Below are 72,089 nucleotides of genomic sequence, written 5' to 3'. Positions count from 1 at the left end.
TATTTAAATTCGCATAACAGTATGATAGCATGCGTGCATCCATACATTTGTCTTACATGCACCGGGCTCGGCACATCATGCTAACTGCACTTGTATTTCAATTCCAAGTTGAGTACTTGTTAGTTGCAGCATTTCACATGCCATCTTTAGGATAGCCGAGCCTGTTTAGAGTGCATCTTTGCATGTGTTGCATTAGCCATTTTTAACATGAACTAGGATCATGCATATGATTACTGACTAGTTTCTGTTTTGGCTCGGAGTATAAGGTAAACTTTTATGCTTTAGCATATTGCATGCGTGTGAGTGTTGCCATGACAGTATGATTACCATGAGGCTAGCTGCTTACGTGATATAACTGCTTGAATGCCTGTGGATGGAGGTTGAAATACCTAAATTGGAATAATGCATTAAAACTGTGAGTTTTAAGCCCACTAGATAGTGGCAAAATCATCTTTTCTAAAAGCCCACTTGAGGGTGGCAAAATCTGCATTTTAGCCTACTTGCGAGTAGCAAACCATTTTCAAAACAAACATGAAATGTTTTGTTCCAATTTGGGCGATTTGGTCTATACTTGTTTGCTGCGCGCATAACATAGCAATTCTAGGCTAATAACCAGAATAAGAACGCATAAAGTTTTCAAAAATGAATATCACGGTTAGTAGAGGCCGGTCTTCGGACCGGGCGAAAGGGGGTGCTCATAGCTGACCTTCCCCAATCGTACCCTAGCTCCCGAGCCGAGACAACTCCGGTGATGACGGACATGTGGCCTTCGGCACCGAGTCAGGGTTTCCTAAATTCTCCCATAAAAAAATATTTAGGTGGCGACTCTGTATCTGGCAAAGCAGTCCATGTTTGGCACTACTTTTTTCAAAAATCTGTTTCTCAAGACGATTTGCCAGATTTGGACTCTTTGGTTCAGATTAAGAACCGCGACACAAATCGAGTCCGAACTGTAGCATGAGGCCCACGGGCGCGTCTACACACGCACTTTTTGAGCATTTGTAAATGCAGTTTTGTAGCTCCTGGCTTGGGGTTTTGGGTCAGTTCTCAGTTTTGTTTTGAGTCTGCCTCTTTCCTTTGAGTCAGTCTTTTTGTTTTTAGGTCTGTCTTGTGCTACCGAGTCAGTCCCGTTGTATAGGATGTCGAGTGATTCCGGGTTTGTTGCCTCGAGCACTGTTTGTATTTAACCTTTTTGCTTTCTTTTTGAGTCTGTCTCTGCTGTGGAGCCAGTTGCATCCAAGAAACCTGAATGAAACGGCTGCGGCTATCATGTTTCCGTGCTTATTATGTGTTTTGGGCTAGTTGTGCCAGAGGACTTGAATGGATTGGCAGTACATCTCGTCTGCTCTCCTGCGTGCCAAACTCATTGTATTAACCTAAGTTTTTCAAAAACCTCTTTTGAACACTGCGGTGATAAAAACGAAGAGGAAGGAATTCCTCGGGTTTTGCAAAACTTTGATCATTTTGAGAGAAAGAGAGGCATGCTAATCCTTTTAATGAATGAATCCATGCTTGTCGGCGTGAGTACTGAGAAGGACCCTGGCTTGATCCAGATTGGTTCCACACTATCTTCGGCGCGAGCGATTTGTAGCTTTCTTAAAAACTTTCAAAAACAAATGTTTTATGCGGCCTTGTGAAGACTTGTGTGGAACCGCTCTTGAGATTGCGCAGCCTAGGATCGCTCTCAGCCTCAAGATTCAACCCGTTCAAACTTTGAACCCGTTCAGAACATTCAGAAAGTTCAACAGTCAAACATCATGCAAGATCTGTGTGGCCAAATCAAGAGCAGCCCTCGAGCAAGAGGCACCCAAACCGAATCAGAAAGAGTAGATCTCGCCGGAAGAAACTTGTGGAGCAACCGGGAGGGATTCTCCTGCAAAACATTGCAATAGCCGTCTCCTAGACACAGAGAGACTTCAATTTCAGAAACCATTTGGCATGGACTTGCTACACTTTTACCCTTGAAAGGCTCGCTGGGCCGAAAACCCGGAAGGGCGGCCCAGGCAAAAGTTAGAGCAAGAGAAAAATACAAAAGAAAAATACAAAAAAAAAAAGAAAAAAAGAAAAGAAAAGAAAAGATGCAAAAAAAAAGGGAAGAAAAAGAAAATAGAAAAAAAAGAATAAAAGACGCTCGCAAGGTCGAAAACCCGCAACGGGCGCCTTGGCAAAAGTTAGAGCCTGAAAAGTGAAGGTTAAAATACCCGAGTGGACCTTAACCGGAACTACGTGAGGCTTGATTCCCATGTTTGGGATACGTAGGCAACTTCATCATGAAGTCCAGCCCCCAACGCTTTCATAGCGTCTCAGTCCATGCAATGGTTTCGATTTCATCCGAAAGTCCAGTCACCAACGCCTTCCAAGGTGACTGTGTCCATATATCTGTTGTGACCGTCTTCGTCATCGCTGTGTCCAAGAACTCGACCACCACCAATGAAGACTGTTTGCGGATTGCTGCGGCATCGTCCAAACAAGGGGCAACTTTCCGTTGCCACGAGCCGCCGTGAGCCGCCATTCAAACTAGGGGCAACTTTCCGTTGCCTCCCGCCCCCTTCAAACCAGGGGCAATTTTCAATTGCCTCCGATCTGAGGTTGCGCATCTCAAAGAGTAAGTTCCATGCCCGTTGAGCATTGACTGTTTGAAAAATAGTTTTTGAAAATTTTTACTGAGGTTGACTATTTTCTCGAAAACTATTCCATTTTCCAAAACTGGACCATTGTCTTGGACCCAAAAAGGAAAATTTTCAGTGCTTACAGCCTGGCTTGCATGGTTTTCAAATCAAAAATCGAACGAGTACGTTGATCCGACTCTCATTTTGATCAAACTTGTTTTAGTAGAAAACCAAAACGAAAAGAATGGTTGAAATGATGAACTAGGGGCACAGTTGAGTCAGGCGTTCTGTCTTTCCCCCGTCATCGACGTACTTGCCAGAAGAGCGCTCTACCTGCCAGAAGAAATAGCCGTGAGCTAACAATGTTGGGCGTGAATCCGCAACCTCCTATTCATCCGTCAATCACCCCGGGAAGGGATGAAAAATAAGAGAATAAAGAATAGAGAGGTGTGAGTTGAGAGAAAAGCGAGAAAAAGGGTTTTGAGAGAAAAATCCGAGCTTGAGAGTCGAGTGATGTGAGAATCACAAATCAGAAAGGGTGGGGAACAATACCCAGATTGAACTGGCTCCTCGTGGTCCGGGGTCCCCCATCTTCGTTAACGCGTCTGTGTGTCGTGTCTTTTTGATTTGTCGGTCTCGTCTTTTGTTTTTAGTCTTTCTCGAGCGTGTATCGCTATGTTTAGGTCGTGAACCTGTATTCGAGTCCTCCCCGCTGTGTTCAGTTGTAGGCTCGATACCCCGGTTTGAAAAACCCTCATTCGATTTCAAAAATCATTTACACTCAGAGTGCTGTGCCACTCTCTACATTGGAGCATGATTCAACTCCAACCAGTTCCGTCTTTGAGCTCCGTCTTGTTAGATTGGGCCGTTTGTTCAGAGTTTGCTGTGTGCAGAATGAACCGAATGCTGTGTTTTGGGCTGTATGCAGATCAATCCCTAACAGAGTAAGGGCTGTGTGTCTAGAATCAGGCAGTGGGCTGCTTGGGTTATTTTGCTGTTGACTGTTTCGTTATCTGATTATTACAGTGCAAGCGTTCGAATTTCAGATAACCAATCAATTCCATTTACATTGAGATGTAACATGATGAGATGCGATGCAATGCACAAGATATGTAAATGTAACACTTTTTAAACAAAAAAATCTGTTCATTTCATAATCTTTTAAGTACAAAGTTTTGTGGAAACAAAATCTGCCTGCGGCAGTATAAGGTAATCTAACTACCAAAGAAAAGAAGAAAAGTACAAGAAAAGAAGAATAACAAAAATCTGCATCTGTGTCGAGCACTCCAAGGGCCATCAGTCTGTCCTGGTCCTCTTCCTGGACGAGGGTCCAGGAGCATCATCAGCAACATCGTCAGAGCCTGAGCTAGAACCGCCTCCGGTCTCCTCCTCCGATGACTCGGACTCTGCCTCTGCCTCCGCCTCTGACTCCTCGTCGTCATCATCGTCTGGGACCGGAGCTCGCGAGCTACTCCCGACGTGAGTGCGCCCTCCCCTGGTACGGGGAAATATCCTGCCTCCCTCATCTCTCCCCCGAGCAGGGACGGAAGGCCCAGCTGGAGCACCTCCCGCCATGGGAATCTGGAAAGGAGGATGAAAAAGTACACAAAAGAGAAATGCATCAGTATACTGTGAACAGTTTAAAGGTGCAGAATGCAGTGTATGAATACAGTATGAGAATGCCGTGAGCAGTTTATCAGTGCAGAATGCGATGTATGAATACAGTATGAGAATGCCGTGAGCAGTTTATCAGTGCAAAATGCGATGTATGAGTACAGTGTGTGGATGCTGTGAGCAGTTTAACAGTGCAGAATGCAGTGTATGCGGTGTATCAGATGCTGTGAGATCAGTATATCAGGTGTGGTGCCATGAATCAGATTATGCAAAGCAGTGTATGAATGGTTTGAGGCCAGTGTCAGAAGAACATACCGGTATGCTGTAGAGGGCTAGGAGATCAAATGTCCGCTGAAGCATCCCCATCATCGAGGCATTCATCGCCAACGCCTGACGGGTGTACTCAGAAGAAGCCTGCAAAAGTATCAGATGCATCAATATTCTGTGGAATAGGCAAATAAGCTGAAATGAAATGACTGTACAGAAATGCAGTAATACATACCGGAGGTAGGTCGGGGACGTCGATGAACTCGTGACTAGCAGGCGGAGGGGCGAAGGGGAGCTGATAAGTCGTCCCACCCTGCCCCTGGAAAGTCAGTACAGCAGGCAAGGCAGGCCAGCCAGTCCCCCGTCCTCCCTGCACTCCACTCCTGCCACGGACGCGGGCCCTCCTCGAAGATCCAACTCCCGCTCCGGCTCCAGCCGCTGATGCCACAGGCCTGGCCCCCTCTGCTCGACGGCCACTCAGCGGTCGCATCAGATATGTCCGCACATACTCCCCGTAGCCTCCGGTGCCTCGGAAGCCGACCTCCTCCCAGCCGATGGAGTAGTCATCCAGCTGCTCACGGGTGAGTCCCTCGGTCTCCCTCATCTCTGCAGAAGGGTGAACCGGGACTATCTGCTCAGGTAACCCGCAGGTCTGGCGTAGAAAACGCTCCCCCAGGTACCAAGCCCGACAGACCGGGCCCTCTAGCAAGATCCGAAAACGCGAGGTCTCCTCAGCACCAGGGAACCGACCCCGCATCGCCGCCGGCAAGGAAGCCCACGGCCGCCAAGTGATCTGAAAGTGACAGACAGTTTGTTATCTACTGTTATTGAAGTATGCAGTGGGAAAGCAAAGCTTAAATAAACTGGAAGTAAAACATACCTCGGCCGGGGTGATGGTGTCAAAGTATCGGCGGAAGAAGCCGAATGTCTCCCGTGGTCGCCGGGTGCATCTCCCGTCGAAGCGACTCGAGAACGGGACAGCCGGAGGAAGCTCCGCAACTGGTATGGGTGCAAGCCTAGGGAAGTAGGCGTAAACCCACAGCTGCAAAACAGATGTCAGTATGACCATCAGATAAAGCAGAATATGCAGAATAAAGCAGAAATAGCAGAGCCGTGTGTTGTGCAGTGTATTGTGCAGTGTACAGTGTGAGCAGTGTACAGTCAGTATGAAGCAGAATGAATGTGTGTGCTGTGTGTACAGTATACAGCAAGTATAAAGCAGACTACAGTGTGTGCAGTGTACAGAGTACAGAGAATATTGGACAGAAATGAAAAGCGGAGAAGAAATGTTCCTCCCAAGCTCGCTAGTAGCCTCCGAGTAGTTGGCTGCTGCCGCGAGAAGCCGAGCTCATGTACCCGTAGAGGGTGGCCAGAGCAGCGCCACCCCAGTCATAGTGCAAAATGTCCCGGACGTCCACCAGTGCGCTGAGAAGACAGAGAGGCACGGTGTTCGCCCGGTCGGCGAAAATGGTAGTCCCGAAGAGGAACATGAGGAAGCCGCGAGCATACCTCTCCGCGTCCTCCTGGGTCATCTGCGCCTCCTCCTCCAATACGGGCTGGACCCGAAACTGGACCTCAAACCAGGAGTACCGCACAAAACCTGGACGAGCTAGTGGCGGCGCCTCCCCCAGTAGATAAACCTGAGCGGCGGTCCACTCATCCATGTCGGTGTCGAAGGGGATCAGATCACCCCCTACCCCGATGCCTGTGAGCATCGAGAAGTCATAAGGGGTCATCGTCATGTCCCCTGCAGCAGAAAAATGGAAAGAATCGGTGGTGTCCCACCATCTCTCCGCCAGAGCGGCAAGGAGAGGTCTGCATGTGGACAACCTAGAGAGCCCTCGGCAGAAGGCGCCGAAGCCCGCCCTATCCACGATGCGTCGGACTGCATCAGGGAGCTCATCATACCACTCCCGTGCACCAGTATTCCCATACCCGCAAATGGTATGGGAACCCTCCTGTAAACAGAAAATAACAATTGCAAAGCAACATTCAAAATGCAGTTTTGAAAAGCATACAGGTGAAGCATGTGTGCAAGTTGTTCAGATTTTGACAAATACCGGGTGCCGGTGTGTTTACAGTGGAATAATACGTGTGATGTGTCAGCGTGTTTGGGTGTTCCAGAACGGATATAGCATGTGTGCAAATTCAACAGATTCAGACAAATACTGGGTGCCAGTGTGTATACAGTGAAAGACAGTGTGTGCCGTGTGTTTGAGTGATTCGGGATTAGTGCAGTGTGTGTGCATGTGCCAATCTCAAGCAGATATCAGTTGTATGTATGTCTACAGTCAACTATGGTCTATGGTGTATCAGATTCAAGCAGTTAAAGAGTACAACTAATTACGACAGTTTGTATCCTACATTGCGAAAAGTAAAGCAGGAGATGAAAAGTTACCTCGGAAGTGCTGAATGACAGATGGGAGGTAGGCTCGCGTAGTAGTAGCTCAGGCGCCGCGTACCTCTCGAAGCTCCGGAACTGACGCAGGCCGTCGGGGCGCAGAACATGGACCGCCGGTCGGTAGGTCGCCGGGTCGAACGGGCGCTCGCCCAACGGTAGAAGCTCGACCTCGGGATCCATCTCGTGGTCCGGGGGAGTCCCGCCACGTGGAATGTTGTCCGCCATGTAGATAATGGTGTGAAAATGGCCGAAAAAGGAAACCGGGCCGGAATGCGAAGAGTCAACTGAAAAGTCAACTCCCGAGAGGGTCGGAAATGGCCAGAAAGGCCGGAATGTGAAAAGGCACAGGAATGAAGAGGAAAATGAGGGGAACAAACCCCGAAAAGGCGAGAACACCAAACGAGGCACCGAAACGAGAATGTGATCGGTTGAAAATGTCCGAAACGCGAAGAGAATCGCGAATCCGACGACGAAACGGGCGTAGAACGCGAAGAAACGGGCGAAAAATGATAGGGAAAAGCTCTAGAGAGAGAGAGCAAGGGATTTCGGCGTGAGAGAAGTGAAGAAATAGGGTTTCAAGCCCTATTTTAAAACACCCAAGGTGAAAAGTTGAAACTGCCCCGAATCAGCAACTGTTTGCCGGTCGGCAATGTTTTGTGCCGGCCGGCACTTTTTTGTGCCGATGAAATTATTTTGATGCCGGTGCCAGCCGGTGACCTCCCCTTTCGGCCGGTGAGGTTCCTACAGCCTTGTTTAGGCCATATGAATAGTTTGTGGTCTTCATAGCTCAAGAAAGTGCAAGAAAGTGCATCTCCGACGCTCAACCAGCCTCCGTTTTGACCGCTGGCCGTGTCTCCAGTGCGTGGCACTCGAATTCGTGCAAGGTGTATCCTTTTTTGTATCCTTTTAAATTCAAAAGTTGCCCCATGTGTGTTGCACGCGTTCATCATGCTACTTCGGTACATTACATCGCGCCGTCATGCGCCTCGCATTCGCATTGTCATGCACATACTACATGCGTGGTAACACGCACCCCTTGCATTGTCGTGCACATCTCTCTTGCATTGTCATTGCATTATCATCTTGCATTGTCATGCATTCCGGAATACGTGCGTTGTTGCGCATTTAAGTCCATTTACATTCCGTGTGGCATGCGTGTCACATTTAGCATCGCACTGTTTTGTACATTGTATTGTTCGCACTGTTTTGCGCATCGCACTGTTTTGTGCATTGTATTGTTCGCGCTGTTTTGCGCATCGCACTGTTTTGTGCATTGTATTGTTCGCGCTGTTTTGCGAATCGCACTGTTTTGTGCATTGTATTGTTCGCGCTGTTTTGCGCATCGCACTGTTTTGTGCATTGCATTGTTCGCGCTGTTTTGCGCATCGCACTGTTTTGTGCATTGCATTGTTCGCGCTGTTTTGCGCATCGCACTATTTTGTGCATTGTATTGTTCGCGCTATTTTGCGCATCGCACTGTTTTGTGCATTGTATTGTTCGCGCTGTTTTGCACATCGCACTGTTTTGTGCATTGTTTTGTTCGCGCTGTTTTGCGCATCGCACTGTTTTGTGCACCTCACTTGCATCTAGCATGTATCCTCTCGCGTTATTTTACGCACCTTACTTGTACTTGTTGGTACATTGCATTGTTTTGCATATAAACTGGCTTCGCGTAGCGTGTAAGTCCAATTTTCAAAATTTCGCATTTCGTGTGGCATACGTGTCACACTTGCATCATTTTTGCATCTTATGAGGCACACGTGTCTCATTTGTATCGTCTTGTATCATGTTTCATTTGCATCGGCATGTGTGCCTCATTCTTGCATTGTCATGCATGTTGCGCCTGGTCTGGCGAGACCTTAAACACGCACGGTCTAGGAGACCTTAAATCCTTTGGAGGTGCGAAACCTTCGGTGCATTGTCATGCATACATTTTGCATCACGGTTTGGCGAGACCTTAAACACGCGCGCTGGTCTGGCGAGACCTTAAACACGCACGGTCTAGGAGACCTTAAATCCTTTGGAGGTGCGAAACCTTCAGTGCATTGTCATGCATACATTTTGCATCCCGGTCTGGCGAGACCTTAAACACGCGCGGTCTGGCGAGACCTTAAACACGCACGGTCTAGGAGACCTTAAATCCTTGGAAGGTGAAAGACCTTTGGTGTTCGCATTGTCGTACATCTCAAAAGCCACGTGTTGTCGCGCACTTCATGTAACATGCATTTTGTACATCATTTGCATTTCAAAAACAAAAAAAACAAAAACACATGCATTGTCATGCATACATTTTGCATCACGGTCTGGCGAGACCTTAAACATGCGCGGCGGTCTGACGAGACCTTAAACACGCCCGGCCTAGGAGACCTTAAATCCTCTGAAGGTGCAATTCCTTTGGTGCTTGTCGTGCCCGAACGACTCTCGGTGGTCTGGTAAAGCCACCTGCCTGTGTTTGCGGTGAGTTCCTAGAAGACCAACTGGGACGGTGAAAACTAGAGTTCGAACGGCTTATGCCTAGAATGCAAAGGTTCGGGAGTTCCGAGACTAAAGTCTGGTTTAAATACCCAGGGGTTTACCCTCGGCTTGAAATCTGTATGGAAGCCCCATAGGTTGAGTCGGCGTGTCTACGCCTCAGTTCTGGATACTGAACCAACCTAGTATATCGCCCTGTTGGTAAGATAGGGAAAGTTGCAATCATAGTCATTCCATCATAGTGCATTGTCATGCATTTCCATTGTAGCTTGCATTCATTGCATTTTCCCCGTAGATCGCATCATACTGCATTGTCATGCATTTTGTAAATATCCATCCATTTCCAATGCATATTTGTAAATATTGCATTGCAGATTGCATGCATGCATTGCATCGCCTTCCATCTATGGCTTGCGCCTTTCCATGATTGAGCATGGTCTGGTATGTGCCCTTACTTTTCACGTAAAACACAGTTCTGCATGTGTATCGCGCCGATTCCACGCTGGTATGTTGGTTGAGGGTTGCGGCACCTTTTGTGTGTTAGACATGGCTTGTATATGTACATGCCTTTCCTAGGCAAGATTTGGTTTGGCCCGCGTGCCATATCCATTGCATTGTAGATTGCATGCGTGCATTGCATCACCCTCCATCTATGGCTTTCGCCTTTCCATGTTGAGCTTGGTCTGGTATGTGCCCTTACTTTTCACGTAAAACACAGTTCTGCATGTGTATCGCGCCGATTCCACGCTGGTATGTTGGTTGAGGGTTGCGGCACCTTTTCTGTGTTAGACATGGCTTGTATGTGTACATGCCTTTCCTAGGCAAGATTTGGTTTGGCCCGCGTGCCATATCCATTGCATTGTAGATTGCATACATGCATTGCATCACACCTTCCATCTATGGCTTGCGCCTTTCCATGTTGAGCTTGGTCTGGTATGTGCCCTTACTTTTCACGTAAAACACAGTTCTGCATGTGTATCGCGCCGATTCCACGCTGGTATGTTGGTTGAGGGTTGCGGCACCTTTTCTGTGTTAGACATGGCTTGTATGTGTACATGCCTTTCCTAGGCAAGATTTGGTTTGGCCCGCGTGCCATATCCATATATATTACATTGTAGTGTAATTTTTGCATCCGGCATTAGGATCATTGTCTTTTCTCCAGCGGGTTGTCCCCCCACTTATGTCAATTCCACCCAATACTTGTTCTTGTGTCTGTCTACAATACTCACAGTTCAGTTGACCGTTCTGTGGTAGACAGACTTGTTACCTCCATTAATCTATTTGACATAGGTGTGGTTTCGAACCACTCGTGATTGGATCATGATTCGATTGCTTTGCATTTAGTTTGCATTGCATTCAATTACATTGCATCTTCATTTGCATTGTTTATACATTGTTTTGTATATATTGCATATCATTTTGCACCCATTCTTGCATTGTCATGCATATTGCTAACAATATTGTACCTGTTAAGTTTGTTTTCTTTTCAGGCACGATATTGTATGTACGGTTCATTTGAGGCTGGTGCAACCAAACGAGCCGCACAGGTATTGTATCTCCCGAGTGAGACGTATTGAGAATTGCATAATTCTCTTACATCCTTTCTGCATTGTAGTGTAGTTTGGTGTATACTAGCTTAAAACCGTCGCATGTTTGCTTCGTTACAGCTTTCTTTGCATGATCATAAGTTATGCTCGGCTCCGTGCATTGTCTTGCATTTTGCCCCTGCCTTCGGGCGCATATCTTATTTGTTTTGCATGTTTGTCTGAGTCTTCGGCCTTGTCAAAAATGGGTCGTCTCTGGGCTTTGACATTCACTCCCGTCATTGTTATGACTTTCGAGTTCTGTCAAAGAGGGGCAACTGTAGACACCCCATTTTTGACCGTCCTCAAGACTTGGACGTCACCATTTGAACAACTCAGTGATTATCCATGTTTGTGTTCGTTTGGAGTTCCCGGAGGTCTCGGCTCACGCGCCTTGCCTCAGGATCCCCGAACTTGACCGTTTAGTGTCTGGTTTCACACCAAACACTTGTATTTTGCCTTTGAGAGGCAGGGTAGGGCTTGTAGACCATCCCCACCCACCACCGGCAGTGGCTAGAGGCCACCGGCTGGTTTTTGCTGCCACCGGCAATATAGTTTGCCGGCCGGCACTGTTTGTTGCCGGTCAGCACTATTTTGTGCCGGCCGGCACTACTTTTTGCCAAAATGGCATTTTTGGCCGGCCGATTGCTGTTCATCTGCTTTTGCAGATATTTTAGGACAGCTGTCTTGCTTTTGCATCCCTCCATACACGTGTATGGAGGGATCTCCCTCTTGTAAAGCTTGTCTTGTAAGCTTTACAAGACAATATAGAGAGAAGCTCTCTCTAGTTGAAAAGGGAGAGACTAAGGTTAGGGAGTTGAGATATTTTGAGAGCAAGAACAGCCATTGTTGAGCTCTTGTTCTAGGTTTTGAGTTAGATACATTTTCTATCTCTCTTTCCTTCTCTTTTGTTCACTAGGTGCTTTGTGTCTTACTATTGCACACAAACACCTAGTGTTTCACCTTCCTCTTGGAGCTGAGGTTCTAAAGGGTTTGTTTTGAGATTTTGGTGTTAGATTCAAGCTAAAGGAGGCCTTTGGAGCACCATTTGTAAAGGGGTCATCAAGGGTGAGATTCTAGTCCCTTTTTTCCCCATTTTTGCATTGATTTTATACCTATCTTAGAGCTGTTTTTGTGCTTATTGTATAACATAAAAAAGTTCTGTTTTTAGACCCTCTTTATTGTTTATTAAGAGTGTTTTGTTGTTTGAGGGTAGTTGACCTCTTAGGCCTTGAAAGGCCTCATTTTGAGCCATTTTGTGCTAGCTCCGGGATTTTGGTGTTGGGGTCTCTTCACCACTGAAATCTTGAGAGATTTCAGTGGTGAAGATGATGCCTTGAAGTCCCAAGAAGGAGAGGGCCACCCCCTCTCCTTGTTGTCCTCGAAAAGGGTATGTTTTGGCCTCTTAAGGAAGCCTATGCTTGAGTGTGTGTTGAGCATGTTTGGGATGTTTTTCATGCTTATATATCCATAATATAACATGATTTTAAGTTGGTTTTGGTACTCCATGCATGCTTAGCATAGTTGCCTTGGAATGCCTTTTTATGCCTCAACATGTCTTAGGTTGTGTGCCTTTGTTGGAGCATGTTTTTGGCTTGGTCTTGTGAAGATTATGTGCTTATCTTGACATGTTTTAGGTCTGTCCATAAGTGTTTGGGTCGATTTTAGCATGCTTGATATAGCTCCTTTGTATTTGGGCTTGTTGGCCTTGAGTATGTGCATGTGTAGCATGACATCTTTGCATTGTTTTGGTGATTTAGGGTCACTTTATATGTTATTTCAGTCCCATTTCCATGCTTGTTTGATTGCCTTGCATGTCTCTTTGATGCTTTGAAAGCATGCGTAATAATGCTCCATGTTTGGATGTTTATGCATGCCTTTGTTCTTGAGTCATTTAGATGCCATCTAAGTGGTCCTTTGGGCCTTATGTTATGTGCTAAAACTCTGTTTTTGGTCATTAGGCTCATGCCATGTTTGGTCTTGCTTAGTGTTGTCCAATGCTCCATTGGTTTGTTTTGAGCACTTAGGCCATTTGTTGCATGTTTGGCTTGGTCTATTGCTTGGTTTGACACCTTGTTTTAGCATGATTTCAATGTTTATGTTGCATGCTAATTAGTCCATGTTTGTCCCTTTCAAGTGTGCTTAAGGGTTGTTCAATTATGCCTAAGTGTTGGCCTTTCAATACGTATGTGTGTGCATGTGCATTTGGTCCTTCATTGTAACACTTTGGCCACTGTTTTAGGCCTTATTTAGAGTTGCCTAATTCATGTTTAAGTCCATCTTTCCATCCATTTGCATGCCTCTATGTTTGCTTGTATGCTTGCATAAACTAGTTGCCATGCCATGTTGCATCCTTAGCTTGCATGCTTAGGTTGCATTGCATCTTACATGCATGCCTTGTTCCTTGACATGATGATAGGAATTGGGCCTTATTTGGTTTGTTTGGTTTGCATGCATTTGAAATCAAAGTTGCATACTTGGTTCATTGGGCCATCATGCATGGAAATGCGTGATTGGTGGTCCGAGAATCGAGGCACATGCCCCTTTGAGTCATTACCATGATAAGGGACATGGTTGGTGCATATATGCCTTGAATTGTGCTGCCATGCTTTGCCTTGCCCTCTGTTGCTGTGAGTTGCAGGTTCTGCAGGAACACTCTGCCGACCGGCAGTGTAAGGTGCCGGCCGGCAACAACTTCTCTGCCGACAGATTCATTTCGTGCCGATGGCCATACCACACTACCGGTGGAAATTTCACTTGGCCGGTGGTGATCCCCTCTGTCCAAGGGAGCATTCCTGAGGTTTTGGCAGCCTCTAGAGGAGTGAAGGAGAGAAAACAGAGGCAGCCCATGCATGGTGGCACGCTTCCCGAGGCGGTTTATCTGTTTTCTTAGTCTATTTTAATTTGTTAATTAAATTAGGCAATTTGTAATATTAATTAGCTTGCGTAGTTAATTAATTTGTAATATTTATTTGGTCCCTCCGAGTGAGGGCAAATCTGTAATAAGTGTGTGTGGGTGCGTGAATGTTTTCCAATCCCCACTTCTTTCTTCCCTTTTACTTACCTGCTTTGATGGTTAGTATTAGGGCACGTTTAATTTAGCATACCTCATGCTATGCCTGCGTGCATCCATGCATTTGTATCACATGCATTAGGCTCGGTACATCACGCTAATTGCATTCGTACTTCAAATTCCAAACTGAATATGTGATAATTGTGCATTTTCACATGACATGTTTAGGATAGCCGAGCCTATTCTAGATTACATTTTTGTATGCGATGCATTAGGCACTTAACATGGACTTGGATCATGCATGTTTGCTAACAAGTTCTTTGTTTTGGCATGGAGTACTATGTAAGTATTTTAATGCTTTAGCATGTCGCATGTGTGTGAATGCCACCATGACAGTATGTTTACCATGTGGCTAGATGCTTATGTGTTAAACTGTTTGAATGCCCGTGGGTGGAGGTTGGATTGTTTGAGTTGGAAAAACTCGTTGAAATCCGCATTTTAGCCTACTTGCGAGTAGCAAATTCCAAAATATTTTCAAACCGAACGGATATGCAATGTTTATTTCCAAATTAGGCAATCTAGTCTATACTTGTTTGCTGCGCGCATAACATAGTAATTCTAGGCTAATAAATGGAATAAGAACACATAATGTTTTCAAAAACGGATATCATGGTTAGTAGAGGCCGGTCTTCGGACCGGGCGAAAGGGGGTGCTCATAGCTGACCTTCCCCGATCGTACCCAAGCTCCCGAGCCGAGACAAACTCCGGTGATGACGGACATGTGGCCTTCGGCACCGAGTCAGGGTTTCCTAAATTTCCCCATTTTAAAAATATTTAGGTGGCGACTCTGTATCTGGCAAAGCAGTCCATGTTTGGCACTACTTTTTAAAACAAATTTGTTTTCTCAAACGATTTGCCAGATTTGGACTCTTTGGTTCAGATTTAGAACCGTGACACAAAATCGAGTCCGAACTGTAGCAGCGAAGGCCCCCTCGCGGGGCGCGTCTACAGCTCACTGTTTATATTTATATTTAGGTGTCCAGGCACCGGACCGAAGCTAGGAGTGTCAAGTTAAGCCCTCGTTTTGTCGAGCCAACTATTGTGCCTCACTTCGAGGTTCCGAGTTCGTTTAAGCTAAGGCTGTTTTGGGGTGTTTCAGATTCACCCTTTTGTCTCTGTTTTGTATTGACTGAATAAGACTTGACTGTACAGTTATGGTGAGGGGATTTGGTCCCTAAACTGGATGTTTGTGTATATGATGTATGTATATATGTTTTAGTTATGAATGTGGCTTGTTCATAAAAGTCTTTTTGCATTCAGATTTTCACAGCTCATTGGACATCTTTTTATTACTGTTTGGCTTCCGCCTGCCCCTTACTCTGTATTATTGTCATTACTATTAAGCAGGCCTTTGGTATTTACGGATTACTGGCCGGTTGCGATGCTAAACCCATAGGGGCGAGTTTGGGTCATGACAAGTATGACTTTATTAGTTAATAGCACCATATGCAAATGTCACAGTTGTACTCCAAAAACACTGAATATTTTTTAGTAAGAACCATACAAGATCAAGAAAAAATAAGATTTAAAATCATAGTAGACAAATATGCCTTTTCATCACACTTAGATTGGGCACTAATATAAGCAATAAACAGAGCACATGTGAAACTGATCAAGAGAAGCCATGAAGTAGGAGATATATGACCAGCCATTGGAAGGTACCCCTAAAGTTTTAGACCTTTTGCTGATATTTTTTTCATGAAAAATAAACTATGAATTGGGGTTTTTATAGCAAGAAAATATGTGGAACTTACCTCCCACCCTCCCTTGAATTCTCAAATTGATATATATTATTTAACCACCTTGTCCAAAGCATCTCAAATTGCTATATATTGTTACTATTTCACAAAAATAAAACATTGTGTTTTGGTTTTTTTTTTTTTTTTTGTTCCTAAAAACACAAAAAAACAAAATAAAGACAACGAAAAACCATACCACCAGAACCAATGCATACAAGTACTTCACAAGTTCTTCTCATTTCTCACTAACATTTAGGTGTATTCATTTTCTTTTAATTTTTCTAACTCAATAAAAAAAAAAGGACATATTCATTTTCTTTTATTTTTCTATAGCTCGAAATTATAAATTGATTCATTCAAATTCATAATGAGTTTAAATGGATTGCATTTTCTAAAATCAATTCAAATTGAATTTAAATAAATTGAATATGAGTACTCGTTTACCACCTTGTAGACACCCCATTTTTGACCGTCCTCAAGACTTGGACGTCACCGTTTGAACACTCGGTGATCATCCATGTTCGTGTTCATCTTGAGTTCTCGGAGGTCTCAGCCACGCGCCTTGCCTCAAGACCTCTCGACTTGCCTGTTTTGTGTTTGGTTTTGTACCAAACACTTGTGTTTTGCTTTTGAGGAGCAGGGAATGGCTTGTTGGCCATCCCTACATCTCATCGGCCATGGCTTGAGGCCACCGGCCATTGTTTTGTTGCCATCGGCCAAATGTTTGGTCGATTGGCACTCTGTTTGGTTGGTCGACCATTTATTTGGTCAATTTGGCATTTTTGGCTGGCCGACCACTGTGCATCTACTTTTGAGAGATATTTTGTGCCAGCTGTGCTAGCTGGCACCCACTTTGCACCCCCTTCATACACGTGTATGGAGGGATTTCACTCTTGCTTAGCTTGTTTTGTAAGCTTTGCAAGAGTGATCCTCTATTAAGGGAGGCCTTCTCCTCCCTCCTCAAGGGTTGGAGGGTTGATTTCCAGAGCTCTGGATTAGGGTTAGCATAGTTGTATCTATTCTATCTCTATATCTCCCTTTCTTCCATATTTTGTGTGTATTAAGGTGTTTTGTTCATAGTTTTGCACACAAGCACCTAGAGTTACACTTTCCTTTAGCTACTGAGGTACTAAGGAGTGATTTTCAGAGTTTTTGAGTGGATTCAAGCTTGAGGAAGCAGCTGGAGCTCAGTTCTTGAAAGGGGTCTTCAAGGGTAAGAACTTTGTTCTTTTTTCCCCATTTTTGCATATGCTTTTAGCCATCTTTGCATCTATTTTTAAGCTTAACTTATAACATATAAAAGTTCTAATTTTAAGTGCTTAAAATAGTTGTTTAAGGTTGTTTTGGTGTTTAGGGTTGTTTGACTCCTCTTAGACCTTGTTTGGCCCCCATTTTGTGCTATTTTTGTGAGCTCCGAGACCACCTTGTTTGGGCCTCCTCACCACTGAAATCCAAAGGGATTTTAATGGTGGGGATGGTGCTTTGAGGTCCTAAGAAGGAGAGGGCCATCCCTTCCCCTTGTTGTCTTCAAAAGTTGTCATTTTAGCATCATTGTGAGCACCATTGTTAAGTTCATGTTGGCCATGTCTTAGCTAGTATTTGTGCTTATTTTGCCATGATATAGCACTGTTTTAAGTTGGTTTACCATGCATGATTAGCATACTTGTCTTGTAATGCCATGAAATTGCCTTAACATGCTTTGTGCTTTGAGCCTTGTTCCTAGCATGATTTTGGCCTAGCTTTGTGAAGCTTTTATGCATGTTTTGGTGTGCTTGAGGTCCGTTTTTGGTTGCTCGGGTCATCCATGCTTTTCTTTGTATAGCTACCATACAATCTCCCTTGTAGGCCTTGAGTGTCGACCCCTCTAGCATGCTTTACTTGCTTTGTTTCAGTGGTTTGGAACCACTTATCATGTCATTTCAGTCCTTGTGGCATGCTTGTATGTTTGCATTGATGCTCTTTTAATGCTTCAAGAGGTTCGTGTCTTATGCTCCATGTTTGGACCCTTTTGCATGCCTTTAGACTTAGGCCATTTAGATGCCATCTAGGTGTGCCTTTGACCTTGTTTTGATCTGCCTTGGGGTGGTTTTGAGTCCCCATGGCCCTTTGGGACTTGCTTCATATAGCCGTGGTTTGAGCCCCTTGGCTTGCCTTGAGTTTTGAACATAGTTGCATGCCTTGTTTGTCTTGTTTAGTTGGTTTGGCACCATCCTTAATGTGATTTTCAAAGCTTAGTATGCTTGCCATATGCCCTTGTTTGTCCTTTTTAAGTGTGCTTAAAAGTTGCTTCTTTATGCTTAAGTCTTGAAACATGTATCTATGCATGCTTGTATGTGCATTTGCCTTCATGTGCTTAGCATATTAGCCACTGTTTTGGGCTTAAAAGTTACTCCCTCATGCTAAAGTTTTGGACCATTGTATGCATGAATGCTTGTGTGTACATTTGCCTTGCATATTGTCGCATACTTGGCCCATAGGCATGTTGTCACATACTTGGCCCATGGCATGTTGTTGCATGCTTAAAGTTGTGTTGCATTTGGCATGCATTCCCCTTGTAGTTACTTAACATGTCGTCACATGTTCGCTTGATATGTTGTCACATATCATTTGCATGCTTGTTAGCTTGCATACTTGTTACATGCTTGCACCTTCATATTACTTATCCTCATGCTCATATTGCATACTTAACTCACATGCTTAGGTTGCATTTGGCATGCATGCCTTGCCTCTTGAATCACCATGATTGAGGTTGGTTTCCTTATGTGTTTATGTGCATTACATTTGACATCAAAATGCATAACTTGGCCTCTTTGGCCATCACGCATTGAAATGCGCGATTGGTGGCCCGAGAGTCGAGGACCATCCTCCCTTGAGTCATGAACATGATAAGGGGGTGTTTGTGCAAACATTTGCTTGAAATGCATTGCCATGCCATGTTTGCCCTCTGCTGCTATCAAAATAGGATTCTGCAGGCATACATGGCCGGCCGACAATCTCTATTGCCGACCGACCAAACATTTGTGGCCGAGAGCTGAATATTTGGTCGATGACCCTTCTACCATGGTCGGTGATGTTTTCCCTTGGTCGGTGATGCTCTAAGTGTTCAGAGAGTGTTCCTTGGGACTTGTGCAATTTTCAGAAGAGCAGAGAAGGGTAAACAGAGGCAGCTTGTGCATGGTGACGGATTTCCGAGCAAACCCGAGCACGCATGCATTGGACTCTCTTCCCGAGGCTATTTTATTGCTTTCTTAGCTTTGTTAATTTGCTTAACTAGTTAATTGGTCTGTAATAATTAATTAGCTTGTAGATTAATTAATTTGTATTATTCTTTTGGTCCCTCCGAGTGAGGGTGAATGTGTAATAAGTGTGGGTGTGTGTGTGCATGGCTTCTAACCCCTATTTCTTTCTCCCTTTTACTTACCTGCTTTTGATGGTTAGTACTAGGGCATATTTAATTTAGCATACCTTATGCTATGCATGCGTGCATTCATTCATCAGTATTGCATGCACCGGGCTCGGCGCATCATGCTAACTGCATAGTATTTCAAATCTAACTTGAATACATGTTACTTGTTACATTTCACATGCCATCCTAGGATTAGCCGAGCCTATTCTAGATTGCATTTTGTCTGTGATGCATTAGCCATTTAACATGGACTTGGATCATACATTTGATTGCTAACATGTTCTTTGTTTTGGCTCAAAGTACACTGTAAGTATTTATGCTTTAGCATCTCGCATGAGTGTGAATGTTAACATGACAGCATGCTTACCATGTGGCTATGTGCTTATGTGATATTACTGCCTGAATGCCTGTGGGTGAATGTTGGATTTCTTGAGTTGGAACAACTCATTAAAATCCGTATTTTAGCCTACTTGCGAGTAGCAAATTTCAAACCATTTTCCGAACAAACGGATATGTAATGCTTTGTTCCAAATTAGGCGATCTAGTCTATACTTTCGTGTTGTGTACATCGCATAGTAAGATTAGCTAATTAATCGGGATAAGAACACATAATGTTTTCAAAACTAGATATCATGCTTAGTAGAGGCCGATCTTCGGATCGAGCAAGCGGGGGTGCTCATAGCTGACCTTCCCCAATCGTACCCAAGTTCCCGAGTCGAGGCAACTTTGGTGATGACGGACACGTGGCCTTAGGTAAACGAGTCAGGGTTTCCTAAATTCCCCCATAAAAAATATTTAGGTGGCGACTCTGTGTCTGAAAAAGCAGTCCATGTTTGGCACTTCTTTACAAAAAATCTGTTTTCAAAAACGATTTGCCGGATTTGGACTCTTTGGTTCAGATTTAGAACCGTGATAATTTGAGTCCAAACTGTAGTGAGCCCACAACGAACAAAATGGGGATTCCCTCCAGGGGCGTTCGGGGGGACGTCTACACACCTCCTCCATCACTACCACTGCCACTACCATCACCACTTCACCACCACCATCATTTATTAGGAAAAAAATAATAATAATAAAATAAATGGATTTATCAAGTTCATTTATATATGTAACGCCAAAAATTTCTAACCCAAATGATAATACAACAATCATGACTCATTTAAGGAAAACCGAATATAAATCTCCAAACTTACATTACATGATACAATAGTTCTTCATGCAACAATATATTAATCCAACAACAAGTAAATAAACAAACAAATACCCCCAAAGGGTTTACAAGTTTCCAAGGCTTGAACCTGGTTACACAAAACGGTTATTCAAACCCACACAAACACAACCCTTGGCTTACACACAAAGTCACAGCAAAATGAGAGCATTGTACTCCCAACACACATACTTCCACACCCCTAGTTGGGTGGGATCACCATAGCTTTTCCTGCACAAAAATCCCATAGGGTGAACATAAAGCCCAATAGGAAATTCTTAACAAAGTATATATATTTTATACAAGTCTCAAGAGATGAAATGTACATGCCATGATATGCCCTTTTTGAAGATAAATCACATTTTCATCTTTTGAAAACCATCATGCTCAATGATATCATGCAATTTCAATTGTTCAAAACTTAACAATTTATTTCAAGGGCAGTAAATACGATTCTAGTAATCCCTAGGTTGGTGTCAACTAGTAGACTATACAAGTACTACCAATTTGTCATTTTTACTAGTACTGACTGGAAGGCTCGACACCTATAATCGGTTATTTTTACCAGTATTAACTGAAAGGCTCGACACCTATTCAATTTCATCTACACCACCTGTTAAGACTTACCACCGTATTTACCCCAAAACCAATTCATGGAAACTTGTTTCTCAACATTCTTTTCTCAATGCAAGTTTTCAAATCAACTTTCAAAGTTTAATGTAATCAAATAAATTGATATGCCAATAACACAAGATGAATATAAATACTTTTATTCCAATTCATCATCTAAGAAATAACACAATTACATCTTCTCAAGTATCCTCAACAATTAGTCATTTCAAGACTATTTCAACGTTTTGAACAATAATTTCCAAAATGAACAACAATTTTCATATTCTCTGAAATTCATCATTTATATAAATATAAATAAGAAAATTTTCAAACATCCATTTATTTTGACACATAAAATAAATATAATAATATCATTCATGGATTTTCAGTCTCTTTAAAAAAAATCTCCAAATTCTAGGCTTTCTCATCAAAACTATATAATTCAAATCTTTTGAAAGAAAACTTTCCAAAATCATCTTTTCTTCAATCAACGAAGATTAAAACTCATAAGATCATTTTAAAAGAACAAGAGACAAACCCACTTTCAAAATCGCTCAACTTTTTGAATTAACAATCAATTTTCAAAGCTATCGAATGATGATTTTGAAAATCATCTAGATCTTGCAAAAATATATGTATAACTCTAAGAAAATATTTACCTCAAGTTTTGAAGAAGAAATTAGATGAAACCCCCAAAATCAACTGTGTCCAAACTCGATCTTCACCGCACACAACGAAGCCCTCGAGGAGCTAACCAACTTTGATAAAGAACTTAGGTCCAAATCCCAAAAGATTTGAAGAAATCAACGATCTTGTGAGGTTTTTGGTAGGAAATGTAAAGAGAAGGGAGAGAAAATGTTTTTAGAGAGAGGAACATATGCAAAAGTGATTCAACTTCAGCCCAAAGAGAGAAGAAAAAGGAAAAAAAATTGGATCTCACCAACCCACCGCACCTCACTCCCGCACCTGCCTTTTTAGCAATGTGCAAGTTGTGCTCTCCCCTAAAATCCACACGTGCAGCTTGCTCGAGCGGACAAGCAACTTCAAATGCATTTTGTATTTTTGTCTTGGGGGCGCTACCCCTCAACCCCACCAGGGCGCTGCCCTAGGACCCACCAAGGGGCGTTGCCCCCTAAACCCCCGCTAGCTGATCGGACAGCTCGACCCCCGCCAGGGCGCTGCCCTTGGACCCGCCAAGGGGCACTGCCCCCTAGACCCCCGCGAGCTGACCGGGCAACTCGACCCCCGACATACTCTGTGAAGTGGAAAAACTGGGATCGCTACAATATATCTAACCCATATTCAATTCGAACCAATACACTATTGCTGATGCGCTCAACTGCTCCAAGCATGATCTTCCTTTCAACTTTTTGGGGTTTCGTCTTGGAGCCAGCCCTAGGTTAAAGTCCACTTGGAGCCCAATTTTGAAGAAAATTAAGTCAAAACTATCAAGTTTGAAGAGAAAATATTTATCTTTTGGTGGTAGGTTAAGTCTTATTAAATCTATCAAATCTGCCAGTGTATTACCTGTCCTTGTTTAAAATGCCTGAAGGTGTGGCTAAGGCTCTTGATAAAATTCGAGCTAATTTCCTCGCAGGGAAGTGGGGAGTGACTCAATTGGGAAATCACACATCGTCAAGGGAAGTTACAGACTATTCCTAGATGGTCTGAGGTTACTAATGCTATGATTGGTTGGGGGATTTGAAAAGGGATTTGGAAAGGAAAATGGAAAAGATGGGTGAAATGTGAATAAAATATATATATATTTTACCTAGTTTCACACACATTTTTCTTTTTCCTTTTTCCTTTCCAAATCCCTCTCCAAATCTCCTAACCAAACACAGCATAAAGGTTTGGATGAGGGAGGTCTTGGAATTAGAAGGTTAAGGGATGCAAATCTATGTCTCTTTGCTAAATGATGGTGGAGATTTGGAAGTGTGGAGAAAGCTTTGTGGAAAGAGATTCTGTGCAGAGTGTACCATTATGAGCTAACCAGGTGGTTTCCATCTTTGTTGATCAGTCTGGGATTTCCAGAGTTTGGATAGACGTTTTATCTATGGCTTCATCCAACCCCAAAAGGAAATTAGTAATGGGCATAGGTGCTCTCTTTGGAGGGACAAGTGGTTTGGGGATGTATGTCTTGAGGAAGCATTTCCTAGGTTGTTTTCACTATTTATGAATAAAAAGGGATCAGGGTTGGATTACATCAATCATTTGGAAAATCAAGGTCAATGGAACTTTGCTTTTGAAGAAATAATGTAGAGAGAAAAGTTAAACTCTGTATGTATTATTGTATTCAATCAAGTACAAAGACTCCTATATTTATAGGAGGAGAGATTGTACAGTAAGTAGGAAGGTTACACTAAATAGGAAGGTGTATCAATCACACACACTAAATATGGTAGGTACACTGATTACTACCAAACAACAATATATAACTCTATATATACACTGACAGCCCCATACAAACTCAAGGTGGATAGACATCAACCAACATAAGTTTGGAAACTAAGACACTGAAACGACCAGAGGGATGAGCCTTGGTGAAGATATCAGTAAGCTAATCAGCAGAGGTAATAGAATGGAGTTAGACTATGCCACGAACAACATGCTAGAGGATAAAATGATAGTCGATCTCAATAAGTTTAGTACAACCGTGGAAAACATCATTATGAGTAATTTGAATGGCACTTTGATTATCACAGTAAAGAGACATAACATCAGTAGAAGTGACACCCATGTCAGCAAGGAGCCATCGGAGCCATAGAAGTTCCTGGGTAGTATCTGCAAGAGCTCGATATTCAGCCTCAGTACTAGAGCGAGTAGTGAGAATCTGTTTCTTGTTGTGCTAAGAAATAAGTGAATCCCCTAGGAAGAAGCAAAAGCCAATAGTGAAGCAACAATCAGTGGGATCCCTAGCCCAATCAACATCAGAATAAGCATAAAACTTGAGAGAAGATAGAGAGGAATAGTGAAGATTATGAAATAGAGTGCCCTTAAGATAGCGAAGAATGCGAAGCAGGGGATCATAATGAGGTGTGTGAGGAGCCGACATCTACTGACTGACAATGTGGACAGCATATGAAAGATCAGGACGAGTAACTGTAAGGTAGATATGACTGCCTACCAACTGCCGGTAGATGGTAGTATCAGGAAGAAGTGTAACACCCCAATTTTCATGCCCAAATGATAATACAATAATCACGGCTCTTTAAAATAAAACTGAAAATAAATACCCATTCTTGCATTTCATGATACAAATAGTCTTCATGCGATAATACATTCACTTCAAATCAAAATAACATAAACAAATAAATACCCTCATGGGTTTACAAGTTTCCAAGGCTTAGGCCCAGTTACACAAATTGCTTATTCAAACCCACACAAATATAGCCATTGGCTTACAAAACAGAGTCACGCAAAATGAGAGCATTGTACTCCCAACACACACACCGCCACACCTTCAGTTTGACGAAATCACCACATCTTTTCCTACACAAAAATCCCATAGGGTAAGCATAAAGCCCAGTAGGAAATCCTTAACAAAGTATATACATTTTATACAAGTCCCAAGAGATGAAATGCATATGCCATGCAATGCCCTTTTTGAAAGAAAAACACATCTTCATCTTTTGTAAACCATCATGTTCAATGATGTCATGCAATTTTCATTGTTCAAAACTTAACAATTTAATTCAAGAGGCGGTAAATACAACTCTGGTAATCCCTAGGTCGGTGTCTGCAAGTAGACTATACAAGAACTACCAATTTTTTATTTTTACCGGTATTAACCGGAAGGCTCGATACCTATCCGCACGGGTTTTTCGGTCTTTCGCCTCAGACACTCAAGCTTAGAAGAGAAGATGAGCAAAACAAGGTTGAAACTCCAAAGATGTCGAAACCAGCTTCTACATGGATCAAAACGAAGCTCTTGACAAGATTTACACTTAATCTCAAAGAAGCAAGGCAAGGAGATGCTTTCAAGTGAGTAGATCTAAAGATCTTTGAGCAAAAAGTGATTTTGAAGAGGAAGAGAGTGACTCGCGGCTTGGAGAGGGAAAAAGAGAAGAAAAAGTAAAGAAAAGGTTAAGTGAGGGACCTATTTATAGTGCTAGGTCAAAGTAAAATGAAGTCCTAAAGTCAACCCAAAAAATCAAGTCAAAATCTCAAAAAAATAGGCCCAAAACTAGACTAAAATCTGGAAAAAGTCAACAGGGGTCGACCCTTGCAACACAGGGGTCAACTCTATGAAGAAAAGCTGGAACACTTATGTTTGACAGCAACACATGTGTCGACCCTTCCCAGACTGGTGTCGACCCTTGTGGCCAACAACAAAAGGAAGATGTCGACACCACCAAGACCGGTGTCGACCCTAGAACAAGATTTTTAAGTTTCAAAACAACTTTTCAACGTAAACAAGCGTGAATGAGCAATCTCAACAAGTTTAAATCGATTTGTACTCCTCCAAAACTAAGATACAACAACACTAAAGATTCCCAAAATAAAATAAAGGATTCAAAGACACTTCCCAAAAGCTTTGAAGGACACAAGTGCTACAAGAAGAGTGCCATCAGGAGGAGTAAGACGAGTCTGAGGATCAATGGGAGTAGAAGCAATTTTGCAATCAGTCAGTGCAGCTCGAGCGAGAAAATCATAAGCATATTTGGCGTGAGAGAGAAAATAGCTAAATGAATCATGATAGATTTCAAGACCCAAGAAATAATTGAGAGTACCAAGATCCTTCATTTCAAAATGGTGGCTAAGAAACTGTTTGAGGCGAAGAATACTAGCCTCATCATTTCCGGTGATAATCATATCATCCACATAAAGAAGAAAGAGAGCGGTGCCTTGAGCAGTGGTGCGAATAAATAAAGCCGAGTCATAGGAGCTAGAAATGAAGCCAAAGTCATGTATAGTAGCACTGAACTTAGCAGACCAAGCACAAGGAGCTTGCTTGAGTCCATATAAGGCTTGTTGCAGTTTGCAAACTTTATGAGCCAAGACAGTAGACCTAGGAGGAGGTTGCATATAGACTTCCTCAAGAAGATCCCCATTAAGGAAGGCATTTTTCACATCCATTTGAAAAAGGACCCAATTACGAGCAACAACAACAACAATCAAGCTACGAACAGAAGTGAGACGAGCAACGGGAGCACAGGTCTCCTCATAATCAATACCATATTCTTCAATGAAACCCCGGGCAACCAAACAAGTTTTGTATCGCTCAATAGATCCATTAGAATGAGTCTTGATTTTATAGACCAATTTACAACCGATCGCAGCCTTACTAGGGAGAAAATCAACAACATTCCAAGTACGAGCTTTGTCTAATGCTTGCAATTCATCAGTTATAGCTTGCTGCCAAAGAGGGTTAGAATAGGCCTCACGATAGAAGGAAGGCTCATAAGTAGAAAAGGCAGTAGAACCAACAATATAATCACGAAGATGAACATTAGGTTGTGTTACCCTTTGTGGACGACCGGAAGAAAAAGGCTGAATAGGCGAGGGAGCCAAAGAGACATCAGAAGGACCATCAAGGAGAACAGGCTCGATGGAATTAGGTGTAAGCAATGGCGTGTCTGGAGAAGGAAGACCTGCAGTAAAATCATCCAAAAAGAAATCTATAGAGGGATCAGTAAAGTAGAGAGTGGAAACTGGAGAAGATAAGTGAAAGGAAGAAAGGGAGGCAAACATTTTGTGTTCCCAAAAGACTACGTGGCAAGAGATACAAAGCCGCTTAGAAATCGGATCCCAACACCAATAACCTTTATGTTCAATGCCATATTTCAGAAATCAACACAGACGAGAACGAGGTTCTAGTTTGGTGGGTTCATGAAGTTGGAGGATAACAAAACATGCAGACCCAAAGACCCGAAGAACAGTGTAAGAGAGAGAGGTACCATGCAATCGCTCGTAGGGTGTGTGATTATGAAGGACTGGGATTGGAACATAATTGATGGTGTAAATAGCAGTAAAAGCAGCTTCCCCCAAAAAAATTTCAGGACAAGATGAAGAAATGAGAAGAACCTGAGTAGTATCAAGAATATGCCTATGTTTTCGTTCAGCATGTCCATTTTGTTGGGACGTGCTGGCACAAGAACGATGAGGCTAAGTACCATGACTCTGAAGAAAAGATAAAAAGTTAGAATCCCTGTATTCCATAGCATTATCAGAATGAAAGATTTTTATAGTTTTGGAAAATTGGGTTTGAACCATTTTGGCAAAATTGTAATAAAGTTGTTTGAGTTCAGAACTATTTTTCATAAGAAATATCCAAGTATACCGAGAAAAATCATCAAGAAAAATAACAAAATAGCGTGTTCCCCAATGGTGGGTGTAGAAGCTGGGCCCCAATTATCAGAATGTATAAGATCAAAAGGAGCACAAGAAACAGAAGTACTTTTATTAAAGGACAAAGCTGGTTGTTTGGCAAGTTGACAAGAAAAACAATCCAAATTATCTAAAGAGACATGACCTAACCGACCACTAGAAATTAAACATTTCAATCTATTTACAGAAATATGACCTAACGAATAATGCCAAATATGAAAAGGTGATAATGTGAAGACAGAGGAAGTAGATGTAGGGGCAACCAATGAAGTGGAGACTAGGACATGAAGATGAATGAGCTCATAGAAATGTCCATGCTTACGGCCGATCCCAAGGGTCTGTCGTGTCCGAGGGTCCTGCACCAAACAACCATTAGCAGAAAAGGTAACAGTTGGACCATCTTCACATAATTGATTAATGGAAATAAGGTTTAAAGTGAGAGTATGAATAAGATAGACATGTGATAAGGACATGTGAGATGTAGAGACAGAACCAATATGACTCATAGACATAAGAGAACCATCAGCAATATGTATGAAAGGAATATGAAGAAAAGAAGAAGTAGAAGTAAAAATAGTAGAGTCAAAAGTCATATGGTCACAACATGCAGAATCAAAGTACCAGGAAGATGTACTTGAAGTGATAGACAAAGTAGTAGAAGGAGGAGTATTAGAAATGGAGAGCAACTGTTTAACTAGTGTTTCAACATCTGTCTGAGAGAAGACCGGGGTGAAAGGATCCAAAGGGTCAGACGAAGAGAAGTCCTCAGAAGCAACAACAGCAGTGTGATGAGCAGGCATACATCGAGACTGATTCCTGGAATGGTAAGAACGTCCCCATGAGTGAGATCCACGAGAGGATTGTCTAGTAGAGGATGCACGTGATGGATTGCGAAAACAATATTGCTGGAGATGGCCGGGGGCAGTTTTGTTGCAGTAGCAACAAGACCTGACTGAATAATGAACCAAAAAATGAGCTGAGGGAAGCCCGTGGTTCTGAAAATAACTTCACTGAGGAGTTTGTAAGAGAGAAGAGGAACTCCATATCTGAGGAGTGGCTAGAACGAAGTCTGTATGTGGAGTAAAGGAAGGACCAAGACGAGTTTCCTCAGATAGAAGCTCAGATATAGCTTGCTCAAGAGAAGGCGAGGGAGTGCGATGTAAGAGAGATGCACGTACCGGCTCAAAATGAGGGGTGAGAGCCATGAGAAACTAAACCAATTGTTGCTGATTGTGATACTCAATAAATAAAGTAGCATCTTCAGAATGAGGCCAAGCAGGTTTAGAAAGAGCAAACTGATCCCAAACAAAATATATTTGAGACAAAAAATCATTAATAAACTGACCAGGCTCTTGTCGCATGTGATGAAGGTGACTCTGAAGCTGATACTGATGTCCAAGTCCAGTAGTTTAATATTGTTCTTTGAGAAAGTTTCAAATATCTTTAGCAGGGGTAGCAACTAAGTCAAGTTGAAACCGACCGAACTGAAGACTGATAGATGTGACCAAGGTATTGCAAAACTAAGTAATGATCTGATAAGTTTTGTTGTCCCAGTCTTCCAAGCAATCGACAAAATTGGTTGTAGTTTCCTCAACCCCCTTTGTAGGTTTAGGCACATCCCCAGTAATAATGCACCATAATTTGCGGCCTTTGAGAAATCTAGACATGGCTTGGGCCCAGAGAACATAATTAGAGCCATGAAGAAGTATAGAAATAGGATGAGCAGAGTCGGAGCGATCCATGATGGTGTATGTAGACACCCCATTTTTGACTGTCCTCAAGACTTGGACATCATCATTTGAACACTCGATGATCATCCATGTTCGTGTTTGTTTTGAGTTTCCGAAGGTCTCGGCTGTGCGCCTTGCCTTGGGATCTCTCAACTTGTTTGTTTTGTGCTTGGTTGTGGACCAAGGACTTGTGTTTTTGCTTCTGAGGGAAGAGGATGGCTTGTTGGCCATCCCTACAACCCATCGGCTAAGGCCTTGTGCCATCGACCTTGTTTCCTTGCCATCGGCCATAAGTGGTGGTTGATCGGCACTCTTTTTGGTCGATCGACCATGTTTTCTGGCCGAGACCTTTCTATCTGCTTTTTGCAAATATTTGTGCCAGTTGTGACAGCTGGTGAGCACAATTCTCATCATCTATACACGTGTATGGAGGGATTGCATTCAAGACTCAAGCTTGTTCAACAAGTTTGAGAATTGAAATTCTATAAGAAGGGAGGCCTCTCTCCCTTTCCAGAGGTTCTGAGATTTTGAGATACAAGTTCTATATATCTCTCTCTGTATTTTACATCTCTCTTCTTTTACCCTTGTTTGTGCTCAAAAGTGAAAAACCTTCATACTATTGCACACAAACACCTACTAGAACACCATCCTTTTGTTGCTGAGGTACTGAGAAGTTGGTTTTAGTGTTTTTGGGTTGGTTTGAGCTCAGAAAAGCTGCTGGAGTTGTGTTCTTGAAGGTGTTCTTCTAGGGTGAGAAACTAACCTTTTAATCCCCTATTTTGGCTTAAGCGTTTAGGCCTATTTTCATATTATTTTAAGCTTAACTCTAAACTATAAAAATTTCTAATTTTGTATGTTTAAGATCTTTGTTTAAGGTCACTTTTGTGTTGGGGGTTGTCTACCCCCTCTTAGGCCTTGTTTGGCCTTGTTTTGTGCCTTCCTTTTAAGCCATTGGGACCACCTTGTTTGGGCCTTCTCACCACTAAAATCCAAAGGATTTTCAGTGGTGGAAAGGTGGTTTTGAGGTCCCAAATAGGAGAGGGTCATCCCCTCTCCTTGTGTTTTGTATGCTAGTATAAATGGCTCATAATAGTGGCATGTTTGTTAAGCTTGTTTTGGCTCCATTTTAGCAAGTATTTGGTGTTATTTTGCCATGCTATACCTCTGTCTAAGGTTGGTTTAATAGCATCTTGCATGCACCATGCACTTGTAGTGCAATCCTCTCATTTGCCTTAACATGCATCATGCATTTGGACCATCATTCTTGCATATTTTGACTCAACTCAAAGAAGCTTTTGGTCATGTTTTAGCATGCTTAAGCTCTGATTTTTGTTGTTTTGGCCATGCACGCCATGATTTGTATAGCTATGGTTCATCCTAGCTTGTTAGCTTTGTGCATCAAGTCCATTAGCATGTATTGATTAGACTATTCTCATGATTTGGCATCATTTGAAATGATATTTCAGTCCATATAGTGTGATCTCGCACTCACATTTGTCACCTTTTCCATGTTTTGGGAGGTTTGTGTTTTAGGTCTTGAATATGGACCATTGTGCATGCCACCATGCTTAGGCCTTTAGGATGCCATCTCAGTGGGTTTTTGGGCATATTTTGACATGCCATAACTCTGATTTTTATTAGTTAAGTCATGCCATGTTTGGTTGTAATAGGTGTAGTATAATACCACTTGTTAGCCTTGCATGCCTCATGCTTTTTGGACTTTGGTTCTAGCTTGTGTTGACTAGGTTCAAGCATGCTTTTGGTCTTGTATTGACCTGCCTTGGGACTATTTTGATTGCCCTTGGCCCTTTGGGGCTTGCTTTGTATGGCCATGGTGAAAGTCCCTTTGCTAGCCTTGAGCTTTGAGCTTTCTTGCATGCTATGCTTGTCTTGTTTGGGTGGTTTGGCACCATTCCATACATGATTTCAGGGCCTATAGTGTTGTCACACATCCATGCTTTTCACTCTTTGCTCATGCTTGAGAGTTGTTATCTTCATGCCTTGTTTATGAACCAAGGTGTATGCATGCTTGCATGTGCTTTTGTACTTCATTTCCATATCATTTTGGCCACTGATTTGGGCATGGCTGAGGTCAGTCCATTTTTAGTTTAAGTCCATTGAGTATGTGGTTTGCATGTTGTTGCATGCCTATTGCATTGCATGTTGTTGAATGCTTGTTATATGGCCTCATATTTGCATGCTTATGTTGCTTTGTTAAGTTAATCATGCATGCATTACATTAGTTTAATATGCTTGTCTCTGCATGTTGTTGTATGCTAGTTGCATTGCATGACATTGTTGTTGGCATACTCATGTTGCATTAGCTTTGCTTGCATGCTTAGGTTGCATTGCATTGAGGTGGCATCCCATTAGTTTTGATAAGTCAATCATGTTGCATTGTATAGTATTTTGCATGCTTGCTGCATTGCATTGTGTATGCATGCCTTTCCTCTTGATCAAACATGATAGAGGTTGAGGTCCCTTATGTGTTTTTGTGCATTTCACTCACATTGAATTGTGCAACTCGGCCTCTTTGGCCATCATGCATCGAAATGCGTGATTGATGGCTTGAGAGTCGAGCACTACACTCCTTTGAGTTTCAAACATGATAAGGGGTGTAGTTGCACAACATTTTCTTACAAATGTATTTCCATGCCTCTGTTTGTACTCTGCTGTAGCAAAAGGAACAATTTACAGGAATAGATGGCCAATCGGCTATCCAGTGTGCCGATCGGCTAACAATATTTGGCCGATGGACTCAAAAGTGGTCGATGACCCTTATACCTTGGCTGATGACCATACCATTTGGCCGATGGCTTCTCAATATGTCCATAAAGTGGATCAGGAGTGTTCTAGAGATATTTACAATTTTTAGAGGTGCAAAACAGTGCAAACAGAGGCAACATAAGGCATGGAAACGGATTTCCGAGCGAAGTCGACCGAGCATGCATCATTCATCATTCCGAGGCAGAGCTGTGGCAGCTCAATTCAGCTTCTTTCCTTTCTTGCTCAGTTGATTTTGTAATTTAGCTAATTTGTTTAATTAGTTAACGTGTTGTAATAATTAGTTGTAGCTAATTTTCAATTTGATTATGTAATAATTAGTCTAATTAGTTTATTAGATTAGTTAGAATAGGTTAGCGTAGCTAGCTTAGCTTATTTATTCGGACCCTCCGTCGAGAGGGGCGTGCGTGAGTGTGTGAATGTCTTCCAACCTCACGTCTTTCTCCCTTTTACTTAACTGCTTACGATGGTTAGTTCTAGGTCATGTTTTGATTAGCATCCTTATGCTTACATGTTCACATTCATTCATCTGTCTTGCATGCACCGGGCTCGGCGCATCATACAAATTGCATTGTATTTCAATACATTTACTTGAATACATGTTCAACAGCATGTTATCAAGTTGCATTTCATATGTCATCTTAGAATAGCCGAGCCTATCTTAGCTGCATTTTGCATGTGTTACATTAGGCATTGTTGACATTGCTAGGATCATGCATTGATTACTAACTACCTATTATTTTGGCTCGGAGTACTAGGTAAGCTTTTACGCTTTAGCATCCCTGCATGTGTGTTATTGATTGCCATGACAGCATGCTTGCCATGAGGTTATTTGCTTAAATGATATAACTGCCTGAATGCCTGTGGGTGAAGGTTGGATTGCTTGAATTGGAACAATTCATTGAAATGCGAGTTTTAAGCCCACTTGAGAGTGGCAAAATCTTGTTTTCTAAGCCCACTTGAGGGTGGCAAATCCACGTCTTAGCCTACTTGCGAGTAGCACCTTCAAACCATTTTCAAACAAACATGAGATGTTTTGTCTCAATTTAGGTGATCTAGTCTATACTTGTATAATGTGCACATCACATAGTAATTCTAGCTAATAAACTGCAATAAGAACACATGTGTTTTCAAAAACAAAATATCATGCTTAGTAAAGGTCGATCCTTTGATCGAGCGAGCGGGGTTGCTCATTGCATGACCTTCCCCTCTCGTACCTAAGTTCCCGAGCCGTGGCAACTTTGGTGATGATGGACACATGGCCTTAGGCACGAGTCAGGGTTTCCTAAATTTCCCAAAATAAAATATTTAGGTGGCGACTCTGTATCTGGCAAAGCAGTCCATGTTTGGCACTTCTTTATTAAAATCGATTTTCCAAAACGATTTGTCGGATTTGGACTCTTTAGTGATTTATTGATCTCACATTGAACTTCGTGAGATTAGATTCAGAACCGTGACATTGAGTCCGAACTGTAGTAGCTAAAGAACAAAACGGATTTCACACCTTCGCGCGCGGAGCCGGAGAGTTCTCGGGCATGTCTACAGTGTGGAATTCTCTAAAAATAATAAATAGAATAAAAATAGCACTCTAGTAGCAAAATTGACAAAAATAGAGCATACCAGTGAGTTGGGAAGGTCGAAAATAGGTGGAAAGGTGACCAAACCAACCAAAATACAATCCAAAAATGTGTGAAAAATATCCTAGAACAAGATATGGGCCGAACTACGGTTGACGTCAACAGCAGAGAGTGGGCTGATGTCAGCAGAAGCAGAAGCGTGCATCAGCAAGGCGCGACGCACGATAGCAGGCAGAAGTGCGGCGCACAATAGTGAGGGTGCGCGACGTAGGTTAGCAAGATGATGGCGACAGTCAGCTCAGTCGGCTTGGCGTGGAACAGTGGCTGAGGGCTGACATCATCAATCATAGAGACGCGCGTGGGGACGCATTGGCGATTGGCAACGAAAGGCAGTAACGCGCGGTGACGGAGGCGGCACTTGAGAGGCCCTTTGACGATAGGTGTGGTGGCGTTGGATTCTTGAGGAGATTCTGAGTAAGATGATGGTATGGCTAGAGGAAAAATATTGAACGGGATAGCCTGACAGTGTGTAGTCAGTATCTGAAAGAAAGAACCAAAAAGAACAGGATGTATTCTGGTGAAAAACAAAAGAAAAGAGTGAAGAGAAAATTCACTGCTCTGATACCATGAAGAAATAATGTAGAGAGAAAAGTTAAACTCTATATGTGTTATTGTATTCAATCAAGTACAAGGACTCCTATATTTATAGGAGGAGAGACTATATACTAAGTAGGAAGGTTACACTAAATAGGAAGGTGTATCAATAACACACATTAAATATGGCAGGCACACTAATTACTACCAAGCAACAATATATAACTATATATATACACTAACACCGTAGACGTTTGTTTGGGAAGAAGATGATTGTTTGTCACTTATTCACAGGCTTGGTTCTGTCCCAGCCCCAGGCTCTGAGATTGATGATAAGTTATCTTGGAAAGCTGATCCATCAGGTTTGTTTTGGTGTTAGATCTGTTTATAATTGGTTAAGTTCAAATGATGCTTCAACCTCTAATATTCCATGCATTATTTGGAACAACATTTTGCTCCCCCTAAGTGAAGTTCGCTTGTTGGCTAGCCTGGAAAGGCAGACTTAAAACACATATGTATCTCCAAAGGGTTGGTATATTGGATGCGAGTGCCTGCACCTTACGCTCTTTATGTAAGTTATGTGTTGAAGATGTTGATCGTGTACTCCTCCACTGTTGCTATGTTTACAGAATCTGGTCTGATGTTCTGCTGTGGTGTGGTGTTCAATGGGTTGCACCTGCATCTGTGAAGACTCTGTTGGGGTGGTGGGATGGTTTCAAGTTTAAAGGGTTGGAAAAGAAAATCTGGGAAGTCATGTGGAATGTGTGGAAGGATAGGAATGAATGTGTGTTTAATGGGGATGCAGTTAAGTGGGAATGTGTTGTTGAATCCATCAAAGTCAGCATTGCTTCGTGGGTGAAGTTCATTGATAATAAGTTGGCTTACTCTCTGTCTGATTTAGTATTTAGATTGAGCTCTATTAGGGACTGTTAGTTGCTGCTTTGGTTTAAGCAGGAGTGGTTTTGTATGCTTGTTTTGTACCTTTATTTTCTGTCTTGGTTGATTCTTTGTCAACCTCTGTTTGTGGGAGTCGCTGCAGATGATTTGGTGAAGCTCTTGCATGCCAACCTAATTGAGATGTTGGGGTTTCACTTTGATGCTTATAACATCTTCCTGGTTTTTGCTTTATTGATGCTTTATGTAAGGGTTTCCTTCATTCTTATTCAATAAAGTTCTTCTGCCCATCAAAAAAAAAAAAAAAAGAAATTGACAACTTTAACCCGTTTTGCTACCTCTATCCTAAACCAAGACAACAAGGTGAGAATTTACATCTATATGAAGCCATGAGCAAGAAATCATGATCGGGTTATCCTAATCTCTTCAGAAAATGACTCAAAGATGGGCTAGCTGTACTACATCAATATGTACATAATATGCCATTATTCTATCACACCTTTTTTTTTAAACGTAATTATTCTATCTCACACCTTGTCTTTGTATTCTTTCTTTGTTCTTTTATCTACAACTCTATGCATTAATTTCGTTCCTTTCTTTTTCTTTTCTTTTTTCGTTTCCCTTTTTCCTCGTTAAGTTTGGCTAAGATAAAAATTATGAAACATGCTTTAAAAAATAAATAAATTTGTGTTTGTTTAGCATTGAAATTGTAAAAAAAATAAAGAATTTTTCTTTTTTTAAAGTCTCCTATCAGGTTCCAACTATGGTTAATTTAGGTACACCATATTAAAAAAAAGGGGTAAATTACAAACACACCCCCAGTGATTTACTTAAATAACAAATTATCCCATGTACTTCTAAAATTTACATTATGCCCCCTAAGGTTTCTAATTTCATAACAAATAAGTCATTTTATTAATAAATTATCAAGTTAATTAACAGTTTTTAATAATATTAAAATTTTATTTCAATTAATAATTCAGATAATTTTATTATTGTATAGCTAAACAGTTAGAAATTTTACTTTTTCAATTAATTTTGTTAAATAAAAAATTCTGACAGTGAGGTATTTGTAATTTTTCAAACCACAAGGGGCAATTCGTATTTTAAGCAAACTTCAGGGGGTGCATTTGTAATTTACCCTTAAAAAAATAAAAATTGTTAACTACAAGAATTTTAAAAACTAAATTTTTTTTATTCTCAAAAATGAAAATTTTACAACAAAAAATATTAGAAGATCAATTTCATCGCCAGGAAAAGATCATACAGAAAAGTTTAAAAAAAAAAAATGACCTTGGCTTCAAAATTTTAAAAATGTCATTAATAAATATACTTTTAGAAAAAAAAATAATTCATGCCAAAAGTTTACCTTTTTAGAAAAAAAAATAATAATAATTGGTCTCAAAGTATAGTAATTCATTACTTAATATCCAAATTTGTCCTTAAAAATATAACAATGACACTTTTAATAATTAATAAGATATTTCGTTCTTAAAAAATAATTGTCTCTAAAACTCCAATATGTTATAGTGGTCGTATTGTATAATAGTATAAGCAAATTTAATGACAAGTAGCAAAGAATTACTAAAGTCCCTGATATTAAGATTTTATAAGATAAATGACATATAATATTTCATACTAGATGAGATCTCTCAATATTTTTACAGAGAAATTTCAACTTGTCAAAGAGAAATTTCACCTTATCATAGAAAAATTTGTTAAAATTTCTCTAATAATAATATTATTGAGGGACTTTAAGTAATAAAAAAAAAATTATTGGACCTCTCCTTCTACCAAAAATTAGAGAAGGGTATTTCACTAATTTTCTCTATTTTTTATATCTAGTTTCAGTCATTATCAATCAATGACTTTTTTTTTTTTTTTCCCTTATCCAAATCAAACTGAATGGTTTTTGGGCATAGAGTACCCAAAAATCATTTTTTTGTTCCATAGAAAAATTCCTCACATCTATATGCTAACTTGGCTTTAGTTTTGTTTTTGTTTTTTTTTTTAAAATATACTGAAATTTTTATTTTGTTATGAAGTATGTAACTCTTTTGACTTTCTTTCAAAAAAAATTTATCTAAACAAAAGACATACTAAAAAAAAATTTCTTTCGCTTATTGACATGGCACACTCATAACCATTAGTAGGGTGTGCATAGTGTGGTTTGAGGATAAAATTAAAACTAAATTGTGAATGGCGAATTGACAAATTTGATATTCCTAATCAAACTGCAGTTTAATGTTTTGGGCGGTTTCAACCTATTATGTAATTGAAAAATAATATAAAACAATTATAATATATAACACTAATTTACATAATATTAATTATATACAACACTATGATTTTACACAATATTTTTCATATATATGACACTAATTAATTTGTACTAAATTTCACATCTCAAATCTCTCTCACACTAATTTTTACTTTGATATTTTATTATAAATAATATATATATATATTAACCATGGCGGGATAGAGCAGTTTCGAAAACGAATTATAAATTTTAAGTCGTGGATCAAACCAACCAATGATTAACCGACATAATGGTATGAATTGAACGATTTTGGCGGATTGAACAATAGTTTATACAGCTATAACCATTAGTGTAATAAGTCTCACCTATATGTTATTAATATTCAACTACTACACATTAGTTAGAAAATAAAATTTAATAGAAAAATATGGTAAGCATGAACTACAAAGACAAACTTTCACTATCTTGAAACATGAACAAAAATATTATCTCCTTCTAAACGTAAAATAAGAAAATCACATAATACAATTGTGCACAATATGATAAAAATAAAAATAAAAACACACCATGTTTATTTGTTTTTTTGTTTATTTTTATGATGAGGAATTTTCTAAAAGCAAGACCCTTTAGGTCATCTCTACAAATGAAATTTCGTGTACCATAGGCATCAGTTAGGCCTAAGACGATAAGGATAATTCATCAGCTATAGATAAGGCAGTTGTATCATAGATAAATGTATAAGGTTGTAGGAGAGTATTTCATATAACAAGATTCAGTTAATTAGTTACACTGTTAGGATTAGTTAGACAGTTAGATTATGTATTGAATAAACATGTATATATATTCCCTTGTAGAGTGATGTAATTCATTCAATGAAATAGATTCAGTTTGTCTTCATGGTATCAGAGCTCTCTAAGCTCTAGCGAGCGATCTTCAATGGCCTCTTCTTCTTCTCCTTCGTCTATCCCTCCCAATCTCTCACCATGCTAATCTCAAATCTCAATTCTCTTGTTTCAGCCCCAGATTGTCTCACCACAGCCACAGACTGTTTCACTTTTGATCCCCAGAAGTCCACTTTCCAACGGTGGTGGCCTCATAGCTGAAATCCAAGTGTACCAATGGATAGGCCCGATTTAGCGAGGGCTGCTTGACTCTCTCTTAACGATTCATGCCCAACTTCTTCCCCAGCTAGGTTTCTTCCCTCTCCTCTTCTTTTCATCAACTCTAAACCCCTAAACAAGATGTTTTAAAGATTTTTTCAAAGAGTTCACCTCTCTTTCATTAATTTCCATTTTGTCCTTGCTCGGTTTACTGAAAAACGCAACATTTAACAAAATGCGAGCCTCGGAACATCGTAGGAACTTTTTATCAAAAAAATTTTGAAAAAGAGAGTTTTAAGGTCTAAAAATCATTTTGATCAAAATAGTTTTTGGTCCAAAATGGGGTGTGAGGTTGGGATTCAGAGCTCCTCTTGCCGAAGAAATCGAACATTTGCACAAGATAGCCTGCACCATCAAGTAAGCAATCAGTGGCGCCCAAGTCTTAAGAACGGTCAAAAATGGGATGTCTACACATGGCATTGATTTTCATGACACCTTCAGTTGTGGCCAAGCTGCCCACAATAAGGATCTTGTTATGCTTGGCTTTACATCATCATTGGTCCTTCAAACAATTGGACATCGATGATGCATTTCTTCATGGACATCTTGAGAAGAAAGTCTATATGGAACAGCCACCTGGGTTGTTGATCCTTCTAAGAGTACAATGGTGTGTAGACTCTATAAAGCCCTTTATGGCTTAAAGCAAGCCCCAAGGGCATGATTTTCTACTTTCTCTGGTTTCCTTCTATCTCAGGGCTTTCTTCAAAGCAAGTGTGATTCCTTTTTATTTGTCCATAAGACAACCTCTTCATCACCTATCTACTCATCTATGTTGATGACATACTTCTCATTGGTACTAATTAAACATTTATTCAAACCCTTTTAACTCACACGCACAAGGTATTTTCCACGAAGGAATTGGGGAATATATCCTATTTTCTAGGCATTTCAGTTTAATCTTCCCCTCATGGTTACTTTCTTTCTCAAACCAAATACGCTACTGACATTCTTGAGAAAGTAGGTATGAAGGACTGTAAATCCTGTGTTACTCGTGCGTCTCTAAAGCCTCATCTTCTTCCAACTGCTTCTTTGCCTTTCTCGTAACCTTTTCTCTATAGAAATATTGTAGAAGGCCTTCAATATCTTACCATAATCAAGCATGCCAGTTCATGCACTCCCCTACCATTGGTCATTTTTCTGCTATCAAACGAATTCTCAAATATGTTGAGGGACTTTGACTCATGGTTTGCACTTTCAGCCTAGTGATTTCAATCTACAGGCTTATAGTGATTCTAATTAGGGTGGAGATCACTCAAACAGAATATCTACTTACGAGTATTGTGTTTACTTAGGTACCTATCTCATCTCATGGTCTTCTAATAAACAATCCACAATCTCAAGAAACTCTACTAAAGAGAGTATCGATCTTTAACTAATATGGCTGCGGAATTATCATGGTTGCAGATGTTGCTTGAAGATTTTGCTATTGATCTACAAGCTTCTCTTCCAGTGCTATGTTGTGATAATCAATTTTCTATCTCCTTGGCTGCTAATCTTGTTTCCATAGCCACTCTAAACATATCAAAGTGGATTGTCATTTTGTTCGTGAGAAGCTTGCAGCTCAAAGTTGTTAACCAAGTAGGGTCCTGCCTCAGATTAGCTTGCTAATGTATTCACTAAAGCTTTATCCTCCGCTTGATTTGGATTTTTGACATCCAAGCCAAGGGTTGCTTCTTCATCCCTTATCTTGAGGGGAAACAATAAGGATAATTCATCAGCTACAGATAAGGTAGTTGTATCATAGATAAATGTATGCGATTGTAGAAGAGTATTGCATATAACAAGATTTAGTTAGTTAGTTACATTGTTAGGATTAGTTAAACAGTTAGACTTTGTATTGAATAAATGTGTATATATATACACATGTAGAGTGATGTAATCCATTCAATGAAATAGATTCAGTTTGTCTTCATTAGAAACATCAGCGAAATTTGAACCAAAGACATCCAATTTTACACAGTACGTCCACCCCAAGTATCTATATGATTGCAAGGATCAAAACTCTTTCTCTAAAAAACCTCCATCTCGGGCTTCACCGCTGGCCAACCGGCCGCCGCTTTTGGCTATGGCGGTTGGTTGGCCTAGCATTTTTTTTTTCTTGTGTACATGTTTTTTCCCCTAATAATCTTGAGCCCCCATTAGTTTTCCACTATTTCCTCTTCAGATCTAATCTCTAGATTTGCTTAGGATGCTGTTTTGGTTATCTCGTTTTTGTGTAGGATACTCGTTTTCACAAGCGTTCTTTAGGGTTTTTAACTGGGTATTCCTTGGGTGGTTTTAGATCTATCATATCCAGCGGTCTGAAAGCTTGTTGAGTCTACACTCTGTGGTTTTGGTGCTCATGGAAGCTTTGATGGGTGGTATTGGTGGGTTTTTCTTCTCGAATGGAGAGGTTCGGTAGAAATGGTGCTTCGGCCATGGGTTTTGGTTTAGGGTGGGTGTGTTGATCATGGGTGGGTTGGTTTAGGAACTTCATTCGGGCACTTCTTTGCGAGTGGGAGTTTGAGGGGTGGAGGATCCAGAGTTGTTTAGGATCTTCATGTGGGCGCTCCTGTGCAAGTAGGAGTTTGAGGGGTGAATTCTGTTCAATTCTATGGTGGTCGATGGTCGTGTTCAATTAAGAGGAGATTGGCGCCAGGTCAACAAAGAGAGGACTACTCAGCGTTGTTGGTGAGGATTAACCAAGGGAGTTGTTTGGGCGAGGAAAACCGTGGGAGAAGTTTAAGATGGAAAATTGGATTTTATAAGTTACAAGCGTAGTGACAGCAGCAGCAGCCCTAGTCCTAGAGGCAAAGCCAATGGCTGTTGAAGAAGAACCAAAGGAGGAGGCTGCAACAGCAATAGAAGGGGCACCAGCAGTAGTCCCGGAGGAGGTAGAAGTCGGCATTGAAACTGTTGTAGACACGGGTGGATCTCAGCAACAATGAAGCCTGAGTGTCTGACGATGGTGTGGGCCGTTTAGGACATGCGTGGGGTTTCGAGACAAGCGTGGTTTTTGAGACAGACGTGGGGTTTATCACTAGGGATCATGAAAAAAATGTCATGAAGATGATCATGAAAGATTCTCCACCTTTGGATTACACATACAATAAAACACCACGTATTAATCTAAGGATGAAAAATCTTCATGATATTTTTTTCATGATTTCTAGTATTACTCTTATTGATTTTACAAAAAACAATATTTTCATACACTTGCAAAGAATTATGGTGCAAACATGTTATCCAAAACTTAGTTAGAAGGAAGCAACTATGGGGCTCCTAACTTGATATACCCCATCATTCCATATCAAGGAACCCGAGAGCACATTTTCGTTTATTGTGTCGCCAATCGTTACGACGAATGATTGTTTCTGCCCTAGAGCTTTGAATGTAAGTACACTCGGTTCAACTTTGACCTCAATTCCCAATGGAGCAAACACAGTTGCCTTATAAGTGGACACAGGTGAGCCAACGATGGTGACAGTCCTGTGGAACACACGAATGATGGGTTTACAGCTCTGGGAAGACAATGCAAAAGAATGAATATTCAGATCCCATACGACTCCACTATTGGCTTCAATGCAAGTTCTATTGTTATCTCCGGTAACAAGACATAGTGACTTGTTGCTATATCCTTGTCCGCATAAAAATCTCACATAATCAATCTATCGGGCATTATATACTAAACCAAGATTTGCAACATTTACAGGGTCTATATGGTCTGCCCCATATGCGAACTTGGCATCAATGTTGATCTCTGCACTCATCAAAGAAACTGCAGTAAATAAACAAAAAGTGAGTTGCAAGTAATGCTTATTTTGGAGATCAATAAGTATAAGAACATAATTTATTTATTTTTTCAAAAAAGTGTATTGCCATTATTTACCAAGATGAATGCACTATTGTACCAATACATTCTATGTAATTTTTTGTATTCATGCCATTCTTATTTTTAAGGATGAAAGAAAAATTCTCTCTCTCACTCTCTCACACACACACATACACATGCACACACACACAAGATTCTAAATTTGCTCAAAAAAAGTTTTTGATCAAAAGGAAAGAATTATCATCTTTAAGAATAATTTTATTACGACGTATTTGATTGGAAGATTTAGAAAGAGAAAGGGAAAAGGAAAAGGTAGGTGAAATATAGATAAAATATACTTACATTTCACCTAGTTTTATACACGTCTTCCCTTTTCCTTTCCAAATTTCTTCCTAAATTCTCAAACTAAACACAAGCTTAGTGATCTTGAGCAATAACTCTTTCTTTCAAGTTGCTTATTAAGATACCCCAGGATCACAAGATAAATATTTGGACAAATTACAATGGTAGTCCTTACATTTTACCTGTCATGACCCGAACCCACCCCTAAAAATTTGGGTCATAACCAACCAGTAATCGCTTGATTACCTTCAGACTCAGACAAACATACAAAGTAATTATAATAATGGGACCATAAACGGAAGCATACGACTATTGAATAAGTCCATTGGGCTATGCCAATATGAGCAAAATCATATGAACTTACATCATAACACATTCAAGTAATTACATGCCCATAAAAAAATGAGAGCACCACAAGAAAATTATGCATATCGTTTACAAGCCCAAGACCATAATAGCAAAAACAAAATAAAGTCGAAGTATGATGTGAGTTAAAGGCAAAACTCCATCTTGGAGGCATGACTCGACAGGTGACAAAAATAGCTTCTGAAGCTAACTCTAAAGATGGGCTCCATGCTGCGGCTCACCTACATGTGCACATATAATATTGGGTGAGCGAAGCTCAATGAGTAATAATATTGTAATGCAATGTAAATAAATGAACATAAGGTTCTCACAATTTCATAATCATAATACGAAACAACCTTGGGCCTGTCATATAAGTAGAATGGCCTTAGGCCCATTACATAAACAAAACGGCCTTGGGCCCATCGTATCAAAACGGCCTCAGGCCCACAAGGTACAGAACAGCCTTAGGCCCACATATTAACAGCTGTTCAGAATGACCTCTGGTCATATATTATCATATTATTAACAGAACGGCCTTGGGCACACATATAATACAAAACGGCCTCGGGCCCACATATGATACAGAACAGCCTCAAGCCCAATTATTTTATAGCATAAACAAAATGACCTTAGGTCCACATTGCACGTGTCATATAACTTTTACAAATTTCATTCATTCCAGTCAAAACACAATGTTGGCACAATTTACCATTCATGGCTCAAAGCAATCAAATGATATCATATTTTTACAATACTATTACTCACAGTGCGTTCGATCTTGTGGCGTTTCCTCCGGCACACGACCTACACAAACATTTCACACAGCACATTTGGTAAATCATTTGTTTCAATCCGTACACTTTTCTTTCATAGTTCACAACTTTTTAAAATGGGTTTCTAACCATCATTTCACTCCCAAAAAGGTTTAAACAAGGTTGGAAATACGTTCAGAAGGTCAGGAAATCAACACAAGAAAATAGAATTTTTGCCCCTGCCTGGCCGCACGTGCGGCCTGACCAACCACTCAAGCGGTCCTGCTCCGCTCGTGCGAAAATGTGAGCCGCTCGAGTGTGCAAAACCGAAATCACAAAATTTGCTCTAGTTTCGCTCGTGTAGAGCCCGTGGCCACACAAGCGGTCTGGGCATAAACGACCAATCCGAAAATGGCACAAAATGTAAACTTTCCCAAAACCTTTCCAAGCTCAAATCAAAGCAAAACTCACACAAAATATGATAAATAACATGATTTATGGGTAATTACATATCAAACACATCATCTTGCTTCAAGAACAAAATCGAGATTTTATCTTTTTCATAACTTCATGAATTTCATGATCAAACTCAAATACATAAAAACATAAATGATCCTACAAAAAATCTTGTTGTATGCACAATCTAGAACTCATTTCATGTATCAATCACAAGATTGAACTGAAATCAAACAAAAATGAAGAGATTTCTTGATTTTATTTTAAACCCTTATACAACTCGAAACCCTAACTCAAAATTTCCAATTTCTTCTTGATTTCATGCCAAAGATGAGCTAAAGACAAAAATTGTAAGTAAATTATCATACCTTAACTCAAATCTAAGATTTGCCCCTTGATTCTCTTCCAAATCCCTAGCTCTTCCTCTTTCTCTCTTTCTAACCCACTCTAGCAAAGCTCTCAACCACAAATGAAGAATACAAGGGCTAAACACATATATGACTTAACTCATAAAACATGATTTAATCATTACAAATCGTAATTTTTCAAAATTTCACCGTAGGCTCTAAAAATCATGCTAATCATAGATATGAAGTCAGTTTTGATTTATTGCGCCTCTAAGGCTTTCAATTTTCAGTTCAAAGTTGTAATTGCAATAGATATTCCTGCATTCATGTAGACGTCCCCGAACGCCCCCGGAGGAACGAGCCCCCCCGTTCCGTTCGATATTGGGCTCACTACAGTTCGGACTCTCAAATTGTCACGGTTCTAAATCTGAACCAAAGAGTCCAAATCCGGCAAATTGTTTTGAGAAAACAGATTTTGAAAGAAGTGCCAAACATGGACTGCTTTGCCAGATACAGAGTCGCCACCTAAATATTTTATTTTGGGGGAAATTTAGGAAACCCTAACTCGTTGCCTAAGGCCACGTGTCCGTCATCACCAAAGTTGCCTCGGCTCGAGAACTTGGGTACGATTGGGGAAGGTCACTTCGTGAGCACCCCCGCTCGCCCGATCAAAGATCGGCCTCTACTAACCATGATATCTATTTTTGAAAACATTATGTGTTCTTATTCCGGTTATTAGCCTAGATTTACTATGTGATGCGCACAGCATACAAGTATAGACTGGATTGCCTGAATTGGAACAAAACATTTCATGTTTGTTTGTTTGAAAATGGTTTGATGGTGCTACTCGCAAGTAGGCTAAGACGTGGATTTGCCACCCTCGGGTGGCCTTAGAAATGATTTTGCCACTATCTAGTGGGCTTAAAACACACAGTGAATGAATTGTTCCAATCCAAATAACCCAACCTTCACCCACAGGCATTCAGGCAGTTATATCACATAAGCATATAGCCTCATGGTAAGCATGCTATTCATGGCAGTCACTCACACGCATGCAAGGATGCTAAAGCATAAAACTTACCGAGTACTCCAAGCCAAAACAGAAGCTAGGTTAGAAATCCATGCATGATCCTAACTATACAGAAATGTCTAATGCAACACATGCAAAAATGCAACTATAGCAGGCTCGGCTATTCTAAACATGGCATATGAAATGCTACAGCTAACATGTATTCAACTTAGAATTGAAAATACAATGCAGTTAGTATGATGCGCCGAGCCCGGTGCATGTAAAACAGATGAATGAATGCAAACATGCTATCATACTGTATGCTAATTGAAACATGCCCTAATCTAACCATCATAAGCTGGTAAATAAAACGGAGAAAGACGTGGGGTTGGAAGACATACATCACACACACGCACACTTATTACAACATTGCCCTCGCGCAGAGGGTCCGAATAAAATAATATACAGTCTCAAATAAATAGTACAGTCCAAATAAATAATACAGTCCAAATATGTACAAAAATCCTAATTAATTACCAAATTAACTAAGAAAATAATAAACTGGCATGCAAGCCAGGGACTGCCTTGACTCTTCTTCAGATGATGAATAATGCATATCCGGGTTGCCTTTACACCGAAATCCACTGTGATGCCCCAATTAGCCTCTGTTTTGCAATAATTTTTTGGAAAACACGCCAAGCCCCGGAAGACTGCTGATTCTTGATTTGCTGCAACAGAGAGCAGGAAAGGGGCATGGCAATGTATTTTCACAAATGTATGCATGCTTCGATCCTCGTGCCACCAATCACTCATCTCAATGCATGATGCCCGAGGATTCGAATTGCACAACTCAATATGAAATGAATGCACATATAAACACAACAAAACCTAAACTCCATCATGGATAATCCGGAGTGTCGGTGACTGGGAATTGAGACACGTTCCGTCACTCGAAGTACGAAACGTCCCTCGTTTCCCGTGCTCGGGCTAACTCCTATCCCAAACACAATGCAATATGCATGACATGCATGAATGCAATTCTAACATGCAACTTAGCATACACAAAGCTATGAAATGGCATACACGATGCACGAGGTAACATGGCATACACAATGCGCTAACATACAACCTAGCATACACAATGCTATGAAATGAAATGGCATACACAATGCACAATGGACTTATACCAACATGAATGGACCTCAGCCACACTCACATAGGAGGCCATGAGATGAAAAATGAGACACTCGAAATGCGTGCACACATGCACGCAAACCGAGGACCGAACCTAAGGCACCAAATGCCACTCTAACAAGACATGGCAAGGCATGGAATATGGCATACTAGCATGAAAATTTCAGTACCGAAATATGATGCAAAATGAACCTGAAACATGGAAACATGGCACCCGATGCATGGAATGGCCCCGAAACACAAAACTAGGCATATGCATTGGCCTATAGCTATACAAAGTATGCATTATTTGATCATGAATCATGAAGACAGATTCAAGGAAGTCCCAAAACATACATATTTACAGTTTATAGCAAGGCCAAAAAGTGAACACAAATAGGGCTAAGTTAACATGCAAAAATGGCCCCAAAAGAGAGATAAAGAAGCAAGTAGCAGCTTCTGGCCCAAAATAATGAAGAGTCCTTCAACAAAGTTGAATAGAGGCTCAAAAAAAGGTATTTTACAGTTTATGGCCGAGCCCAAAACAGTGCACAAGTAAGCTTAAAATACTATGCAAGAAATAGGCCTAAAAGAAGGTTTAAACACAAAGTGTAAAAATGGAGCCTCAGACAGCAAAAGACCCTTGATCAAACATGAAAAGGGGGTCAAAATATGACTATTTTAAGTTCAGGTCGGAGCCTAAAAATACAAGCACAAGGGGCTAACAAAACATGCAAAAATAAGGCCAAAAGAGGGATAAAGAGGCAAGTGAAAAAAGAAAGCCTCAAAAAGTGAAGAGCCCTTCAACAATGTTGAAGAAGGGCTCAAAATAAGCCACTTTTAAGTTTATAACCAAGCTCAAAAAAATTTAAAAATAGGCCTAAAATACTATGCAAGAAAGAGGCATACAAGAGAGGTAAAGAAGCAAGTGTAAAAAGGAAGCCTCAAACAGAGAGAGGCCCTTAAACAAACATTAAAAGGAGCTCAAAATAATGCTATTTTCAGTTAGGGTCGGAGCCCAAATATTCAAGCAAGAGGAGCTAATATATTGAGCAAAGATAGGCAAGAAAGAGGGAGAAGGAGACTTACCCTTGTAGCCTATGTCTTCAACAACTCTTGGACCAAGTTTGGTGGCTCTCAACCTCTGGAAAAAGCCTCAAATTTCTGGAATGGAAGATGGAGGCTTTGTGCTATGAGGTGTAGGGTAGATGGTGTAGGATTAAGGAGGTTTTGAGGGTTGGAATAGAGAGAGAGAGAGATACAATGTAGGAGGCTTTAGACCAGATTTTCTAACCCTCTGAAGCTACTGGGATGGCCTAGATATATAGGCAAAAGAGGGGGAAAAAAAAGGGGGGAATGGAATTCAAGTTTCCCCCCAAAAGTTGGCCCCCCCAGATACAAAACTAGGGGGAAACAGAGGGCATATTTGTAATGTACCTGGAGAGAGGATCATGGCCGGCTGGTTTGCTAGGGTTTAGGTGGCCGATCGGCCTTTCCCATGGCCGGTCGGCCAAGGGTCAAAAGGGTCAAGCAGTATTAGTGGCCGGCCACCCAAGATTGGTGGCCTCCCATGTGTGCACAACACAACCATGTGGTCAAAAACTGGATAAAGTAAACCAGGAGAGAGAAAAGGCCACTTTTAGGAGGGGTTCAAAAGGGGCACACACAATTACTGGCCGGCCATGTGATATTGGTGGCCTCCCAAGTGTGTACAACACAAATATGTGGTTTATGGTTGGAAAAAGTGGCCTTAAGGTGGTCAACATTGGCTTTCAAGTGAGAAAAACGAGCGACGAAGGGCGATGGAGGAATAAAACTGGTTGTCAGAACAATTACTGGCCTCCCACCCTTCTACGACCTTCTTAACAATGAAACAGAGGTCCCTGCCAAAAATGAACCCAAACCGATGTAAAATGAAGGTTCGGGGCCGAAACGCGCAGCCCGAGGCCCCGAAAACTGACTGTTAGGCACCGGAAGTGGTGTTCGACCACGAAGTTGGTCTCTCAAGCCACAGTGTCCCTCAAAAGGGAGCAAATAAGATGCATGCCAAAAACCGGAGCAAACGGAGGTGGTTAAGCGGTCCCGAACCGAGGCACACGGCCAACGGCTCCGAAAAATCGAAAACCGGACTCCAAACGAGCAAAATGGCCTATAACCACGAAACGTAGCCTACGGCCACTGAGAGATGATCTATGAGACCTCTCTCTCCCTTCGGGAAGAGAAAACAGAGAAAATAGAGCCTGGTTCGCAAACCGAGGCAAAGCATGAAAGAGTCCGGAAGTCCGGAGGCAAGGCTCACAGCCGAAACTCTAAAATTTCTGAACGAGCATAATATGCACCATCACCGAGCGCTCAATCGGTGACGTCTGAGTCTTAAGGTCGGTCAAAATGGGGTGTCTACAATTCAACAGATATTATTCCAAATTCACGTACTCGAACTTGTAAATCATATTAAACATATAATCACATGCATAATTAAGCATAATACAGGTTGGGTTATCACATTACCCTTTGTGTCATTTTGCTCCCTCCATTTTCAATTCACTCAATTTTGATCCATAATTTTAAATTTGGTCTAATTGATAATGCTATTAGTGTTTCTGACGAAAAATAATCATTGAATTGGTTAAGTTTTAACTCACTGAGTTTAGTAAATTTATAATTTTATTCTAAAAATATGACACATGCCACTTATATACATATTTTTAATAAAAAACGATTTTAGTCTCATGTATGGGTGTAAATTTAAATTTATTATAGGGATAAAAGAAAGTTTTAGTCTCTAAAGTATGCATTGTTTTTCATTTTAGTTCCTCAAGTTTCAATTTTGTCAATTTGATCCTCAAAGTTGTCAATTTGGTCTTAGGTCTAACGTCTGTTTATATTGATAACAGTAATATGGATAAAAGACAATCCCTAAAAGATGTGTTTCTTGTCATTTTAGTCCCTTAAGTTTTAAATTTTGTCATTTTGGTCCCTTAAGTTTTAAATTTTGTCATTTTGGTCCTCAAAGTTATCGATTTGAGTGAATTTGTTCTCAACTCAAGTTGACCACTTTGTTGACCAAAATGATAAAATTTAAAACTCGAGGGACTAAAATGACAAGAAACGTATACTTTAGGGATCAAAACTATCTTACACAGGGATAAAATACTTTTTCCGTTATCAATATAAATGGACGTTAGAGATAGGACTAAATTGACTCAAACTGACAATTTTTTTTTTATCAACAAAAAGAACATTATTAATGAAAATCAAATATACAAACATAAATAAAATTGGAAAGATACAAAGAAGATTAGCATGGTCTGTTCAAATTGACAACTTTAACAATCAAAATGACAAAATTAAAACTTCAAGAACCAAAATGATAAAGAACTTATTCCTTAAAGACTACAACTATCTTTTATCCTTATTACAATGTGAGTATACTATGAATAATGTGAGTCATTTTCAAGCCCTATAGCATTGTTGTATATATTTAGCACCGTATGGCTCTCATGAACTGCTTCCCCATGACAATTATGACCTGTGACAATAGACGGAATGTAATTAGGACCCGTAGGTTGAGAGTTAGAGCCGAATACGCCTTAAACTTACTTGAAAAACGACGTTTCAGGGGCGAAAATTCAAAACAGCCCCCAAACAACCGTGTGGCTCTCACGAACTACTTCTCCGTAACAATTACGACCTGTGACAACTGACAGAATGTAATTAGGACCTGCAGGCTTAGAGTTTGAGCCGAAAACGCCTTACACTTAATCGAAAAACTCGCAACACTTAGTTTAAAGAGTGACAACTTTATGAAAATAACATCTACATATTCTAATAATTGCCTTTATATATTTATAGGATGAAGAAATTACATATTAGATTGTTTGTACAGTTAGTTGAAATAAATATTGCATGACACACATATATATATATATACTTTTTTTTATTTTCAAGAAGACATTTCTCGATTGTTCTACCTTAAATCACTACAACAAAATGCACTTTCGGCGACCAAAATTTTTCAGTCGCCAAAAGTTGTGGAATTGTCGATTAAAAATTTTTTTAGTCGGCAAAAGTAAAATATTTAGCTACTAATTTTTTTAAGTCAGGGTATATTGGTTATTGGTGACTAAAAAAAAATTTAGTCGCTAAAAATGCTAGAATTGGCGACAAAAAAGAATTTTAGTCACCCTATACTGAGTTTTGGCTACTAAAACCATTTAGTCTTCGAATAGAAAATAAAAAAAATATTTTTTACCTTTGGCGACCAAAATTTTGGTCGCCAAAAGTTTATTTTCAGCGACAAAAAAGAATTTTAGTCATTGTATATTGAGTTTTGGCTACTAAAACCATTTAGTCGCCAAATGGAAAATAAGAAATTATTTTTTACTTTTGGCGACCAAAATTTCAGTCACCAAAAGTTTATTTTCAGCGACAAAAAAGAATGTTAGTCGCCAAAGAGTTGAAATTTTTGGGGGGAGACATTTCAAATAATTTATAAAATACTTTTTGCGACTAACAAATTTTGGTCGCCAATAACCATCTATATAATTAATATCTCACGCTCTCACTCTTCTCTCCCAACCCTATACAAAACCAGGGCCTCTCTCTCCATGTCTCCTCAGCGTCCTTCTCCCTCTCTTCAAATTCTTTTTTTTTTTTGAACTATCACTCTCTTCATATTCTTCTCCCTCATCTTCTTTTCATTCAACTTGTCTCTCTCTTTCTCTCTATAAACCTACATTCTTGCAGCATCAGATTTGGCCTCCCTCTCTCCATCAATGAACTCGTCAACGGCAGTGGAAGGCTTCCGATGTCGACTTTCTAATGTCCCTTCTCTACATCGGTTGAGTAGTTTTGTTTACCCAAACACATTAGCAGCCCTAGATCCCCAAATCTCCTCCATTGACAACCAAGAAAAGGTAAGTTTTTTTTTTAATCTTTTTTTTTAAATAAATTCTCTCCACTCAACTTGCATTTGATCCCCATGATGAAAAGCTGTGTGATATGAATAATAGACTTGCTAAAATGTATTGATTTTGTTGAATAATGGACTTGTTGAAATACATTAGTAGCCTCTGTGATGTTCATACATAATGAACATTTTGCATTGCAAGTGTATGATGAAATGCGGCAATGATTTATTTTTTTATTTTTTAAAACAATGAGATACATGTGAATAGGAGCAAATGGCCAAAACACGTGAAAATTAAGTGATTTAGAAAACAAAGCATGTGTAATATGTTTAATTAAATTTAAATCGCATAAGCCAACCATTACCTGTGGAATATATTTTTGCTACCTGTTGAGCCAATTCTTGTATTAGATTATTATTGGAATATTCCAACAGAGGTGTAACTCAACTGAAAGTTCTAAGGGCTATAATAATTGTGAAGTCCTCTCACTCATTTTGAGAAGTGGAGCATTGCTTTGAATTTTGGTACAATAACATAAAGGTCATAAAATAACCACACAACTTTGCCCTTTAAAATATAAAGATCATATTCCTAGTGGTAAGCCTCTCAACATCTAGTTATTATTAGTCCTCATTAATTTCTATTGTTTTATATTCAACATGGGCACTAGGAAGACCAAGTACTGCCTTCTTCATTTATGTACATCACTGATCAAAAATTTTCACCTTACATGTCCTAACTCCAAAGGTATTGACCAAGAATTCATTGCAGGGGAGAAAAAGATTGTGCAGGGGAGCTAATATGGATTTTTGTTGATTCTTTAATGCCTTGGTAAATTTTATATGTTAAATGTTCATACCATATGCATGTTTAATTTTTTATGTCATTTTTGCAGCTCTTGGCCACTCTTAGTTCTCTTTGTTTAATGTATTTAATTTATGTTCTAATTACTTGCATTTTGTCAAATCTTAATTCGTAGAAGGAAAATGTCTCGTAGCTCAAATTTTGTGGCTCAAAAGTGGCTCAAATGGCCAAAACGACGTCGTTTTGGCCATTTTTATGTTGTTCTGTATTCAAAACGACGTCGTTTTGGCCATTTGAGCCACTTTTGAGCCACAAAATTTGAGCTACGTAGCATTGTCGTTCTTAGAAACTACATAAAGATTATGAATTTTTTTGTTTGATCTATTCTTGGCAATTATTGAGGAGTGTGTCAAGATGGAATAAACATGCAAGTTCATACCAATGTTGAATGTATAGAAGGTGGATTCATTGGTTTTAAATGAGTGTCAATCTAAAATTGATCTATTACCTAGGCTTTTGCTAATTTGCATTGTAGTTCAACAATTTGATTTTTGGTTTGTGGACTGGACCACTAAAGTCAAGTCCTAAGTCATCTATACTGTTATAGAATCACACAAATGGATATTGATATTGATATTATCTATATATATATATATATATATATTTACAAGTGTCACTCCAGGTTTAATAAGCACATGCAAGATCATATGTTTGATGTTAGTCTATTGACTAGAAGTGTATAACCATACAGACAAGTCTATTGTGAAGAACTTCTTATCAAACAAAAGTAGAAAGTGAAATAAAAGAGAATCAGTGTTTTGGAGGTGTGGGGTTCCAAGATTCAGGGAGCAGTAGGCTAAAAGAGAACTAATATTCTGTAACGCCCTCAAAATAAATGCGTAAACTAATCATTCATAATATCCATAGACATAGGAGAATAAAATATATTCATTCATCAGAGTGTTATTTACAAAAGATGATTACATGTTATCAACAAAATAGTTGCCCTACAGGCTTACAACTTTCCAACTCAGACACTTGGTTACAACAAAAGGAGAGTCCTAACTCTTTTGCATATAAAGCCCTTGGCTTGAATTATATGTAATACAAAAAGGTAATAACAAAAATAAGCCTTCAGCCACTAATCCTCCCAAGCTACGTCCTTGGAGGCGGCATGTCACCTATACCTGAAAATGGTGTCCCAAATAGGGTGAGCCAAAGCCCAGTAGAGATACGCTAAACCAAATATGAGAAATAACTAAAACATTAGCATCTGATAAATGTTCAACACATGTACATCACTTTACACCATGTCTATAACCCATCAACATTGATATTCATCTTTCAACCCGGTTTCATTTCTATTTCCAATTCATTTTATTAACTTGGCTCATTTATCCAAATAATTCAAATGAGACTACAACTCATAAAGACAACACTTCAATTCATCGACTATTCAAAATGAGACTACAACTCATAAAAATAACAACACTTCAATTATCAACAATTCAAAATGAGACTACAACTCATATTATCCGTACTTCAATCATCAACATTATTCAAACGTATATAAGATTTCAGGACTTTCACCCTGGACACTCCGGCCAACTTAATTATCAATGGAGTCCATTCCCTATCTCCTCCCAAATAGTGGAATACATCCCCTATCTCCTCCCACACAATGGAGTACATCCCCTTTCTCCTCCCAAAAAAATATACATATGCAATGTATTTAAACACTTCATCATATACAATGATCAATTAATGCACATATTCAATGTGTTATTCCAACTGTCATATTCAATGACATAATTCAATTGATTGGTTTCAATTTCCTAATCATCAGGCAGTGTCTACAATAATCAAGACTATCATTCACCGATAGCCCAAAGCAGTTATCTCTAAACAGATAAATAAATCTATCAACAGATTTATTACATTTTCCATAGGTGAGTGATTCATCAATCCAACTACACCAACTTGTCCCAATTCCATTCAATTTCAAATCAATCTCATATTCCTCACAATTACCAAATTAATTATACAAATTAATTACTTAAATTCAATTAGGGCATTTTTCTATTTTTCCCAAACATTGATCCTAAGACCAAGCTTCACCAATTAAACCCACAAATCCCCATTTTCAAGACCTCATATGCACATAGAGCTTAAAAGCACAAAACCCCTTTTTTAAATATTATAAATCTCAAACCATAACTTCCCAAATTACCAAATCTCACCATTTATACAAAATGACAAATATTTATGTTAAAACTCATAAGAATGAGTAGATTATCCCTACCTCAAAGTTAGGAGCTCAAAGGAGAAGAAGGATGAAACTCAAGATGCTCCAAATCTCAACTTTTTCGAATCAAAACGAAGCCCACACAAAGCTCTACCTTTTATACAAAGGGACTAGGGTAGAGAATCCCTAAAACAAGGTGTATTTGTAGAGAGAAGAAGTGTGTAGAGAGAGAGTGTGTCAAATCTAGGGCTTAGAGTGAAAAGGAGACAAAAAAGTGATAAAGAGAACCGTTGCTGCGATCTGATATATGCGAGGCTCGCTCGAGCGAAGAAATGGTCGCTCGAGCGACCAGACACAACAAATACCTCGCTCGAGCGTAAGAAGCCTCACTCGAGTGCACAATTCAAAGCTTCAGGTCTGCAACTCAGACGCACGCTCGAGCGCAAGAATTCTCGCTCGAGTGAAGGAACACAAAACATAGAGCTTGCTTGCTTGAACGAAAGAAAGCTCGCTCGAGCGAAGAATACCAACCTTCAGGTTTTTCAAAGATGCTGTAGATACTCCATTTTTGACAGACCTTAAGACTCAGACGTCATCGATTGAGCACTCGGTGATTGCGTATGTTGTGCTCGTTGCGAGGTTTTGGAGTTCTTGGCTGAGAGCCTCGCCTCCGGACCTCGGACCCTTTGTACTTTGACTCAGTCTGCGGACTAAGTCTTGTTTTCTCTTCTTGGAGAGAGGGAGAGGTCTTGTAGACCATCTCTCAGTGGTCGTAGACTACCTTTCCTGGTCGTAGGCCACTGTTCCCATTTGGAGACTAGTTTTCGGTTTTCGGAGCCGTCGGCCATGCACCTCGGTTCGGGACCGCTTAACATTCTCCATTTGGCACGTTCTTTGGAACACACCTTGTTTCCTATGTCTAGAGGGACAGTGTGGTCCGGGAGACCACTTTTGTGGTCATACACCACCTTTTGTGCTCAACAGCCAGTTTTCGAGGCCCCCGGCCGTGCGCTTTGCCTCCCGAACTCTCGTTTTACATCCGTGTTGGTTGTTTTTTGGCATGAACCTTGTTTTCCTTGTTTGGGAAGTGGTACAAGGGTGGGAAACCAACTTTCTCCTTGGAAACCACTTTTCTCCCCACCAGCCGATTTTCTGGTCGGCAAACTGGTTTTCTTGGTCTTTGGGCCACATTTTCTGGTTTCCCACCCCACCATTGGCTTGATTTCAATGTGGAGACCACCATTTGCCCTGGTCGGCCGACCAAGGTAAGTGGTCAGCCGACCATCTTTTCTGGTCGGCTGGTTTCCTCCTGTTTTGTCAGACTGTGTGGATGTCAGCTGTGCCAGCTGGAAGGCACAGACTGTATCCTCCATACACGTGTATGGAGGATTTGCATCCAAGCTTTTAGCTTCTTGAGGAAGCTTTAGCTTCAAACCTCTATAAGAGAGGCCCTCCCTCTCCTTTGCACAGGTTCAGATTTTGGCTAAGGCAAAAATATATATCTCTCTCTATATCTCTACATTTTGGGTTCAAAAGTGTGTTGTTCTTGACCTATTGCACCACACCTCATAGCCACACACCCCCACCATTGATCTGAGGTTCTTGGAGGGTATTTTCAGAGGTTGAAGAGTTGGTTTTTGGTCCCAAAACTTGCTGGTTTTGCTGAGCTTCAAGGGTAACTCATTTTCCCTCTTTTTAAGCTCTATTTTGATCATTCTCTTAGCCATACTTGCATGCATATTTAGGCTTTGTTGTCAACTGAAAAAAGCTTCATATTTAAGTATTTTTCATGTTTTTTTAAGGCTCTTTTGGTGTTGAGGGTCATCTATCCTCTTGCATGCTCTATTTAGCCTTGTTTTGTGCCATGCCATGAGACCTTTGTGTTGATCTTTGCTTGGCCTTTTAGCCACTAAAATCCAGCGGATTTTTAGTGGTTGGCATATGGTTTTGAGGGCCTAAATCATAGAGGGGAGACCCTCTCTCTTTTGGCCTTGTTTGTTTACATTTTTGGCCTTTCAAAGGAGCACATACTTTCATACTTCCAAGGCTTGGTTCAGGCCCTTTTTGGTGACTTTTGGGACCTACCTAGACTCTTTCTATGGCTGGTTTGGTCACCTTGGGTTTGCCTCTTGCATGTGTAGAATAATCCCTTTCATGGCTTATCAAAGTAGCACCTCATTCTTGCATGTATTGGTCATATTTCAGTGGGTTTTGGGTCATCATTTGGAATGCCATGACTCTATTTTTGGCTGGTTTGGTAGCCTCTCACATGCTTCATATGCTTGTAGTGTAAATCATGTTTACTAGCTTAGAATGCATGATGTTTTGGCCCTCTATTCTAGCACATTTTGGCCATGCTCTAACCTGATTTTGTTCATATTTCGGGCTACCTTAGCTCTATTTTGAGGCCTCTTGGTTGAATGATGCTTTCCATGCATGCTTGTAGTGTAATACCCTTGACTAGCTTTGAGTTTTGAAGTCCCTTGCATGCTTAACTTGAGGTATTTTCATGATTTGACATCATTGAGTATGATGTTGTAGAGCATATAGGGCTGTCATACTTCCATGTTTTCCACTCTTTAAGTGCCCTTGAGAGTTGTGCTTTTATACCCTATTTGTGAGCCATTGCATGAGCTTCATTTTTGTGCCTTTCAAGCCATCATTCTAACTCATTTTGCTACTATTTTGGGCCAGCATAGGGTCTGTTTGGAGTTGGTTTGGCCATTTGAGCATTGCCTTGCATGCCTATAGTTTCGGTGCTTAAGCCATTCAACATGCATTGTGTGAGTTGTTTACTTCATTTGGAGTCATTTTGTATGCCATTTCAGAGTTGGAACATGTGTCCTTGCACTCCATATTTCATCCTTTTCAATGCATTTGGAAAGTTGTGTTTTATGCCTTAGGCTTGGGGGCATTGCATTGGGCATGTTTGCATGAGTTTTGGAGCCTTGTTTTCATCATCTTTGGCCACTGATTTAGGTGTGGCTGAGGCCCATCTATTTTGGTTTAAGTCCATTTTGCATCGAGTATGCCATTGTAGTTCATAGCATCGAGTATGCCACGTTGCCGCATGATTGATCATTGCATTGTGCATGCCTTGTTCATCTCATTGTGTATTTTAGTTCCATGTGCATTGTGTATGCTAGTGTCATGAGTGTTGCGCATGCCATGTAGCTTATAGCATTGTGTATGCTAGTTGCATGTTTGCATGTTATCCCTTGCATGTTTGCATGTTATCCCTTGCATGTTTGCATCACTTAGTTGCATTGCATTAGGATTGCATGCTAAAGTTGCATTTGTGCATGCCATGTTTGTTGCATTGTGTTTAGGATAGGAGTTAGTCCGAACACGGGAAATGAAGCACGTTTCATACTTGAAGTGATAAAACGTGCCTCAATTCCCGGTCGGCAACACTCTTGACTACCCATGACGGAGTTATTGGCTTTAGGTGCTTGTGTGTGCATTCATTTCACATTGAGTCGTGCAATTCGGCTCCTCGGCCATCATGCATCAAAATGCGTGATTGGTGGCCCGAGGGTCGAGGACTACACTCCCTTGAGCTTATGCAATGATGAGGAGAGTGGTCGTGCACACATGTGTTGCAAATACTTTGCCGTGCATCTCTCTTTCCCTTTCTTGCAGAAAACCAAAAACCAAGAAAGGAAACTGGTCGGCCGACCAGATTTACTGGCAGGCCAACCACTTTTTTTCGTTTCCACCACAAAAGGTGGTCGGCAGGTGGTCTCCTATGCCTATAAGCTGGTCGGCAACCTTCCCACAGATTTCCAATGTGGAGTTTCATCTCTCTGGAGCTTTGTGCAAGTTTCTAAGATCAATTGCAAACAAAGGCGAGTTGGGGCATCGCGAGGGATTTCCGAACAAGGCAATTCAAGCATGCATGTGTCCTTTGTCATTCAAAGCAAAGCTCGGGCAGCCCACATTCATTTAGTTTGCATGCTCATTTAGATTTCTTACTTAGTTAATATTGTGTAATAAGTAGTTGTAACTTGTTATTCATTTCATTGTATAATAACTAGTTTAATTAGATTAGCTTAGATTAGCCAGTTGGTTCTGTATTATTCATTCGGACTCTCCGTCGATAGGGCAAATTTTGTAATAAGTGTGCGTGTATGTAATGCATGTCTTCCAACCCCCACTTCTTTCTCCCTTTTATTTATCAGCTTACGATGGTTAATTTTAGGGCATGTTTTAATTAGCATCCTTATGTTCACATGTTTGTATTCATTCATCCATCTTGCATGCACCGGGCTCAGCGTATCATACTAACTGCATTGTATTTCAATTCCAAGTTGAATACATGTTATCTGTAGCATCTCATATACCATCTTAGAATAGTAGAGTCTATCTTAGTTGCATTTTGCATGTGTTGCATTATCCATCTTAACATGAGCTAGGATCATGCATTGATTACTAACTAGTTCCTGTTTTGGCTCGGAGTACTCGGTAAGTGTTTATGTTTTAGAATCCTTGCATGTGTGTGAGTGACTGCCATGATAGCATGCTTGCCATGAGGCTAACTGCTTATGTGATATAACTACCTGAATGCCTGTGGGTGAAGGTTGGATCACTTAAATTGGAACAATTCATTGATTGCGAGTTTTAAGCCCACTTGAGAGTGGCAAATCACCATGTTTTCTAAACCCACTTGAGGGTGGAAAAATTCGCATTTTAGCCTACTTGCGAGTAGCAAACCGCTTTCAAAAACAGACATGAGATGTTTTGTTCCAAATTAGGCGATCCAGTCTATACTTGTATGCTGTGCGCATCACATAGTAATTCTAGGCTATTAAACCGGAATAAGAACGTATGTGTTTTCAAAAACAAGATATCATGTTTAGTAGTGGCCGATCTTTGGGGTGCTCATTGCATGACCTTCCCCTCTCGTACTCAAGTTCCCGAGCTGAGGCAACTTTGGTGATGACGGACACGTGGCCTTTGGCGAGAGTCAGGGTTTCCTAAATTTTCCAAAATAAAAATATTTAGTTGGCGACTCTGTATCTGGCAAAGCAGTCCATGTTTAGCACTTCTTTCTAAAAAATCAGTTTTTCAAAACGATTTGCCGGATTTGGACTCTTTGGTGATTTATCGATCTTCCATTGCACTTTGTGAGATTAGATTTAGAACCATGACATTGAGTCCGAACTGTAATAAGCCCAATGAACAAAACGGGATTTTCTCGGGACGTTCAGGCACGTCTACAGACGCAGACGCACCCTCGAGCGCAAGAGTGCTCGCTTGAGCCAGGAGACACATCAAAGAAAGCTCGCTCGAGCGCAAGAACCTTTGCTCGAGCGAAAAGGCAAAACCCAAGGCTCGCTTGAGCGCAAAAAGCCTCGCTCGAGCGACGATGCCAAATTCTGGACAGTAACCATTTGTTCCAACTCACGACCAACCTGTACCAAACTGACCCAACACATCCCAAAACTCAAATACAAAGGGTTTAAAGGACGAAAACAAGATATAGACAACAACAACCATGACGGAACCCAAGTCCAAAACAAAATAAATGACGGGAAAAACCGGGATCGCTATATATTCTTCTTTCAACTTTATAAAAATTTTTGGACTTGTGACAACAGACGAAATGTCATTAGCACACGTAGTTTGGGAGTTAGAGCCGGAAACGACTTAAACTTATTCGAAAAAGTAAGAGTTTGACATCCAATAAATGTTCAACATTTTCATTGTAAATGATGCCATTGTTTTATCGTACACGGTGGTCATTTAGGTGGTAAACATATTAAGAAAGCATGGCATGGTTATGGAGATAACCCCATAGATTACTCAATCATTTTACTTTGATTAGGAAAATGAGAATGAAGAAGAGTTAAAATAAATTTACCACCAAAACATTATGCTCATAAAAAATTATTTTATGAAGAGGTATGCTCCTAAAAATTGTATTATTTGTAAATTGAAATCAAGTTTGAAATAAATCTTTCATGATACATACATATGATTATATTTCGAAAAAATGTTTTTATAGATTGTTCTACCTTTAATGCATGTTATTACAACCTTTTTCCCATGTCTGAATGAATTGATATTTTGTAAGGATGCAATTGTTTTTTTATTTTTTGTAGATGGCTTTTGGCGTGGACTTGTGGTCTACATTTTTGTTTATAGAGGAGCCTTGACACTTTTGTATAATTCTGCTAACTACGTCTTCCTTTGATTTTGTGAATGTATTTTTTGTATACGGAGAGCTTTGATTTTTGTATGATTCTATATTTTGTATGGAATTATTATTTTAGTTTGGACAATAGTTGGTTTGTATGAACTTTGACATTTAAAGTTATTCATTTTTTGTATACGGATGCAGATTGTGGAATGATTGACAGTATACGTATTATTTTGTTTATATATGTATTATAGGTTGCATGGAATATAGACAGGTTGTGGAGAAATTATAATTTTGCGATAAAACATAAGATCATGTTTTTGGCGATTAAATAATTAGCAGCTAAAAACAAATTGGGAAAATAGTTTGGCCGACTAAAAGTTTTGTAGTAAAAATAAATAAATAAATAAACATTTGGCGACTAAAAGTTTTGTAGCCAAAAGAAAAATCAAACATTTGGCGACCAAAAATTTTGTAGCCAAAAAAAAAAAATCAAACATTTGGCAACTAAAAGTTTTGTAGCCAAAAAAAAAAAAAAATCAAACTTTTGGTGAATAAAATATTTCATAGCCAAAAACAAAAGCTGAAGAATAAAAAAACTTTTGCCGACTAAAAATTTTGTAGCAAAAAACATAACACTTTTGCCGACTAAAAATTAGTAGCCAAAAACTATTTGCCGACTAAAATTTTAGTAGCCAAAAACATAACACTTTAGGCAACTAAACCTTTAGTAGCCAAAAACATAACACTTTTGCCGACTAAACCTTTAGTAGCCAAAAACATAACACTTTTGCCGACTAAAATATTAGTAGCTAAAACACAAACTATTTGCCGACTAAAATTTTAGTAGCCAAAAATATAACACTTTAGACGACTAAACTTTTAGTAGCCGAAAATGTGCTATTTAATTTTATTTCCAACCTTTTGGCGACTAAAAATTTAGTCGACAATTGAATACATTTGGCTACTAAAATAATTTTAGTCGCTAATTACATTTCCCGACAATTCTTCAACGACTGATGCTGCGACCAAATAATTTAGTCGCTAAAAGCCATTGGCGACTAAAAATTTAGTCGCCAAAAGTGAAAATTCTTGTAGTGAATGCATGTTAGAACATGTTCCCTATGGCTGACTGGATTGATATTTTGTAACCAATTCTAATATTTTGTTTTCTATTTGTCTTTTTTTTTGTAGATGGCTTTGTTGCGTGGACTTGTGGATAATCCATATTGGTGTATGGAGAAGAATTTTCACTTTTGTATAGAACTAATATAATATTTTTGTCGTCCTCAACTTTTGTGTAGTTCATTATTACTAATACAGAAACCTTTTGGCAATCAACAGATAATGACTGTCGTGGTACATATATGACCATTTGTCGGCATACATATATGACTTTTTGTCGTGGTCTATAAAAAAACTTTTGTCGTGGTACATAGATTACCTTCTATCATGGTACATATATATGACCATTTGTCGGCGTACATATATGACCTTTTGTCATGGTCTATAGAAAAACTTTTGTCGTGGTACATATATCACCTTTTGTAGTGGTACAGATTATGATGGTAATTTGTACCATGTCAAATGGTAATTTCGCTTGATAGTAAATGTATTTTTTGTATACGGAGGACTTTGATTTTTGTATGGAATTATTATTTTAGGTTTGTAGGGATTTTGACATTTAAAGTTATTTATTTTTTGTATATGAATGCAGCTTGTGAAATAATTGATAGTACGTAGCATTTTGTTTATATACAAATTATAGGTTGCATGGAATATAGACAAGTTGTGGAGAAATTATAATTTTGCGATAAAACATAATATCATGTTTTTGGCGACTAAACAATTAGTAGCTAAAAAGAAATTGGGAAAATACTTTGGGCGGCTAAAAGTTTTGTAGCAAAAAAAAAAATTAGACATTTGGCGACTAAAAGTTTTGTAGTCAAAAGAAAATCAAATATTTGGCGATTACAATATTTCGTAGCTAAAAACAAAAGCTAAAGATTAAAAACACTTTTGCCGACTAAAAATTTAGTAGCCAAAAATGTGGGACTTTAGATGACCAAATATTTAGTAGCCAAAACAAGACCTCTTTGCCGACTAAAATTTTGGTAGGCAAAAATGTGGGACTTTAGGCGACCAAAAATTTAGTAGCCAAAACAAGAACTCTTTGCCGACTAAAATTTTAGTAGGCAAACATGTGGGACTTTAGGCGACCAAATTTTTAGTAGCCAAAACAAGAACTCTTTGCCGACTAAAATTTTAGTAGCTAAAAATGTGGGACTTTAGGCAACTAAAAGTTTGGTCGCCGAAAATGTACTAATTTAATTTAATGTCCAACCTTTTAGCGACTAAAAATTTAGTCGAAAATTGAATACATTTGGCGACTGAAAAAATTTTAGTCTCTAATGACCTTTACCAACAATTCTTCGACTACTACTTCTGCGAGCAAATAATTTAGTCTTTGAAACCCTTCGGCGACTAAAAATTAACTTTTAGCGACTAAAAATTTAGTCGCCAAAAGTGAAAATTTTTGTAATGTTAATAGATGCAGGAGACCATAAGCTACTGCCCCAGTAGCATGCGGGCAAGACATCGACATTCCGGAGATGATATTGTATGAAATCACTCTCGTATCTCCTTCCAACCCCGTTGCAGTTGTACCTTCTAACCATGCAGCAAGAATATCTACTCTAGGTGCAGTTAAATCAGGCTACAATCAAAATAAAATATTGCGAACATAATGAAAGATGAAGAAAATGATATGTTGTGATCATAATAATACCAAAAAAGGTGTCATTATTCATTAGTTTCCTTGAGGATGTCCCTACTTTCAGCGACGAAAATTTGATTTTTAGTCGCCAAAACTGCTTTTCCTTGTAGTGTGAAAACGAAACAACAAACGGTGAGGATTCATCTTTAACCTCAATACTCTTCACTATCTTTGCCATTGGCTTGCTGTACAATTATTATCAATTAGTGTTTTTAATTTTTTTTAATTATTTTTATGGTTGTTTTCATTTATATCTCTTCAACTATTATCAATTTTTTTTTTTCTATTTCATCCATAAATTATCAATTTTACCATTCAATCCTTCAAGTTTTTTATTTTTTTATTTTTTCCAAATCATATGCTCTAATTAGAAATAGTTTGTCAAAATCAGTAATAGTAGCAACCTAACATAATGTGAAAAATTTTAATCTTATAATTTAGACAACCACATCATACGGCCAAACAACTATTTTCTTATTCATATTATATTAGAGCATCTCTATCAAAATAGTTATTTTTATTTTTTTTTAATTAAAACAGTGATTAAATCACTAAATTTCAACTCTATTGAACTAATAACTATCAAATTAGCTATTTTAGTTTTCGTAGTTTTGGCTCAGTAAATGCAGTTAGTAGTTTCAGCTAGTCAAACATTAAAAATATATTATTTTTGGTATTTTTTAGTTACTTGTGTTGAGTTTACGAACTTAAGAATGAAATAAATTAAACTAAGTTGGTCAAATTTTGCTTAAATTAGATTTTAATGGTTATCTCCAATTGAATAACATTAGCTGAAATTAGAAACCTTAAGGATTAAATAAATTAAAATAATAATTTAAAGATGGAAAAAAGAAAACATTATTTAAGGAATAAAAGTGAAACTAACCCGCATTTTTACGAGACTAGATTGTCTCCAGCCCATCTCAACATCTAATAAGCCTTCCAGTTGGCAAGTCCATCTCAAAAATCTTAACCATTCATTTGTTGATTCTTTCAAATTTGTCATCCATGCTAAAAATTATATTGACTGGATATCAGAAGTTACTTGATGCGATCACATTTGTCTCAAAAATAATAAATCATTATGTTCATTCATTATTTTTCAAACAAATGTGATTAAATCAAGTAGCTATCGATATCCGATCGATCTAATATTTAGCATAGATCATCCACTTGAAGAACTCCACAAAATGAATGTTTCAGATCGTTTACATGAACCCACAATGGGCCTATGATAGGTTGAACTATCGATATCCCATTATTTTGATTTCTAAAAAACTGAAAAATGAATAGGAAAAATGAAAACTAAATGCTACCGTATGCAACCTTAAAAAGGATCATATATATACTCTACCACAAGAAATGTAATTACAACATTTCGTACCAAATATATGCATAGACGATATATACATTTATACCTAGTTGTTTTTATGTAGTGAAAAACTTCGCCGCCATTTTGAGAGCTCAAGTAGGAAGCAGACAAGGGGAATAAGTAGGCAACATCCTGGAATCCATAATCTTGCATTATCGTACCAATTGCACCTGCTTCCACTGTTGATGTCGCGCTATGTATCTCGTCACATTGAACTATTGTACCCTTTACCAATGTTTTATTTATCTAATGACCCTTCGATGCAGTACCTGCATTTCTTTTTTGTTTTTAAAGTACTTTCAATCATCAAATGTTCATGACATTAAGCATTCTTAAGTTTTATTTTTTAAAAATAAATTACTAATAGATTCCAATAGTTTGATTTAATCTCATCAAGTCTTATTAAAAATAAATCCTAAGAAAATCATCACTAAAAATATCTTTTTATAATATTTTTTATATATATCACTAAAAATTGATAATTAATGATATTTTTTGTCACGATTTTTATAAATTGTTACTAAAATTTACAATTAGTGACATTTTTCTATGACGAATTTTTCAAACTGTCACTGAATGATGAAAATTAGTAACTTTTTGTGATGATTTTTTTAAACTATCGTTGAAAATTAACAATTAATGATATTTTTAATAATATTAAATGAAAAACGCAATTAATTCTCACAGGACCTATTGGATAATAAGTTCACCTATTAAAACTCACATGTAAGTTTTCCATTTTTTTTTAGGATTCATTTTGATTCTTTGAACTCTTTATATTGTTGATCTGAGCCTGTAAATTATCGATACAAAAATTATATTGATCAAATATCAATAGTTATATGATTTAATCATATTTTTGTTTTTAAAATAATTCAATGATTTATTTTCGACATCATATTGTTCATTTACTTTTGATCAAATTGTTGTTCCAACCCACATGCATGAAAAACGTGCGAAGGCAACCAACCAAGTCAAGCTTGGCAGCCACCAACCATAGCAAGGGTCAAGAATGGAGGCTACCCAAGTCAAGAATGAAGGTTCTCCCACCTACTCCTTTTGTGTATAAATCGAGACGGGAGGGAGAGGATGTTTTATATCAGAAATTGGAGAGTGAGAGCTGTGAGTTGAGTGAGTTTCATCTCCTCCTCTGTATTTGTATTTTGCTCCATTTTAGTGAAAATTCTCATTTCTGTCCGTCGATGTAGGCATTGGGCCGAACCACGTAAATATTGTGTTCTCTGTGTGTGTGAGATAATTTTTTCTGGGTGTGTTTGATTCTAACAAGTGGTATCAGAGACGGTGTTGTACGTTTTTCGGAAAAACAGAGTGTTGTTCCAAAAAACTTACCCAGAAATCAAAGTGGTAGAAATCTACTTTTGATCAAATTGTTGTTCCAACCCACATGCAAGAAAAACGTGGGAAGGCGACCAACCAAGTAAAGCTTGGCAGCCACCAACCCACATGCATGAAAAAAGTGGGAAGGCAACCAACCAAGTCAAGCTTGGCAGCCACCAACCATAGCAAGGGTCAAGAATGGAGGCTACCCAAGTCAAGAATGAAGGCTCTCCCACCTACTCCTTTTGTGTATAAATCGAGACGGGAGGGAGAGGATGTTTTATATCAGAAATTGGAGAGTGAGAGCTGTGAGTTGAGTGAGTTTCATCTCCTCCTCTGTATTTGTATTTTGCTCCATTTTAGTGAAAATTCTCATTTCTGTCCGTCGATGTAGGCATTGGGCCGAACCACGTAAATATTGTGTTCTCTGTGTGTGTGAGATAATTTTTTCTGGGTGTGTTTGATTCTAACAAGTGGTATCAGAGCCGGTGTTGTACGTTTTTTGGAAAAACAGAGTGTTGTTCCAAAAAACTTACCCAGAAATCAAAGTGGTAGAAATCTACTTTTGATCAAATTGTTGTTCCAACCCACATGCATGAAAAACGTGGGAAGGCAACCAACCAAGTCAAGCTTGGCAGCCACCAACCCACATGCATGAAAAAAGTGGGAAGGCAACCAACCAAGTCAAGCTTGGCAGCCACCAACCATAGCAAGAGTCAAGAATGGAGGCTACCCAAGTCAATAATGAAAGCTCTCCCACCTACTCCTTTTGTGTATAAATCGAGACGGGAGGGAGAAGATGTTTTATATCAGAAATTGGAGAGTGAGAGCTGTAAGTTGAGTGAGTTTCATCTCCTCTTCTGTATTTGTATTTTGCTCCATTTTAGTGAAAATTCTCATTTCTGTCCGTGGATGTAGGCATTGGGCCGAACCACGTAAATATTGTGTTCTCTGTGTGTGTGAGATAATTTTTTCTGGGTGTGTTTGATTCTAACAAGTGGTATCAGAGCCGGTGTTGTACGTTTTTTGGAAAAACAGATTGTTGTTCCAAAAAACTTACCCAGAAATCAAAGTGGTAGAAATCTACTTTTGATCAAATTGTTGTTCCAACCCACACGCATGAAAAACGTGGAAAGGCAACCAACCAAGTCAAGCTTGGCAGCCACCAACCCACATGCATGAAAAACGTGGGAAGGCAACCAACCAAGTCAAGCTTGGCAGCCACCAACCATAGCAAGGGTCAAGAATGGAGGCTACCCAAGTCAATAATGAAGGTTCTCTCACCTACTCCTTTTGTGTATAAATCGAGACGGGAGGGAGAGGATGTTTTATATCAGAAATTGGAGAGTGAGAGCTGTGAGTTGAGTGAGTTTCATCTCCTCCTCTGTATTTGTATTTTGCTCCATTTTAGTGAAAAATCTCATTTCTGTCCGTGGATGTAGGCATTGGGCCGAACCACGTAAATATTGTGTTCTCTGTGTGTGTGAGATAATTTTTTCTGGGTGTGTTTGATTCTAACAAGTGGTATCAGAGCCGGTGTTGTACGTTTTTCGGAAAAACAGAGTGTTGTTCCAAAAAACTTACCCAGAAATCAAAGTGGTAGAAATCTACTTTTGATCAAATTGTTGTTCCAACCCACATGCATGAAAAACGTGGGAAGGCAACCAACCAAGTCAAGCTTGGCAGCCACCAACCATAGCAAGGGTCAAGAATGGAGGCTACCCAAGTCAAGAATGAAGGCTCTCCCACCTACTCCTTTTGTGTATAAATAGAGACGGGAGGGAGAGGATGTTTTATATCAGAAATTGGAGAGTAAGAGCTGTGAGTTGAGTGAGTTTCATCTCCTCCTCTGTATTTGTATTTTGCTCCATTTTAGTGAAAATTCTCATTTCTGTCCGTGGATGTAGGCATTGGGCCGAACCACGTAAATATTGTGTTCTCTGTGTGTGTGAGATAATTTTTTCTGGGTGTGTTTGATTCTAACAAGTGGTATCAGAGCCGGTGTTGTACGTTTTTCGGAAAAACAGAGTGTTATTCCAAAAACTTACCCAGAAATCAAAGTGATAAAAATCTACTTTTGATCAAATTGTTGTTCCAACACACATGCATGAAAAACGTGGGAAGGCAATCAACCAAGTCAAGCTTGGCAGCCACCAACCCACATGCATGAAAAACGTGGGAAGGCAACCAACCAAGTCAAGCTTGGCAGCCACCAACCATAGCAAGGGTCAAGAATGGAGGCTACTCAAGTCAATAATGAAGGCTCTCCCACCTACTCCTTTTGTGTATAAATCGAGACGGGAGGGAGAGGATGTTTTATATCAGAAATTGGAGAGTGAGAGCTGTGAGTTGAGTGAGTTTCATCTCCTCCTCTGTATTTGTATTTTGCTTCATTTTAGTGAAAATTCTCATTTCTGTCCGTGGATGTAGGCATTGGGCCGAACCACGTAAATATTGTGTTCTCTGTGTGTGTGAGATAATTTTTTCTGGGTGTGTGTGATTCTAACAAGTGGTATCAGAGCCGGTGTTGTACGTTTTTTGGAAAAACAGAGTGTTTTTCCAAAAAACTTACCCAGAAATCAAAGTGGTAGAAATCTACTTTTGATCAAATTGTTGTTCCAACCCACATGCATGAAAAACGTGGGAAGGCAACCAACCAAGTCAAGCTTGGCAGCCACCAACCCACATGCATGAAAACGTGGGAAGGCAACCAACCAAGTCAAGCTTGGCAGCCACCAACCATAGCAAGGGTCAAGAATGGAGGCTACCCAAGTCAAGAATTAAGGCTCTCCCACCTACTCCTTTTGTGTATAAATCGAGACGGTAGGGAGAAGATGTTTTATATCAGAAATTGGAGAGTGAGAGCTGTAAGTTGAGTGAGTTTCATCTCCTCTTCCGTATTTGTATTTTGCTCCATTTTAGTGAAAATTCTCATTTCTGTCCGTGGATGTAGGCATTGGGCCGAACCACGTAAATATTGTGTTCTCTGTGTGTGTGAGATAATTTTTTCTGGGTGTGTTTGATTCTAACAAGTGGTATCAGAGCCGGTGTTGTACGTTTTTTGGAAAAACAGAGTGTTGTTCCAAAAAACTTACCCAGAAATCAAAGTGGTAGAAATCTACTTTTGATCAAATTGCTGTTCCAACCCACACGCATGAAAAACGTGGGAAGGTGTTGGCTACATATTTTGTAAAAGCCAGTTACAGTTCGACACGTGGCATAGTAAGGGTAATAAAGGAAGGTTATTCAAGCCTTTAATCCTGATCGTACACGTGACAATAAACATTGGTCCTCACATGATCCGAGTAACACTAGATCAAATAAACGGGATGCAAGATGACGTGTCTTCAAACGGTTACTCATATTCAAATCTAAGTACAAGAGGGAAGCTCAACTGCCAGTAATGGCGTAATGGAGCTACTTGTAAGGAAGCATGACCAGCGATCATGGAGGAGCAGTTCGACAGTTCGAAGTGCAGTTCGAAGGTCATCACTGACGAGTATAAATAGCAGGGTAGCCCCCAGAAAGAGGGACGGACTCAGACCATACAAACCAGTCATTTACTTCATATATTTTCTTTCCAGTCATTTACATTTCCAGTCCTTAAATACCTGTTCTTTAAATACCTGCACTTTAAATACTCGCACTGCACTTCGATTCATAGGAGTAGCTTCAAGTAGAATCAAGTAGATTGCTGTTGTAAACCTCTCCGAGGCTGAGTTCGGACCGTTGTAAGTGTTCATTTTTATGAAATACTTCAATTGTTCTTCATATTACTGTTATTTCTCTTAATTTCTCCTAAGTCAAGCCACCAGTAAAAGTCCTCTTCATTGAGGCTGAAAAGAACTAAAACACAATCGTCTGATAATTGGTTGGCAATTATAATTTCTGTAAGGACTGATTGATCCTTGCTGGCACGCTCACATTCACAAAAATACCCTTCGAAAAGCCAAAAAGCCAACATATATTTTTGGCACGCCCGGTGGGACTTAATTAAAAATGGCTAGAAGAAGACGACAAGGAGAAAATGAACGCTTCGAAGAAGGCGTGGAAGGAGAGGTAGAAATACCAAATCCAGAGGATAATGTGGTAACACATCCTGTGGAAACTCCTATATTGTCAGAACCCATGGTCGAGCAGACCAGTACTTCTGGACAAGAACCATATGTTCATATTATTGGACAAAACCAAGGAATTGGACCGTCCACTATGCCAACAAATCCATGGGATGGTTTAGTGAATGCCATGGGACAACAACTAATGAACACAATGGAAAGGTGGGCAACATCCTTTTTGGATCGAATGAATAACCACCAACCAACAAACACAAGACAAACGGAGGAAGTTGTAAATGTCCCCCAACAAAGATTGGCTAGAGAAAAACAGCCTATGCAAGTTAATGGTCAAACTAGTACCCAAAACTTTGAAAGACCATCACCTCAGTCTTGGTATGAACCCATTTCAAGGCCTATAGCAGGCCAAAATACCTCAGCACTTAATAATGAAGCCACACAAGTTGGTGGATCTGGCCAAGTACAAGAAATTGGTGTAAGAATGGTTACAAATCCTATGTTCGAAGCCATACCTGGCACAAGAGGGTACACCAATCCCTTATTCGAATTTACACCCGGGGGGTTGGAGGGTTTTCCTACAAATGGTAGAGACACGACACCTGTCCCAGCACCTGTTGCAGGTCCTTTCGCAGGTCATGCTCAAAGAGGTTACCCATACCCTCAACAGCAACCTGCACCGCAAGGACAACCAGCCCCAAATTTACCACCTTATGGACCAAGAGGACCACAAGCACAAGTTTATCCACCAAATCCTGTGTTTGCTCCTCCAGTAGTGGTTCAGCAGGCACAAAATATGGTCCCTAGAGACCAGATTGTTGATATTGTTAGGGAGATATGTGGACCAATGGCTCGGGGGGTCCAGACTCCTATATACAGAAAACCATACCCAGAATGGGTAGATAGGGTACATGAATACCCAAGGGGATTCAGGATACCAGATTTTACCCTTTTTTATGGGACTGGAAATCAATCAACGATAGAACATATTGCTAGATTTGCTGCTCAATGCGGTGAATTCACTAACCATGATTATATGAAACTGAGATTATTTCCAAATTCCCTAACGGGAGGAGCATTTGTATGGTACATCAACCTTACACCTGGCTCCATTCAAAATTGGCAACAAATGGAAGAGGCATTTCATGCCCAATTCTTCCAATCAGAACCAGAAGTATCTATGGCAGATTTGGCTAGGTTGAGTCAAAGGCCTGAAGAAAAGGCTACTCAGTTTATTGCCAGATTTAAAAGGGCTCGAAATAAATGTAGAGTCATCCTGCCAGAGCCAGAATTCGTCAGATTGGCTCAAAATGGTTTAGAATTCAGGCTTCGAAAGAAGTTTGATTCAACTGAATTCAGAGATTTGGTCGAACTGACCTATAAGGTGTCTCGATATGAAACATTATTAGAAGAGGAACAAGATCGAAATAATGCATCATATAAGACATATTATAGAGATCCTAATTATGAAATAGATGCAGCAGAGATTGTAGGCAAAGAACCTGTAATCTGTGAAGCATTAATTCGTAAGGATACAACTATAGACCAGCAGTTTAAAAAGAAAGACTTTCACAGAAAATACTCTTTCGATTTAACAAAAGCAGATGACATCTTTGATCATTTGCTCGCGGCTAATTTCCTTAAGTTGCCTAAAGGAGTAAAACTACCATCTCCGGATGAACTGAAAGGAAAAGTATACTGTAAATGGCATAATTCTTGGTCTCACTCGACTAAAAACTGCATTGTTTTTCGAGACAGGATCCAAGAACAGATTCGGAAAGGAAGTTTGAAGTTCTCAGCTAAAACAGAAAAAGCCATGGGAATTGACAGTGATCCCTTTCCAGAAGTTGGAGAGGCAGCAGCCAATGTCATTACATCA

General features: G+C 39.8%; 1 protein-coding gene across 1 annotated transcript; it reads right to left on the bottom strand.

Moving 5' to 3' along the window:
- Positions 1-41,551: 41,551 nt before the first annotated feature.
- Positions 41,552-63,608, bottom strand: LOC114296592 (cucumisin-like). Its single transcript, XM_082868102.1, has 4 exons — positions 63,489-63,608; positions 63,217-63,370; positions 41,981-42,072; positions 41,552-41,815 (listed from the first exon to the last, which is right to left on the bottom strand). Exons 1-4 carry the CDS (start codon positions 63,606-63,608, stop codon positions 41,552-41,554), a joined length of 630 nt encoding a protein of 209 aa, XP_082724228.1.
- Positions 63,609-72,089: the final 8,481 nt, after the last annotated feature.

This window comes from Camellia sinensis, chromosome 1, assembly GCF_055761805.1.
Source record: "Camellia sinensis isolate YWXY chromosome 1, ASM5576180v1, whole genome shotgun sequence".
Lineage (NCBI taxonomy): Eukaryota > Viridiplantae > Streptophyta > Magnoliopsida > Ericales > Theaceae > Camellia > Camellia sinensis.
Note: the sequence above shows the minus strand (reverse complement) of the source record. Positions and strands in the feature narration are given on the sequence as shown.

Bases quoted from the DNA above. Each gene is read 5' to 3' on its own strand.
- LOC114296592 (XM_082868102.1), bottom strand. From the start codon at position 63,608: ATGGCAAAGATAGTGAAGAGTATTGAGGTTAAAGATGAATCCTCACCG. The intron at 63,371-63,488 runs GTAGGGACATCC...TTTTGATTGTAG, and splicing joins TCAAATTTTCGTCGCTGAAA to CCTGATTTAACTGCACCTAG. The intron at 42,073-63,216 runs GTCTCCTGCATC...TATTTACTGCAG, and splicing joins TACTGGGGCAGTAGCTTATG to TTTCTTTGATGAGTGCAGAG.